Below are 72,089 nucleotides of genomic sequence, written 5' to 3' on the forward strand. Positions count from 1 at the left end.
TATATGCCATATGCCCCATGGCCATCCAGTCAGATTGGAACTGGCTCTCATTAAGTTGACTTTAAGCTGCACTGCGCTTTGGCCGCATTAATCCTCTTGTTCAGTTTTCATTACATTTGCGCTTATCTGCATAATTGAAATGAATGTTAAAACGTTATTTGCCGTTTTAAATAGCGATAAAAGTATGCGTAAAAAACGGATATACACCGGACATGTATTTATATAAAATAAGTGCACAAATGTGCAATGACATATGAAAAACATATCATTAATTTTAAATAACCAAATTAAACAATTAATTGCCAAAGACATGGCCACCCCGCAAAAGTCCGCGAGAGCAAATTTAATTTCACATTTCAATGGACAAACACCCGGCCCAAAGAACCCAATCCAACTCAACCGTGGACGTTACCTCTCCATCTCGACGTCATTAGTAATTAAAAATTAAATAACTATCAGCCAGATGGCCGTGGAACAGTGCATTACAAAAAGAAGGGCATCTGCTGGCCAAAATGAAATCGGGTGAATTAAAAAATACTCTGAAAGGATGTTAGAACTAATAACTCCGCTCAATACACTTTATTTTACTTAGAGTTCATCAAAAAATGATTTTTAATAACAAAACCCAGTTACAAAATAAGTAATTATTGTCATATTTTGGCATTTTCTATTTGAAATAAATTACAAGCACAACAGTTTAGAAAATAGCAAACTAACCAAACCTAAAATGCGAACAAAAGTGCGGAAGGCCGACAAACAAATGAAATTCATTCACATCCTTCTAATTGCACTAGACAATGACAGCCAACAGACATTCGAGGACACACAGAATGGGCCTGGATTTGGCCTCTGTGTGTGCATTTTGCATGCAAATTGCCAAATTAATGAGCCCCCAAACGAAAAACCACAGTAAATGCGGCCCAAATAAATTTATAAATACCACGAGATCGGGAAAGAAGTACTTTTCCTATTCAAATATTCAAATTAATAGCTGTCTGCGGTGGAAAATTGAAGGTTAAGTATATATTGCAGGACCTTTTCCTGACAACAGTAGACCGGAATATAGAATAGATTTTAGATATTATTCTGTGACGGCTTGCTTTCAATTTCTCTTTTCGAAAAAAAACCCAATTTAAACTTCCAATTAACCTTTGTCCTAACTTTTGATTCCATGGTCAAGGCGAATCTTCACTCAGGTTATTTCTGTGTGACTCAGAGGTGGGCGGAAAATGGGTTTGGTCCGGTGTTTAGCCATCACAACCTGGCACACGGAGTACTCCCAAAAAGCCGAAACACAGTCGACCGTCAGAAAAGTCAGTAGTCAGAGTGAGAGTCAGAGTCGGAGTCAGGAGTCGGACTGCGGCTATATAGCCAAATCCTAGTTCACTTAAAATTTCACATTTCCTTCCGCACACTCGAAATGCTTGCGGGAAGCACAAGAATTGCCGAGGGAAATGCGATGGGAAAGTCGGAGAGAAATGCGGAGGAGGATAGCAGGAACTCACACAACCCGACAGTAAAAGCTGCTGTTGGAGCTTAAGTTAACAACTTATGCCAGTTGTGGAGATATCATGGCCGCAGAGCTGGCGCTCAGCTCCTCGGCTGGCGGGTCGAAGGACATGGGACATGGGACAGGGGACTCGGGCCGAAGGACATCTCGCACAGAGAATGCATTTAGGAAGGAAATTAGTAAGTAAATGTCATAATTTGCCGAAGCCACTGGAAAAGGGCTTTGTGCATGAAGAGGGGATTACGAAGTCATTACGGACACATATGCCTGAGCTCTCGCTTTCCCTCTCACTTTCTTCCGGCAAATGAAAATTAATGAGATGAGAGCGGGGAGCAGGACACCTTGGACTGCCATTCAGCGCCAGCTAATCAAAATGCAAATTTCAATTGGCCAACATTAGGGAGGAAGACAACCGAACGGAAGTATGATCATACAAACAATGTGGCAAGGATACACTGGGGAACGCATGCTGCGCTACGCCGATGATGTGTGAAAATTAATACAACGTAAACATATAGTTTAAATATTTCTATATTCATGTTTGTACATCATTCTTTCTATGTCAATGGCTTTATAAAAATCTGAAGCTTATTTAATACTTTCTCCAGGAACATTTGCCTGGGTTTCGAGTGTGGAGTGCGTGGAAGCCAACAATGCTTATAATAACGAAGTCCCAATTGCAGAAAATCTTTGACTTTCTACCTTGGCCCGCCGAGGAAAGGACGACGAAGACAGTGGCAGCCAAAGGACCCAAGGGGCGAGGACAAATGGCCCAATAGCTGGCAATGCCAACTGGTTGTTGTCAACACACTGAGGTAGAGACTCACAGATGCGGAGGCAGAGAAAGTCGTGAAGGAGGTCGGAGAAATGGAGAAACGGAGAAAGGGGGAGTTGGTCACAAAAGACGAGTCTCTGGCACGCCGTAATCCTTTTCAATGTTAACTTCCGCTGTGCCCACATTGCCCTTGGCAAATTACTTGTATCCTTTTCTTCCTTTACTACGTTTTTTATATTTATACAAATATATATATATATTTATATATATATTGTCTGGCTGCTTTTTGTTATTTGTGCCGCAACTTTTGATAACGACAACAGAATTGAACATAGCCGCAAACCAAAAGCAGCAACAATTTCTGTCTCTGCTCTGGCACATTTTCTTTGGCTTTGTCTTTGTCTTTGAATTTTCATTTTGGCTTTTCCCTGACTTCCCTCGAGTCCGCTGTCTTTGCTTTACATATTTTTATACATTTTCCCTGCCTTTTGTGTGGTTATTGGCCGAGGGAGCAAGTAGGAAAATCCCTTTGTGCCATTGACGAGTTTGTCAATTTGTGGCAAATGCAGTAAACATCATCTAATTGACGTGGAAACTACCGCCTGCCAGAGTGCCACAAAAGGTTCGATCTGCCCCCACCACACCGCTTTTCCACCGATTTCCACAGCCCCTGGACTTTTCCTCATCGTTTTTGCGGCTCCAATTGATGCTGCGCTTGACATCTGTCCACATGTCCTTGCTTCAAGTCTCCCCACTTTTTATCACAAAGAGTCCCGACGGATATGGCCGGAAATGCTCTCAAATATTATTATTAAAATTATTATTAAAGTTTGTTATGTTCAGGTAGACCTAGTTGATACTTGACATCTCGCGTGATCCGCTTTTACTTCACCTGATATTCATTGAAAGAACTCTAGGGTATTAGCCGTTGAATACATTTAAAGAACACTTTGTGCCTTCTTTCCGCATACCCACCGTTATAATCTGGGCCCGTCAATCCGACTTCGGTGTGATTGGTCCAGAGGGATAAGCAACCGACTAATTTCAACCAGGTTTGTATCCCGAAAAACCCCGTTCTTACATATCCTTCTGCAGGATCTGTCTGTGCTTGTCAGTTCGTTAATGTTGCTTTGCATAATGTTACTAATTGAGTGATGGATTGCATATATGATATCAATGAAAGCTTGCTTACATAAACCAAGTCAAATTTTGTTGAAAGGGCTAAAACGGAACGTGGGGTATGTGCGATTCCTGTCGTCTTTTTCAACAAATCTATCAGTCAAAAATCAAATGCTACGTGTGTGTGCGTCATAACTTAAAAACTTAAAGGGCTTTGCGAAACTTTTCCAGCTTAAGCGAGTCAAGCAGCGAAAGGAAAAATGCAGAGAATGTGAAAAATCGAACCGCTAAACATGAACTATGCGAAGAGAAACGTGCAAAATAAAGGGAAAAGTTATAGGACGAAGTAATTAAATGGTATTTAATTTTTGTTTAAACGTTTTTAATATATTCATTTACAAAATTGTACATACTTGTAAACAAGTCTAGAGAACTAGTTTACAAATATGTTACATTTTTGCTAAAAACGTATAACTTATAATATCTTAACTTGCATTTACCGATTAGGCCAAGCAACTTACTTTTGCTTTTTTGCCCTTTTTTTGAAAAGCTTAAATTCCTTTTGGCTTGCACAGGTCTTATTATTTTCCCTTTGCCACGGTGTTGTTCCTTGATTTGTTGTTATTGTTCTACTTATTGTTGTTATTGTTCTAGTTATTGTTGTTGCCGTCATTGCGAATTGCTTGCGCTGCTCGCGTTTTCCTCAGTTGCGGTTCAACGCGCGCGCCCACCTCCTACCACCCACCGCCCCTTTCCACTTTTCCGCATTTCCGCTGTTCCCGCCTTCTCCTTACCATTTTCATCATCATCAAAGACAACAGCAACAAGCAATTTCTGAGCGCGGCGAAAACTTTCGCCCAAAAAAAGTTTTTCTGCACATGCCAATGGAGGCGAAAAAGGGTTCCACATGCGTGCAGGTGCACTCATCTGTGTGTGTGTAAGTTTGGTTTAAGTTTTTAGCATACACCTGAAGACATAGCGGCCGAGAGGGCGGAAGGGGCGTGGCAGATCGGCGGGGCAAAGTAGCGCCAACGGTAGCGGCGCGAGCAAAGGCGACTGGCAAAACTTGCACAAAAGACCAGCAGTCAGACAGCAGTCCACTGTGGAAATGCACGAATAAAAAATAGGAGGAATATCTAGATGTTAAAATATTTATAATATTTTAAATTTTTATTAACAAACACAAACATATTTTAGACATAGAAGGTAAGTCTATAAGGCTATTCAGATTTAAGATTTTCAATTATTATTTGTATTACAAACGAATCATTCTATAACACTGGATTTAGTAGGTAATTTAAATGCACCTTTATTTTAGGTAAGAACAGAAATTAAAGTCACACTTGTTTCTGCCCTTTTTTCTCACAGTGTACGTGCGCGTGTGTGTGTTTAGCTGCGTGCCAGGCACACCTTGAGGAAAACTGTGCGCCTCGCCCGCAAGCAGACATTGGTTAACAAACTTTTCAACTACCTAACGCACATACTCGCACACATGCGTGGCTTGAGAAATTATTATAACACGCCACGTTGGCAACCTTTTCATATGCCAACAACTTTGGACAGGACGACGGCCAAGACGCGTGGGGGGATCTCCGGATCTCCGGGCAACGGCTCCCCGGCTCCACGACTCTCCGGATTCCCGCCAAGTCCTGTGTAGATATAAAATTATGCGCGTTTATTCGTAAATTAAGTGTGCTGGGGCTGTTGCTCTTTGAAAGTTGGAAAGCAAATCGCTGGCTAACTTGGCCAAAAAGGGAGCCCATCGGGGCTTTAACCGCGGCGCCTGCATCTTGTGTGGTGAGAGCGGGTGCGGCACGTGCCTGAGCCATTCCTTTGGGACAGGATGTTTATTAAAATTGCACAAGGCCTAAGTGGTCATGTCCATCGATAGCCGCAGCCATATTAAATTTATTTAACAAGCTTCTAAAAATTACACTGCCCGTAGGCCGAGTGCCTTTCAGCCTCCGTTTTCTTTGGACACAAACCAGATGATAAGCAAGTGTCTCTGTTTGTCTCAGTGGCTAAAGAGATGTTTGAATGAGTCTTGGACATTTTTCAAAGAATTTCCGAAAATTAAAGTGCTTAATCATAAGTGATTTGCTAAAGTTATAACTATTTAAAAAACTTGTTAAATAGCGTAAACTAAAACTACCCTAATCTTCATAAGTGGCAAGCTTGTCGCTTTTAAGGATTCTCACCCAAACGATCAGCTTCCTGCATTTAGTTTTCTGTAATCGATATAATCAAAGGTTTATCCAAGACGCTGCACTCCCCAAACGATAAGTGTGGTAATACTACGGGCGGAGGCGGAGACGGAGGAAAGTGGCGCATCAAGTGCAACATTAGAGGAGGCAAGCCCAATGGGGCAGACACCGCAAAGTGGAGATGTGGCGGAGCTCCGATCCCGAAACTCGGAAAATTCAGCTGCAGATGCCAAGCGAAGCGCAGCGCACACAACATTATTGGCAGGTGGAAACAGCAGCCGTGCAGGTAGCTCAGGGGGCGTGGCGGGGGGAACGCTTTGAAGCGCGCTAAAAATTTTCAGATTTTCGGAACATAACATTTTACGGTTTCACGGTTCATTGCCACATGCAGGAAAAGTGAAAGATATATTGCCACACAGGCGCAGCTCGCTTTCAATGTGTGTGTTTGTTTAAGGCAGAGAGAGAAATAAAGTGTCCCAGACTAATACCACTCCATTTTTAATATGAATAAAATCAATGTTTTCAATGCTCTTGTGAAAACAAATGAAACTGAAATGCTTTGTGTGGCTCAAATCATTAATAATTAGGGTCATTTTGTGTAGTAACACAAATATTTTGAAAGGCAAGTTATAAAAATGATTTTTTGTTTGCAACCCTTTACTGTAATTTACCTATATAAATACAATGTATTCTTTGACAATTTCAAGTGCATCGGAGCACATGTGAAACCGATACCTCTCGTTTAAACGCCCAGCAACCGTTTGAAGAGCTCGGGGAGGTCATGGCAAATTGGGAGGGAGAGGGTATCGGCGAGGATAACTTTTGGGTTTTCGTTGATTTTGTTTTTGTTGAGCTTCCACGAAATATTTTAAGCAGTTTAGAAACTGCTCATGTATATCACAAGAGTTCACATATCACGCTCACATTCGCCTGTCAGGGGTGGAGGAGGGTGATGGGGAGGGGGGCACAAATTTTCCCGCATATCGATGGAACTTTCGCTTTTGTTTGGATTTTGTTCGCTCTTTTCGCAGGTTTTCATCCGCTGCGTTTAATTCTTTTTTCATCACCTAGTCTGGTCGTTGTCGCAAAGCCTTTTGATTTCGGCATTTCGGCTCTAAGCGTATCGGATTTTCGCATATTAATTCATTTAAATTGTTAGCACAGTTTTAACGTGTCGTTTTTTGTGGGTTTTCAGCGCGAATTTATGCAGGTGTTTTTATGCGGTTTCTTGGCTGATGGAATTTACCCCAGATCGGTTTCGATTCAATCAATTTGCACTTTTAATGATTCATTAATGAGGAAGCTGAATTTAATTAGGCCAATAGCAGGGGTTTTTTTTATTATTATATACGTTACTGGTTTCTCTTGTGATTACCTATAAGTTATTAAACAAATTTTCTTTAATAGTCTAATGACTAATGGGCGGAAGTACACTTCAGCATTTCTTAAACTGCCCTCCTTGTTTAGTATGCCACTTCTTGAAACGTGAATAGCCACCTTCATTTTGATAATTTATGTTTATTGCTTATGCAAAGCGCAAATTCCAATAAGCGGCAAATCAAACAAATTGCTGGAAAGTTTCCATCCACACGAAAATGACAGGGTCATGCCCATTTTATGGCGAAAGAAGGCACTAAGCTAATGGCATTTGGCTCGTTGATAAGCCGCTCGACCTCGAAAATTAGCAAACAATGTGCGTAGTCTTAAATGCCTCTGCCTCCGCCCTGCTTGGCCGCTTGCATTTATTGTTTTTCATTTTGGGTTTCCGCAGAGGTGAAAATTGTGTGCGAAAAAATCGTACGTGCGTGAAAATGAATGGCTGGGGAGCCCGGTGTAATTGTCCGGCAATGGCTTGGGAAAATGCTTGCAGAGATGGTTGCGGTTCCAAAGAGATTGGCGATGTTCGCGTGGACTGGAGTGGAGTGGAGTTTTCCCGCTGGCGTGTGGTCAGGTGTTTGTCAGAGATATGACCGTGCCCCCTCGTCCATATGATTTAATGTTAATCACATTTAATGGGGGCGTGCGGTAGAAAATGGTAGAGAATGGCGGGGGGTAACGGACGGTCGTATTGAAAATAAAAGCTCGTAAATTAAATTTAACACCAGCGAATCGCAATGAATAGCAAACAAAATTTGTACAAACATAGGGAATTTAGCTGGTAGCAGCACTATCGGTGTGAAACTACAAACATAAATATAAATTCTTTGTGTTATATTTTTTGTCTATAAAATGAATACAAGCCTAATACAATAACTCAACTAATTGATTAAAATTTTTATCTCGTACATTTTTCGGCGTTTCAATCAAAATAAATTAATTACAGAAAATTTAAAATATATTTATAATTACTATTTATAATATTATATAGTTTCCTTATAATCCTTGTAAAACATATTTTTTCCCGTATAATGCTTCATCATACTTACTTTGAATCCAGGATCCGCAGGAAGGGTGTGAAAAATAGCACCGCTCACAATGGCCAAATGATGCCGCTACTGGACTACTGGGTTTTCCCCCAGCTTTCCACTTTTCCATCTGCCAGACTAGGCCCATAAATTTGTACTAAGCACACGCAGTGCGCTCTCCATTGGCCTGGTCTGTTCCATGGAATACGGTTCCCTGGCTGGCCTGGTCATCTATTTCGCTGGCCTGAGAGATGTGTCTACGTCTGCTGTCCGTTGCTTTTTCCTCGCTTTTTTATCGTTTAATTAAAATTCGCAACACGTAAATCCATTTGAGCCGCTGCTGCAATCTTTACTTTAACCTTAAGGCGCTCGAATCCCAATCCCAGTCCCAGTCCAGCTTTCCCGTTTCCATCTGCCATTGCCGAGTGTTGTGTGTGTGGTGTGGTAAATCCTGTTTTTCTATTTTGTTGCCCTATAAAACCACTTTACACAATTTTCGTCTTTTGTTTTTCGATTTTCTTCATGTTGCTCTGCTTGGCAATATCTTCTATCGCTCCTCTAATGCTCTTATTGAAATTAAGCTATTTAGAAGCTGCGGAATGATTGGTTTTAAGAGGTTGGAATAAATACAACCAAATATTCCTGAGACTTCAAAACTAACCTTATTAATTAAAACCATTTGTTTTGTACATATGAAATATGGGAGCTCTTATTAGTAAAGAAAGGCACTTTATTTAAGTTCTACTGTCCGAAAAGAAGAGTATTAAAAGGTCCTTTTGGGGAAACTATATTTCCGTTTTGATTTCGCTGCTTGTTTTGCAGTCGTTGGCTCTGGTGCTGTTGGCCAGCTGAAGCCCTGACTTTTACCAATTATTGCTAGTGCGGGGCAGCCAGCGAATTAGCCTTTGTTGGGCAACCAATCAACCGACGACCAGGCTTCTCATCCCCCTGGTATTTTTCTCTGTGTACTCCCACCTTCGTTAGCCGCTGGCTTTTCATTACTTTTCTATCAACGTACTTAGGCCATTGTTGTGCAGTTATTTAGCACAATCAACACCCGATGCCGCTGATGGTGAGTGCCCCTGCCCCGATTTCATTTCCCCCTTTGTCTTACTTCAGCATCCTGGTGATGCAGGGATATCCTGCTACTTGGGAGAGAGCTTAGTAAATTTTATCAATGGCAAACATTTCTCTGCCAGTAGCCAGTAGCCAGTAGCTGGCATCCTGATGGGTAAGGAAGGTTTCACCTGAAGGCAAGATCCTTTGTTCACTTACGTTTCACTGGAGCTGCACACAAAATTAATGGAAATTGCTCTGCACAATGTACGAGGCAATCCAACCCAGTCCCAGCAAAAAGGAGCAGGACAGAGCTATTAAAAAATTAACAAATAGCCGGACTGAAAGTGGCAAACTGGAACTACAAGCAGGCCTGACTTGAAGGCATTCCGTGTAATTGTTGCATGTCCTGCCTTCGCCTGCGATTGCATTCAATTGGAATTATCTATAAATGGACGAGAGGAATGAAGGCTGAGGTATCCGAACAAGAGGCGATAAAGGACTAGCCAGGAGCTGGAAGTTGTGGACTTCTGGACAAGTTGCTAGGCGCTCTACTTGGTCCAGAAGTTGTGTGGAATTAAGTAAGGAATTAAGGGCAGTGAGAGGTTGGATTAGATTTTAAATTACAGGTGAGCTGAGCCTAAAACGGTTTTCGGGCGTAGCTACAGCATGTTTGCTTGGGACTCAATCAAATTTTTATTGACCGATTTAAAATATGCTCAAGTTATTTAATCACTTCCTTTATTTGGCCATTTGCTTCAGCTGCTTCGATTTTAATTTCATATATTTTCTTGGCTAAGTTATATACATTATCTTTCTATATAAATATACATATATATTGTGGACGTCTGACCTTAAAAGAAAATAAGATTACTTCTGCGATTTGTCTAAAACTAAGTTTTCTCTCCTAGCATTCATTTAGCTGGTCGGATAACTTCGATTCACTTCAACATGTTTCTTTCTTAATTTTCTCGCTACTTGTTGATTAGTTTTAAATGAGTTTTGCTGGCGGCAGTGCCTCACTTAACCCGATGCCATCCTAGCCGTTCACCTCCCTCCTCCCTGCTCCCTTCAGCCCCTGATTGATATTTACGCGCTTCGCCTGATTGAAGTGTAATCAGCAGGCAGTCAGTCAGCGATTCAGTCGCTCCTTCACTCAGTCAATCAATCGGAGAAGCTGCGGGCCATGTATTAGCAGCTGAATGAAATGTAAGTGAGCAAATAGTAATTAAAATTGCGCCCATCAGCGCCAAGAAGGGCAAAAACAAAACAAAGCAAGGCGGTGCGGGACGGGGAGGGGCGGCGGGACAGGAACAATCGAGGCGGCAAAGTACGCTCGAGGACACAAACAATATGCATTAGGGCTGAACGCCGTGGGGGCGTGGCAGAGCGGTAGAGGGAACGGGTCAAAGCACTCGGCTGTCTGATGGCACTGACGTTGACAGAGACGAGACACTAATGAAAATGCATAACCAGTTGCAGTGGCACTCGCGGAAAGCCGAAGCTCTAAACAGGAGTTTTACTGCCAAAAGGAGTTTGTACACTGATATATTAATACTTTAGTGAATAAATAAATAAATCTATAACAATATTATGCCAAATATAAAGAGGTTTTTCTGCATACATAATATATATTTAATCATATTACAAAACATACTTACATATTACAAACATTTTCTTTAAAAAATCATTACACTTCCAAGAATACATCAAACACAAAACTAAAACTCCCAAAGTTTTGTATCTGGGACCATCTACAGTCGTCAGAAGTTGAAGGACTCGGCCGGCAAAAAGGGCTACAACAAAAAGGAGTAACAGGATAATGGGAAATGCAGCGCGGCTGAAAGGAGTTAGCGACTGCAAAACAAATTCTGAAATGGGCAGCACAAAAGATGAAAGCGGCTCACTCATAAGTAGGGTGACACAAGTGGAAAACGAGGGGGGCGGGAAAACCCACTGCACTCATCGTGTGTGTGTCTCTCTCTCTGATTTCTGTCCCTGTCTCTGTCGCTCACTCCGGCACTCCGTCCCCTTCCCATTCCATTTTAAAAAATTCCCCTCGCCACGTCTCACTCGCACCCTCCGATCCGGATTCTGAGTCTCCGTCCGGGCGTAAATCAAAGTGAAAAGCGTGCTAATTGCATTAAAAGCATATAAACAAAATGCAATGCAAGTGGCTGTGATAAATATAAAAAGCAACAGCCCAGGCCCTGAAAGGCCTCGGAATGAATGTCACTGCATGTGGACTATACCCACACATATCTCCCCATCTCTTTCGGCTCCCGCCGTCCCTTTCTGGTGCCTTTTGTGCTGTGAAATTAAGCAAATATGCCCGAGCAAAGAGCAACAAAAAATGGGGAAGCGGAAAAGTACTGGAGATTCAAGTAAATTTGTTAGCTCAACGAAACCCCTTTCAGCTCTTGTTAGTGTCCAACTAATTTTATAGGGCGCCACAAAGTTGACCCATGAAAAGGGTGCCCCAGCGCTCTTCGCAACTCATCAATGATAGCGAATCAGCTCAGTCGTGAAAGCTTTCCGAAATGGAGCGGACTTAATTAATATAAAAAAGTCAAGGGCAGCAAGCGATATTATCAATTCTAAATAAACAAATTAACTGGAAATAAAAGGGAAATATACATCCATCTTTGCTTAGTTTTACTGTTGAATCATTTCATTAGAATTATTTCATTAAGACTAAATCTCAAGTTAAAGGCTAAAATCACTGTTATGTTTTGGAATAAGGGGCGTATGCTTGATATAACAGAATAGTAGATTCTCAATTTCTTTGGGACACAAGGCTATATAGCTAACTTGAGCTAAAAAGAATAAACACAATAATATAAGTATAATTCCTGCAATTTAATTGCCCAAAGTCCCATTTTTCCTTGTTCCCATGAAACTTATCAAAACACACATACCTCACTCCATGTGCTAGCCTGCAGTTTCCCCAAGTCATTAGCCCGCCATTAAGAAAGCAGTCTGGATAAGCAAGAACACAATATGAGCTGCTCACATTTATGGTCGGCGATACGAATGTTCTTAACTGCATTTACTCAGGCATCGACCGAGGCTCGTAGCCCTGAACCCGGGTCTTTATAGCACCCAATCACGACTGGAATCGGAGCAACCGCCGCATGCGTAGCGAATTCAATCGTACAATGTGTTGATATATGACACGTAATCAAATGTTTAAGTGCATGGCACACGCATCGCCAAGTCAAGGAGGTCTCTATCCACCTCCCATTCGGAAAATATGAGGGGCACCTATTGGACTGGGTGGCAGGGTGCACTCAGCGTACACGCAGCAAATCCGACAAGTAAATATAATAACAATAAAATGAAGCAACGACATGAATGCCATCGCAGCGCCAAGGCGAGATATTATGACACTGCCAGCAACAATAAAAAAGTATAGCAGCGAAAAGAATGCCTGGCAAGGACAATTGCCGGCACGAATCTGTTCCCCGTTCGGGGTTTTCTGTTTTAGGTCAAGAGCGCTCACAATGGCTAAGGAGACACGAGGACACGCCAGGAAACAACAAAGGATGATTGCAAATGCCTTATACCCTGCTGAACAAATAAGCTATTTAAAGGTGTATGTATGGTCGTGGGGATTCCATTCAGGAATCGTTAAAGACTTTAAAGATGTCGGTTAAATAAATATAGTGGTATCACCAATCTCACCAGCTTATACTTACTGAAGTTTGTCTTCCATACAAACCAACGCACAACATGTACAGGGTATTCCGCAAGACAGAGCAGCGGCCTCGAAAATATGTTGGCAGTCACTTCCTTGGGGCAGTGCCAAGAACAATCAGGCAATCTAATTTGGTTTTTTCTTTTTTGCATTCTTTATTTCTTTAAAGACTTAATAACATTCATTATCCGCATATATTTTACGCTACACAGGGTTTTTGGCTTAAGTTGTCTATGGTTGGATATGATTTCGCTAGTAATGGTCTTAGTCTAGGTAACACTTAACAATCTGTTCATCGTTCAAGAGAGAAAAGGGTTTCTCAGCAGAGATATGCCGTAAGTTGTGCGCCATACATTTAAGTGCAGCAAAATCATTCAAATAAACATCACACATTCGATTATGGAAAGGTTCTTAAATAGGAAAATGATTCTTACTTTCTCCAACAAAAAGTTTGAACAAATTAAAATAATGTAATGTACTTTTTTGTTGACTTCGATGTGAGAAATGCATCGTAATATGACATATGACAATAATATTAAAATGGATTTACTTGTACCAAATACAGTATATTCTAGGATTTTGTTGGCTAGATTACATTCTAAGATTTAATTAAAACCAGAGCCTGTATCGAACATTTCTTATTTTCTTTCAATGGATTCAATGTGTACAGCTGTTATCCTAAAATTGTAATAGCTTACGAGTCTTAGGTTAGTTTCTTAAATTCTATGGCTTTGGCTACTTACTTGAGTTCATTTATACAGTTATGCGTTCCACTGAAAATATTTGACCGCCTCTTACTTTTAAAGCAATTTCTTAGCCAACAACTTTGAGCATTTTCCCTTAGACGACAAGCAAAAAGGCCAAAGAGGAACAACGACATTTCAATGCTTCACTAATAAATGTGTAATATATAAGTACAGTAGATTTACCGATATGTACATACACTAGTTAAGCGAGCCGCACACGCGGCGTATACTTGATGTGACAAAAATTGAAATATATGTACACAGAACTCAATGGGGTTTTAGGCCGAGTGGCTGGCTCCACTGTTCATTTGCTTCCAGGTTAATTGTTATCTACGCTGAACAGCCTTCTCGCTTAATTGGCTAGACAGGCGGCTCCTGTTGATGTTGCTGCTGTTTCCCGTGTTGCTGCTGTTGCCGCTGTTGATGTTGCTGCTTGTGATGCTGCCACGGCTGCCACGACTGCCAGTGCTCCTCTGACAGCAACATCCCTGCCCAACTGCCGGGCGGCGGAAGCTACACAGAAATGCTATTAAGACTGGCAGCGCGTAGAGGGAAATGCGTGCAATTGATTTGGAAGCTAATATGCGTGACCAGGGCACCGATGAGCCCCACATCGCCCCAAATGGCGCCACAGTTGCTCCACTTGCGCTGGACGAGGCTGCTGCTGCTGCTGCTGCTGCAGCTGCGGCCGCTGAAGTTGCTGCAGCAGGGCGGCGGCTCTTCTTCAGTTGTTTGTCTAGTTTGTGGAATCAGAGCGGGTAGAAGGTTGGATTGGTAGAGGGGATGGCAAATGGAGAGCGGTGCGGAATGTTGGCCACAACAGTGGCCCCAACTGTTGCTGATGCACTCGAACTAAACTGGGAATGGTATTCCAATTTTGATTGAGTTAACTTCAATCTTCTGATCCACCAAAAGCTAAATTCCTAATCTGATTAGCTTCAGTTAGTGAAATGCTTGAAACAAGTGTATTTCCATTCTTGTACTAAACGATGAATTCTACATATTAATTGAATGGTCTTAGATTATTAATTAAAAAAACGTTTAGGATATATTGTTTATGAAAACTTTTCCAAATTCACATATTTGAATTAAATAAAACTTGTTATTTTCAAAAAGAAATGACATGAATATGGAAAAAGATTCCTTTTATAAAATCTAATTTACTCTACTTTACGACAACTGCAATGGCTTTTTCTTGGAGTGCACAGTCCTTGTTGACCAACTAACCGCAGGATGATTGATGATCACTCACCTTCGACCGAGGACTGAGCCTTGTCCATGGACTGACGGGACTTGGACATGACCGTCTCCCGCGACTCCAGCACCGGAATCCTCTGGTGCTTGTCGCTCTCCACGCTTTCCTCGTTGCTCTGCCAGTACACGGAGGAGATTTTGGCGACACACTGCAGTCGGATTATGGCCGGGAAATGCAAGAACGAACGAGCAGGGAAAACTTTCATCAAATCTGTGTACATTGATAAATGTGTGGGGGGCTGTGGGAATTGGGGACCATGGCGGATTGCCCATTCTTTTGACGACGTAGTAAAAATTTTATGCTTTCATTAACTCCCCCCCTCCGCCCGTTTACACCCAAATAACCCGAAAATGACCCGCATACATCTCCGCAGCACACACACAAGTATGCACACCACTACACCAGCACACCCTGCGCCACCACATATGCAAACGTACTGTGACCCACACGGTGACCAACACGGAGGTCGTTGCACAGTGGATCCTCTAAAAACTCAGGTCCTCAAATAATATTTACATATCTTTTAATCCTACGGAAATGGAAACAACATGAATGTATGAAAGCGGAGCTATTGTATCCTTGTATTAATTAAATATTTACAAAAGAACTGATGTATACCGAATAAAAATACTCTATGATCGAAATGAACGAAGGTACAAGTATATGTTTTTTAATTTAGTTATAATTTACCAATTAGTCCTAAGATAGCCATGTGATCCAATATGATCCATTCGATATGTTCAGACATAGATACTACATGCAATAGAATGAAAAGTTTTGGAAAAGTTTCATGCAGATGGCTTTAAAGCTAATGGGCGGATCAAACGGACGAACATACGGATGGACAAACGGACGGACAAACGAACGGACAAACGGACATGCCTATATAGACTCGGCTGTTGATGCTGATCAAGAATTTATATACCGCGCAAATGTTTCCTGCGTTGGAACCTTCAGACGAAAATAAAAGTAAAAGTAACAAAATTGTGTAATTAATTCAGATTGTCTTTAACTGGTGTTAAACACCAGTTAACAAATATTTAATTAATTCAGAACTGTGAGTATTAATTAATGGTCGACTTCTTTTGGAACCACTGTGCATACTGGACATGTCATAAGAGCCCTTCATCTGCCTCCCGCGCTCGCATGAAATTTTGTGGCTTGTTCAACACACATTTGCACTCGTAGTGGTTTGGGTGGTTGGGTGGTTCAGTGGCCCGGCGGAGCGGTGGAGCGGATCAGCGGGATGTGATGGCCGGTGGGTGAGTGGCTGGCCAACTGGGTCCGAATGGATAATAATCAACATGAGCTGCCATGTTATATTGTCGCAAATTGAATCACAGCAACAGTGCGCTGGCAAATATGTATGAAATGGATAGCTGATGAATGTATCAATTTTCATGGGCTGTCCTTGTGCCCAAAAGCAGCTTATCGCACATCCTTGAGAGGAACTTTTATTGTGACCCTTAAATAGGGGACTCTTAACTTTAAACTAAAATTGTGTCATTTTGTATGTATTTATTGTATAAACTTTTTTTTAACTTTTTAATACCCATATAAACGTGATCTAGAAATGATCTAGATGTAGCTTATGCGTTGTACTTTTTCTAGAAAAACCACTGCATCATATAACTTCTCACATCCTATCATCATGCTTAGAAATGAAAGATTTTCCAACTCCATTGAGAAAAGGTCGCCACTAACTCACCTTAAGTTTCATGTCGCCATGCTTGAAATGTCATCCCTTCACCCGGAACTCCAGGCCCAGTCGGGCGACCTCCAGCCCCTCGCGGCCCACAACCAGGGGTTCATAAGGTCGCAGCAGCGAGCGGTTCGCGTGCATCCCGTTGATCAGCCAGCTGAGATGGCAGACCGGCCTGGAGGGCGCCGAAGTGCAATTGACGCGGACCATGTCGCCGAGTTGGTACCGCGGCTGTCCGCCGGTGATTTGTGGTCCGTGCTTCGGGGTCACTGCAAAAGCGGAAGAAAGCAGAGGCTTAGGATAAGGGGGATTACTCTTGGGTCATGGAGGGAATTCAGACAAACTTTGATTGTAGATTTTCTTATCAGATAGATTCTAAATTTCGCTTCATCTCTACAGCAAGTCCCGAACAATCACCGAGCAGCTGGCTAAAATAGCTATTCCAACTGAAAACTGAAAATATGGTGGCCAATGGCCAATACCAATGTTAGACATTGTTTTATGTATTGGTCTGCAAACGTTTGTATTTGACCACATTAAAGTATAAATTTAATATTATTTTGCCTGCTTGGGGGTTTCATTTGCCCATTTAAATTTTATTTGCTCCAGAAGCCAGCGTCTGAAAATTCCAAACAAGAATATCACAATTGCAATAACACAACCAAATTGCTCATTTCGCTGAAATATAAGCCAATTGTTCTTCGCTGAAACCGAAAAGAAAAGCAAACAAAACCGCATATCTAAAATAAAGTTGTTGCCAAACAAGATTGATGCTTAATTGGGTTTTAGTTTTCGGCCAAACTCCATACCCAGCTGTTAAGCGTGAGCTATCAGTTGTGCAATTAAATCAATTCCCATTCGCAACAAAGAGGACATGCAAATGCAAATGCAGTTTAAGCTCAACTAAAAGGGAAATAAAATATACGAGTATACGAAAATGTCCAAATGCATCTCCTCGGTGTGCAATCTTTGCACGTTATAGTTGCAATTGATTTGTATCTCTTTGCTGTTGTGTGCCTTTTGTGGGTCACACTGTTGGTCCTGGCCATGAAGTGCAGCTGCTGGACAGATGGCGATGGTGGCCCAAGAGGACAGCATCCTGCCCAAAAGGGGCAGGAGGGCAGAGCCATGTCTGCTGGCCCAACTGGCAGCCTGCCAATTGGGCCAAAAGCTGTGAAAATCGACCAAAACTAAAGCGAAACTTCAATTAAACATAATCGATAGTTCAGCATTGATGAAAAGTTAGGAAAATGAAAGGAAACTTCAACGTTTATCGCACAAAAGAATATTTCTTTGCCACTTTTTCATCTGTTTCTTAATAATGGCAATAATTGCTCCCGGACTTGGCCAAATACGAACCAAAGAAGATCGAGAAAATTTATAAAGGTTACACTGTGAATCAGTTTTGATATACATTTTGAATAAACATTTTTATTATTAAGATATGTTTTAATATGTTTTTAATCGTGCAGTATTAAGACATATTTTTGTTAATTGAAGTGCAGAAAAACTTAAATGGCAATAATCAGTCCTAGAAACATTAAACTAACTTTCTATCTCTCCAAAATATAGGATTTCAAACAGTTCAATTCAAACAATTCAATTTCACCTATTAAAGTATATAGAAGATTCAATACCAGGTGACTTTGTTTACAGTAGCGTGCTAAATAAGGTCAAACTAAATTGCTTTTCCCTTCCGGGCAAAATCCTCTGTGTTTTCTGCTATTTTTTCCTCCATTGTTCGGCTTAACCGAACTAAACTGCATAAATTATTATTTTCAGCGAATATTTTTACGCTCCCCTGACATTGATTAAGAGGTTGATATTTCGTGGCACTCCTTTTGCGATTTGCCCCCTTTAATATTTGCTTAACTGTTCAACATATTTTCCCTTGTCGTTGGACCGAGCGACTGGGGCTTATACATATCCCCTGTTGTGCTGGGCTCCAGTATCAATTGGTAATAATTGCTGGGCATTTTTATTCTTCAGCCGCCATTGTCCGGCTTTGTTTGCCTCCGAGGTCCTTCAGACAAGGGATCAACGTGGATCCAGTTTGTTTTGCTGGGGCCGTGCCCACGGGTTTTTCTTTGTGCCGAATTTGGACGAACAATGGATTCAATTGAGCAACTGAAACAAATATCTAAGTAAATCGGATGCCTAAATAAACTAACCATTTTTCACCATAATAGCTTTTTGGCCCACGCACCCACACAAAAAGGGTCAAGGGAGCGCAATTGATTGAAAAGCAACGAGTTGCTGGAACTTGTAGCCTTTCTTCTGTGGGTGGAAAATAAAGCTCACCAACGTATTTTTTTAGAAAAGGCTATAAATAAAAACATTTAATATGAAAAATAAATTCCTTGTCAATTAAATTAATATAACATTTTGTTACTAAAAAAAACTATATAACATTTAAATAATTAAAATATTAACGAAAGCGAAATGTAATTAGTTCCGTTATTTTTTTAATTGTTAGACAATGATGGTTTAGAATAACTGAATTTATTACCAATTCGGTCCAGTATTTGCTACATGTGCAACTGCATTTCTGAGAGAGATTACGTTTAACCAATTTGCCCAACCGGATGCGGCCATCATATGCAGCTGAACGGGGACGACAGCCTTTTCCGACCATTTACCGCGCTTTTCCAACTGGGGAAGCCCCGTTTTCCTCACACACACATTTTCAATTTCCGCGCGTACACTGCAATTATCGCATATGTTGACTCCCCAGTTGATGCTGTCTAATCCAAGGAAGTGGGTCAAATGCATTTGGCAGACGGAAAGGCTTTTCCCCCTAATTGCATGCTATTTTATTGGCCACAATGCAGATAATGGAACCAATCTATAATTTTAAGTTCGACAATTCAAATGAGATTTCCAGCGCACAATTTAATTGTACTAAATCCTTTATTTATGTGTTTCTTTTCCACATCCACTGCACCATATTTTTCCCACTTTTCGAATGCCTTCTGATGGCACTAATTTTATTTTCATTTTCCTGGCCCTGAAATTCATTAGGTTTATTGATCCGCAAATCGTCATAGTCATTATGGCTCTGATTTAATCCGCTTACATCTGAACCGAAGAGCGGCTTTCGTAACCAACCCAAGGGGAATTCGTTCTCTTCCGATTTTTCCCCATTAAAGTCTAATCGTAATTGAGTAATTTCCAGCTGAAAACGGAAGCTCTGATTGGTGGACTTTCGCCCCTCTCTCTGTTTCTCAGTCGAGGAAATATTTAGTTAGCCTAATTATGCGATATACCAATTTTGATAGCCTCGCACCGGAACAATCTCGACATTTCACTGGACGGAAATGAAGGTGAAGTTTGCCGTTTTCAAGCAATTTGGCTGACTGCTGACTGCGGTTGTTGTTAAACATCGTCCTCGAAATGGGGCTTACCATTTGGATATCTGGGTCAGATGTGTCGATATCCCACGCACCAAATCCTCTTCGAGGATAGATGGATGATTCTGGTTGGATTAGCCTACCATGTTTGTTTATGATTTGATAATAAGAGTGCACCTTTAACACCTACAAAGTTTGTTATTTATTTATTAGTTTTAACTCTCTTTTTACATGGTTTTCTTTCTGTTCCGATCCAATTTAAGCTTATCTTAAAGACCTCGGTAGAGAATCCTGCTCGTATTCCACTTGTATTCTAAGTTTTCATCCGCAACAGTTTTTCATATTGCGTTCGGCCATATTTTTACGCCATGTTTGGTTGGATTGCGCAAAAATTTCAAATTAAGTTGCAGACCGGCCGAAAGAGAAGGAAGATGGCGAGGGAAAGAGAAAGATGTAGACCGAGTCTGGCGCTGGGCAAAAATCCCGAGCTGTAGTGAGCAACAGAATTGCATCACGTACATGGGCAATTTGCCAGTGGAATACGTACAATACAAAGAACACACACACACACATTAAAGCTCTGTGTCGACCAGGAAAAAGGATGGCCGAAATCCTTTCGCTCCCTTCACCTCGCCATCCCTGTCTCTGTTTCCCTGAGCCCGCTGGCTTTTTTGGCACAGGTTTTCTCCCCGAGAATTTGTAAATCGCAGCGAGAAACAATGCCGGGCATAAACTAAATAAATGTGAAATATTTTATACATTTTCGTAGAGGGTCAGAAAGGGACAGGGTGTTGGACAGTGAGAGAGACAGAGTGGCTTGTGCGAGAAAGAGACAGCTATTGTTGCTCAATAACAGATTACTTTTCGTCGCTTAGTTCCCTTGCTGCAATTAATCTTAGCGCTTTTCTTCCGCCAAGTTCTAGCCGTCCCTCTCTTTCTTCCTGAAATGTATCCATCCTGTTTTCGCCTTGCGCCCTCTCTTTCTCTGGCAAGTTTTTTGGCCACTTTCACTTACCCACAACAATCATGTCCTCGTGACCGGAAACCGTCTGAAACGAAGGCGCCTCGCCGGACACCTCGCAGCGATATCGGCCAGTTGACTGAAGGCTAACTGAGCGCAGGACAACGACCACGTCCGTCGAGTTTTGTAACTGCAAGAAAAACGCAAGGAAAACAGGGTCACTAAGCGCAGAGACAAAAGTGAAAGCGCGTAAACAAATGAGAACTCAATGGGACTTGTTTCTATGAAACAGAACCTGTATATTCCTAAAAAGGTAACACTATAGTAAAATGTAATTTAAATGTTTAATACAAATACATAGTCGACTTCCTTAACTAAAAGATAGCTCTTGAATAAATAATTGAGCACTTAACAATACGGGGTATATCCAGTAACATACTCTAATTAATATTATTCTTCAAATTTTATTAATGTAATGCATCTGAAAACCCGGTATCTAAAATATCCAGCCTAAATTTGAGTTGGTTTTTGGAGCATTTTCGTCGCCATCATCCGCGTCCTTTTCATCGTATTCATTCTCTTCGTCGTCTCCCTCCTCCTCTTCCCCCTCATAATCATCATTATCGCCATCCTCCTCCTCCTCTTCCTCGCCAAGGATCAGCTCGGTCAGGGACTCCAGCATCTCCCCAAGATCCTCGTCCTTCACGGGCATCACTTCATCTATGGATTCAGCAGTGGGCGAGACGTGAAAGCTGCGCATCGAATTTCTGAATTTAATGGCATCCTCGAGGTGCAGGATGCTTAGATCCTCCTTGTTGCTTAAGTTCCTTTCTATTGTGTCGCTCATAGGCTGGCGAATCTGGTCAGCAATCACACGGACGACGTCCTCGTGATCGATGGGCGGCACCGACTCCTCCAGCGATTGCACCAATTTTGACTTTCTATTGTTCATTTTAAGCCCTGCCAAAATCTAATGAAATAATTTTCAAGAACCATACATTCTAAAATTTCAAACCTAACAATTAATTCTAGGGATTCTTTAAAAGCTGTTATTTGTATCTGAAATATTGTTTTCGACTAGCAAGCACAAAATGATTTTCCAAATATATCTAATCTATAATGAATAGCAAAAAGTGTAGTAAATTCTTAAACAGATTTTGTAATACATTTATGATATTGTTTTTAATATTTTGGAATTTATAATTTATGGGGAGTCCCTAAAAGCCACTGTAATTACTACTTACCTCAACATCCACTCCTGGAAGCGGGAAAACCTGGCCCGGGGGCATGTCCCTGGGCACATAGCGGTAGAACTCGAAGCCATCCTTGTACCACTTCACCGAGTACAGTGACTCCCCGTCGAGATCGAACTTGCAGCCGAGCACGGCGTCCTCGTGGCGCATAATGTGCTTGGGGATTTTGATTTCGGTCATTGTCAGGCATTCCACGGATGCTGGAAGACAAAAAGCGGAGGGAGACAAAGAGTTATTTGCTTGAAATTCAGACATAGTATGTGCGACTTTAATAGGTCCTTAGTCGTGGGCTGGCTTAGCGGTTTCAATGCCAGTGGCAGGACATAAATAACTTGCAGCAAGTGCATAAAAGTCAAGGAAATCGAAGGAAAGGCCTCCCCACTCACCGTACTCCAGTGTGGCAGAAAGGCCGCCCCCAGACTAGAACAATGCGCTTTTGTTTTGCCAACACAATGGTTAGTTGGCTGGCAGAGAAAGTGAACGCGACTAACTTGAGCAACGTGTCCTGGTTGGAAAGTTCTTTCCCAGGCAAAGATGCTGCCTGGGTGCTGTGTGCTGGGTGCTGGCGGTGGAAAAGCTCTTGGGCCTCGGCAAAGTATAACTCAGTGCTCGAGACAATGCTGCAGAGAAATGAAAAGTTGCCAACTTATTTAACAGCCCAAGACAATGACGGAAAACTGTGTGTACTACGCCCGCCGCTCACAACTGGGCGGGCAATTTGGGTCACGCAAATCGAGATATGAAATTAATATTGCAGCTCTAAAATGAGCAGTCGGAAAGTAGGGCAATCCGTGGCAGCGAAGTGGATTGTGCTGCCTAAGCCATCCCAGAGGAATATAGAATGTGCCTGGCTCTGTACAAATCTTTATATCTATGCGGGTTGAAATGCTTCTTTAAGAACATTTCAACATGGGCAAAATGGGTACAAACAAAGTAAATATTATTATTAAAGTAAAAAAGCTGGTAAATTAAATTTCTAAAATAAATTAAAGAACTAAAAAATGCCAACTTAAAGTGTGTTTAATTTAGTTTTTCTAAGCCAAACTACCATTAAAATATATTTTCTTATGAGAGGCCATGTTCGGTATTGGCTTGTTGTAATGTCATTACCAAACAAATGTCCTCAATTCAACAATTCTTATTTATTCCTCACTTTCAAAGGCTTTACTCTACTCTCAATTTGAATGTCTTGCGTCACAAAAGACAAAAGGGTAAATTAACTGAGACCTTTACTTATTCACCCCTTACACTAATGTAATTCTGGAATCAATTTATACAATTATATATAACTTTCAGCGCCATGTTTGAGCTCAATCAAAGCCATGGCAAACAAATATTCTCGCTGTCGAATCAGAAATAGAATTCAAAGAAAATCCCACTCTCAACATTAAGTCCGTCAACAGCTTTCGAGGTTTATTTTTGGACGGGCTCACAAATAACAAAGCAATAATGTTTCAAAATACAAGTGTTGCCGGGTCGCAAGACAAAAGTGACGTGTGCCCAAATATAGGGCTCAATTTAATTGCCCAAAAGGATGAGGCATCATGCGTTTTTTCAAGAAGCTTTAGATTGTGTCTTTACAGGGTACTAAATGTTTGAGCTCGGCCAGTTTTCCGATTTCATGCTTTCTGTGGTCGTTAAACCAACGTAGCGACAAACAAACAAGCAGAAAGCACAATGCACAAAGGCAGAAAAAAGAAAAAAGAAAAAAGAAAAAAGAAAAAGAAGAGCCGCCGCCATTGAAGCCGATGACGACGTAGATGATGATGGGGCAAATGCTGGGCTACCGGGAAGTGGGCGTGGTGCTGCTGCCACGCCCTTCCGTGGGCTTTGCCCCTTTGAGTGCATTTCCGCTTTGCGGCGGCGACGGCGGCGTCGGCGTCGTTTGAGTTCTTTTTTTCCGGCCGGTGCGTGGCTGCGCTTTGGCGGACACTTTGTGCAATCCACGAGTGTATTTCGCTGTGTGTGTGCGGCTTAAGTATAATTTAGCATTTTGCACTCTCCAGTAGTTTGTTTACTGCTGCTCCGTTGGCGGTAGACAAACAAAGTGCGTTGCCAAAAGGTTTCCATCACACAAAGGAGCGCCGACACTGGAAGGCTCCTCAGTGCTCCTTTTTCTTCGCGAAGCAAGAGAATTTTTAAGGAACCACTACGAAAACATCCTTGAGGCACAACAAAGTTCTAAGGAGCTTTAGCCGGCCAGTGACTTTAAGGAATTCTCACTTGTTGTGCATTTTTAAGCTCACTTTAGAGCCACTGTGAAATTTAAAACGAAATAATTGCGAACGTTTTGGTTAAATTGCGTGTTTTATGGTTCCATAATATTCCAGTAAATGTACTTTTAAACTTAATGTGTAAAATCAACCATAACGCTTCTGATTCCACACCATAGCCAAATTACCAGATTTCCAATTATTATTCCATTTCGAATGTTTCGATATGAAGGCTTGTTATTCAATTCTTCTGTTTGGTTGGCTTGTAAAAGTTCTTTGGTTTTCAATAATCTGTTTCTTTTGCAGCTTTCAGTGGGACAATTGCTCGCAGTGATATAGCAAATTGCGTTCTTGATTACAATCCAATTTGTGTTGTACATGAGGACTGCGGTTTCACACTGAATAGCAAATGCTTGTTAGACTTGCATAAAAAGTTTATTTATAACAAAAATCAAGCGAGTGGGTTAGAGTAGAAATGTACAAATTAAACAATAAGTATTTATTATATGTACTTGCAGCTTTTGAATCATTTATAAGTGGACCTTGTCCAAAGGATAAAAAACGGTGCCCATACAAAAATTATTTAGCAGGAAAAACGTTTGATAATGTTTCCAAATAAAAAAACTAATTCAAATACTAAAATAATTGTCAGAAATATCTTTTTTTTTTGATAATTGGACTTGTTTTTAAATAAGTCTTTTAGACTTAAAGTCTTTTTTAAATAAATCACTGTGTGCTGTTCACAGTGTTCCACGTAGTAACAATCCGCACCATAACGAGTAATACACAAATCGAAAGGATCGAACTAAAGAGATTGCCTACCTATATAAAGTTATATGGTTCTGGAAAAAAAGCGATGAAAGTGTTAAAGTACACAAAATAAAATAGGGCCTGATTCGGATGGTGACATCATCCACAGAATTTCGAAAAAATTCGTGTTAAAAAGACGTGTCGAATGACACCTTATTTGTCAAAATCCGACGTTCAAAATATTCCCAAAACAATACTTTGAAAAGTTTTCCAAAAAGAACTTGATTTTCGGTTTCTTTTTACCTGTTGGACTGTCTGCATCAAAACATTGTATTGAGAAACATTCGTTCTAAAATTTTTAGAAAAACATCAGACCCTGGACACCATAAATATTTCGTTGAGCCGAGCCAAATACCTAAAATTTTATATATTGTTTATTCTTAGCTAATAAGCAAATAAGTAAAATGTATGTATTGTATATTCCCAGTTGAAAAAAAATTGTTTTTCGCCACAAGAGTTGATACAACAACTATTAAATGCTGCAGGTGCTATCGTCACTAGTTTATAGCTCGTTAAGAGGTGTTTTTGTTGAATTATTTGTTTGCCCAAATCTGTGTGTTGCTTTTGAAAATTTTCAAGTGCGCAATTGTAGGCCTTCAGCAGCTAATTAATAAGACAGAAATGGGAAAGTTTTGTCATTCAACTTAATTGAGAAGAGCCAATGCCAGAAAGCCAAGTTAGGATTGTGCGCCTGACGCAGCCGGAAAGTTTTCCATTTGATGTCGTGTAAACGTCATAGATATGGCCGAAAAGGGATCACTCAGCACTTTCTGCGGCTCACCTTAAAACGAACGAAGCGTCACAGACGAAAGTTTGCTACTTAATTATGGTTGATTTTTAAATGATTTCATTTGCCACCCGAGGGCAACAAATGTCAACCACAGACAAAAGTTATCCGCCTCCATTTACCGAAATGAGTTTCTTTTTGAGGTTTAGTTGTGCTCGAAATCTAATTCAATGTTAGGGGGAGCCCAAAACTGCCGGGGATGGGTGTCAAGTGCAGAACTTTGCTGCCAAAGTTTAGCTTTGCATATCATTATGGTTCTCTGATGGGGTGAGCAATGTCCTTAGTAGCCTAAATATTGTGCCAGGGGGTGCTCTTCATAAGTAACTAATGAACTTTTCAAAGTTTGAGGGCGGTCGCTTTTAAAGAGCGAACTTGTCGGGCATATCAATTAAATTCATCTGTATGCACAAATGATTTTTTTCAAATTGGCAGTTTCCTTTCGAACAAACAAATAACCAATTATTTGAGGGGTGCGATAGAAAATTTGAAATAGCATATTTTGAAATGCTCCTAGTTTAGTCACAAATACGCTATACGCTATATGGAATTTTGCTTTAAAACGACACAAAGCAAAGATACCAGAGAAATAATATTTGGCATAGAACGCATTTTGCAGTCAAATGACGAGGATACTAGCTCACTGAAGCGGATTGGTTACACAATGCAAACATTGTGTATCAATCTCGGCACTTGTTTCCCCTTGATCATTCGGAAAATAAGTCCGGAAAATTCTGTGCAAAGCAATTGCAATTTTCAATTCACATCTGACTGTCACACGAGCTCAACTCAGCTCAGCCTGGATTTCACTCCCCCATTTCGCTCCTCCTCCTCCCATCAATAAAGCTGGCAACTGGCAAATGCAAAATGCAATTAATTTTATTAGAGTCCATTGAAAAATCGGCCCACAGAAGGGAGGCCATTGTGCGGAAGGTTGCAAGCCAAGAATTTACGGCCCGGCCAAGGCTTCACTTACAATGCAAATTTTTCCAGACAGCACAGAGGAGACAAGGAAATTATGATGCGGCTGGGCTCGAGAGCTTACCCATGGGTTTTCAGGGGCTGTGGGCGGCGTTGCGGGTCCGGATACGGAGCCTTGAGCAAATAAAGATGTTTTTCCAATGTTTCGCAGACGCCAGCAGCGTCAATACGCATCAATCCCCGCCTGCATCCTCCGATTCCGCAGCTTCACCATAACCACTCTTCCCAGCCAAGTCAGTCGCCTAGAACGTGCTTAATCTGCAATCAGAGGCGGAAGTTGGTCTCCCCCTCTTAAGCCGTCTCCTCCTCCTCCTATCGCCTCCTCCGTCTGTCTTTCTGTGTAGTTTAGAGTCCGGTCCCCTCTTTATTTCAGCTGCAGTCTCAGTCTCAGCCTCGACGCGATACCCTTAGAAAGGGTATTGTAATTTGAGCCTCGAAAGTTATCCTTTCTTCTTTTTACATTTTATAATAAGGATTCTTTTACTATATATTGTTGCCCACTGCCTGGCACATGTATTATGCAACTGTTAAACCAAAAGCATTCTTTTTATACTTTTGACTTGATTGCAATCCATTTGTATGAATATACATACATTTGGATGCATGTAGATACCGCTTAGAAAGCAGATCATTGTTATCCGATCCTTTCCCTTAAAAACTATCTCAAGAGTATTAAATTCTTCGTTGCGCTTAACGTTTTCCACCTCCCTTTGACGACTAGTGCATCCTCGTTGTCCTGGTCGTTGTCGTTGTCATTGCAGTGGGAAAACGGGAGCACGTCTGCCACTCCCCTTGGGCGGCCCGACGCCCCTTAACCCCTTCTGGCCACCAAAGCCAACAGCTCCCAGTTGTCAGCTCAGCTCAGCTCAACTCAGTTCAGTTCAGTTTTTGCTGCATTGCAGGCGCACTTTCATTTGCATATTTCGCAAAAAGAAGGAAAACGGAGGGAAAACAAAAAATATATGCCATAACGTAAGGGGAAAGATGAGAGATGCTAAAAACTTGGCAACAATCGATCGAATCCCATTGAGTCTGTTTCTTGTTAGATGGTTAATCGCAGGGCGCATAAAGTCACAAAGTTGCGATATCGACTTGACTTAAAAGAATTTTGTTACAAACTTACGACTGACATTTGTCAGCTATGCGAAATGCACAATGTGCGACTGCTGTATGGATTACAAACTTAATCCTTCGACATTTGTGTGTCAACAAATCCATTCATTATGCAGGGGCTATATTATTCCATATAATTACCTCCAATTGAGTTAGTCATCAACCCGAAATAACTACTGCACAAAATTAATCAGGCCAAGATAGGTCGTATATCAAAGGGACATGCATAATGCACTTTATTTTCTTTAATTAGAAAATCAATTAAATTACTCCAGCCAGGCACAGCTGGAATAATATAATTAATGTTCACATGGCCTGACAAGCGAAATAATATCAAAGATGTCAGTGCAAAAGTCGCCAATTATGCCTCACATGCATACACATAAATAAATTGACGAACTTTAATCATTAATCATTAATCATAGTACTGATTGCCAAAAAAATAGGATATTAATTTTATTAACAAAGAATGCCTACATATGCTTTAAATATAATGTCAAATTGCTGTCATACCTTTGTAATATAATTACGAATAGACTTTTATAGGGGAATTCATAAGAGCGAGTTCAACCTTTTTACTATTCATGCTGATGGCCAATAAGCCGACACGTAAGCCGACAATCTGTTCGCACCTCCCCACTTCGGACCCTCGATGGGCCCTCAAGAACACTTTAACTCAGCCTAATCGCTGGGAAAGGCACTTAATAATCCTTATAGGTATTTATGATGCCCTAGAAAGCGGGCGAAATCTTTAATAAACTCCACTCGAAGGCACCTCGAGTGTTTGCCGTCTGCAGGAACTTTCATTAACTGAATCAAAGGGGATATCGGAAGATATTCGAAGTTTGGGGAGTGCTGAGTGTGGGAAAAGCGGGAAAAGAGGGGAGTGCGTGTCGCTCAACATTAGTTTCATGTGCTGCCAATAAATGTGTACTTCCCTCAACATCGGACATCGGTGCTCGGTGCTCGGTCTTTGTTAGTTACAATTTGGCCAGAAGTGTGCGCCACGTTAACTTAATTTCATTATTTGTTGCTCGCTCCCAGTTTGCCCAATTTTTTCCCCTTGTGCGGCATGCGTACGTGACCCCATAATAGGAAAATAAGATTTCTATCTATAATTCAGGCGGCGCTCGCTCAAACCCAAGTCGGCTAAGTGCCCGCAAATAATAATCATTTCAGTGTCCCCGTTTGTCTAGACAGAAATTGTATTTGTCAGTCATTATTATTACTTCGCTCTGCTGTCGCAATTGAGCGTGGAAGGAAAGCTAAGTTAAATAGTAAACACGGATCTGCCGCAGAAACTTTTTTGCTTTGACAACCCTGCCGCAAAGGGAAGCGGAAGCGGAAACGGAAATGGCAAAAAAAAACTTGAGCATGTTTATTTATTTAATTAAATGCGGCAGCAGAAAAGTTTCACTGGTGTTTCCTATACATAGAAATATATATTTTTGTTTTTTGCTCTGCCACTCGGCAATCAAGCTAATTAAGTTGAAGGTTTTCGCACACACACAAAAAATTAATATTAATAAAATGTATTAATTGCGGTGGGCGCCAAAAAAGGATGCGCAAGTAAGTGAATTCAATTTATGGTTCAGTCATCCGCAAGTTTCGTTAGCTGTAATAATGGGGAGTCATTCAAACTGATATCCTTTTTCAGCAAAAACTAAAACCATTTTCCGCTCCATGAAAAAGAATCAGTCGTTTTAAATTGTGGTCAGTAATAAAAGTATTGTTAATATTCTGCTGCAAACTATAGTAAGTAGTAGTATAGTTCTTCCTAACCCCTTTATCATTTGAAGAGGATATTCAGGGCCTTCAGTAAACCCCAATCGACATCTTCATTTTGCCCGCAAATCAAAAGTCTTCTGCTAATTCTCCCTTGTGGTTAACCGCGACTTTCGCTTGTTTGCCAGTTAATTTTGTTTAGTTTTTGCTCAGCAGTTTGTAGAACTTAATTAAAAATAAATAAGAGGCGTGGGTGGCAGTAGCAAACTTGCTGTTTATTAAAGGCTTTGCGAGGTCTTGGGAACTGAAGGGATTTTCAGGAAGGATTTATCCCCACGACCTGACTGCCTTGACTTTGCGCATGACTTTCTGAACTTAACAAAGTCTTGACAGACTCTCGAGTATCGATTATTAAATGAATTTCAAATAAGTTGTCTCGCAGAGGAACACGTGGTTATGAATTGCATTTAGAAGGAACAAGTGTGTAGATTTCTCGGATTAATAGAAGCTTCAAACTTACCGAAACACAGCTGGAGCAGCAAAAAGATGAGGGCGCCATAGGCTAATGAATATCGACAGTTTGTTGCAGGATCCATGCTGTGTTTTCTTTTTACGCTCTGCGTTTTCCTGTTAGTTGCTTCTGCTAAAACTTTAGTTTTTCAATTTGTTGCGGAATTTTCGGTTATTTTTCTTGTCCATGCTCGCGCTTTTCTATGTTTGCCTTTGCTTCGTTTGCGTTTTCTTCTTGTCTCATTTGTGCAATGCAATAAATTTCCCTTGACCGCCAACGAGGGAAAGCGTCAACCAATTGCTTTTCTTGTTGTTTTGCTTGTCGCTGTCGCTGTCGTTGGCTTATTTATATTTATTTTCCATGAGCTCGTTGCTATTTGCTTTTCCTATTAAGCATTCGCCCACACAGAGACATCTATGGCCAGTCACATTTACATGTTATATCCTGCCACTATTTGTATTTGTCTCACAGTCTCGTTTCCTATTTCGGTGTAGTTTCCTGTTTCGTTATTTTTTGTGTCTCCCAACGCACTGAATTTAATTGAAATATCAGCAAAACTCGCCTAAGACCATCTGAAAATAGAATAAATAATAAAATGTAGAATATTTATCTTGGTCGAAGCTCGGTTTTGTCATACAATTAAGTTGTTCTATTATTATTTAATCCTTGGCCAGAGTGGTTTGATTTGCGTATAATAGCCTATATTGGTACCAGGAAAAGTCATTTGTCATTTTCCTGGCTTCTATTTTTGGCTGCCAATTAATGTAACCGGTATCCACTTCTGGGCCTCTGACATAAATATATTTATATATTTGGAAGCCCAAAGCTATTTTAATACCCACATTTTTGGACCTGTGTTGGCATTTGCCTCTGTAAACCTCCGTACAGCACTAAATATTTATGCTTGGTTGAACCAATATTTTATAGAAATGGGATAGTCATTATATTCCAACCAACTCAACTCGTATATACTTATTCCCAATTCAGCGAACATTGCACTACAGAACTAACGCAATCGTTATACATATTTGTATATGGAAAGTAGAAATAGAGTCTCTTTTTATAACTTTTTGGACCATTTTTGTAAAGCAATAAAACTGCTAATAATCCTTTTAAAAATAATCTTTTTAAACTCCTTTTATGAGTATTTAGAACGCACCTTCTGAACTTCAACTTTTTGTCATCATATATAATTTCAAAAGCTATTTTGAATTGCGAGTTGCCTGAATACTGCACGTAATTTTTGCAATTCGCACTGACTAAATCGTCTCCATAGCTCAACATTCCAGTTGCCAATGTCCTGAAGCCAACAAAGACAGTCGCTTACAATTGTCATTGCATAGAAACAAGAAACCAAATGAATTAATCATACAATTTATGGCCAATAACTGTTAATTTGAATTAAATGCCCTCCGAAGCGAAGGCCCAAAGGCAAAGCCCACAGTTCAGACCCAAAAATCATTGAGCAAAGGCATAAATTAACAATACGATTGTATGGCCCGAAAATGTGTAATTGTTCTCGGGTAGGCAGAATTAAATTTGCATAAAATCAATTAAAACCAAAAACTCTCGGCAAGCATCCGAGGCACTTGGGGGAAAAATCTGTGAAAGCCTTCTGGGCAGAAAGTTTTCCGAAATCATGTTTTGTAATTAGAGGCCATGAATAATTTTAGCACCTTGTTGTCATCTATTTTAAGAGACACGCATACACCGAGTCACATGTCGAACGGTGAGTGGCTTATGCAAAATAGTCGAGTCGGACCCTGAGCGCACACACGCTGCGTATACTTGATGTTGGCTCCTGAGCCGAGTCTTTTGCATAATTAATTATGTGGCAGGCCTGGTACTGGCTTGTTAAATATGCAAATATTCGGAGAGCAAGGTCTAAGCGGACTTAGACGCCGCAGGTCACTCACATCTTTAAAATCATAGCTCCTAGATTTCCCAACTTAAATCCATTTTGGTTAGAATTCCCCGTTGGAAGAGCGCTTTAAAAAGATTTGCCTATGAGGCCATGTCCAATAGCTCGTTGTAACACACACAAACACACTTTTCGGGGGCGACGAAGAAGAAGGGGCATATTGGGGCTTAAGCGCCTCCAACGAGAGCTCTCCGAGTGCCGTATGAAGAATTGACTGAATGGCCATACGAGAAATGCCTCACTGACTGACTGACTGACTGAATGCCTGACTGACTGAATGACTGGCATTGCCCTCTGCGTGCCAGTGTGTGTGTTACCCATTGTGGGTATTGCCTCGGTATGTGTGCGAGTTCTGGGGCCTTGAACAGCCCTTGACGTTGGTGCTGTGGACCCCAGAATGGCTTTAAAATTTAAGCCACAACTGTGCTATGCTATTAAAACATCTGCAAGCATAAAAACATAAATTTTGAATTTTAAGATATTCCAATTATTTAATTTGAGCTATAAGAAGTAACAAAAAAAAGTAACTTAGTTTTTTTTCCTTACATTTTAATAGCATTCGAATTTTCACAAACTTTTATCGAGCAGTCAATCACGTTCTAAAAATATGACATCATCTTCTTGTCATCATAATAAATAAGAAAAGTATCTGCCAAGACCTGCACCATTAAATCCAGAGCGTATGAGATAAATTACATGAAACTGGAAAATATGTTCCCCCCAATAACGAGGGTGGTAATCTTTTTATTTATCACAATATTTGAGTTTTAAGTGTCAATTGATAAGGCCATAAGGGTCAGCGAGCCGTGGAGCTGACCTCTGGCAGAGTTTCGCCATTTAAGAATGTGCTGGTAGGAGTTTTCTTCCCGCTTCCTTGGTTTTCCCCCCGACTCGCCCTCAACTAAATGAGACTAATGAAAGGCCATAACTCAAAGACCGGACAGAGAATGTCCCAGCTCGGCGACTCAAATTAATTGGCATTGTACGGGCATTTCATATATATGGCGGAAAATGGAGGTGTCCACACGTCTGTGGTCAAAATTATAGGGTCTATTGTGTCGTATTTTCCTGTTAACAGGTTTTAATGCAACCAGCTTTAATCTGGAATAAGTTAGTGTTGACTGGTCAATTTAATTTACAAGTTTCCTTAAGTAATGTGTTCATCATAGCTATCACCTACCAAAGGACTAAGGATTCATGATATAATCATGTTTAAATAATGTTTATCGTGTTAAAAAATAAATAAAAAAACCAGCTAAGCCTCGTAAGCCAAGTTTACAGTTTAGCAACAACTTCTGGTTAGTCGATATTATTGTGTCCTTGGCTGTCCCTGTCCTGGCCCGTAGTGTATAGCTGTTGGCCCGTATCCGGCTATAGAATTTCATAATTATAATAATTTATGTTGACACCTGAGGCGTGTGCACAAATTGAACTGGCCCCCAGGTCCGCGCCAAGTTAATAAAACTTTAAGTTACAATTTGTGTGTTGCTACGTTTGTGTGTGGGTGTGCTTCGCTCTCTATCTATCTATCTGTCCTGGAAAATCCCCGAAGAAATATGAGCGAAGTTGTATGTCGCATAATACTCACTTATTGCCGGCGATGCCTTTCTTTTGTCTTTGGCTTAGCTCTATTTTTCCAGAGAACTTTAGAGAACTCCAGTGGGATGGCGTTTTTGTGGGCGACACTGTTTTAGCCAAGTTTACCTTTCGCTCTCTCGCCGTTTCTGTTTTGCACTGGCGCTGGCCCACGTGCATAATAATAACAAATGATTGGTTGTCACGCACGTAACGGTACTTTCGTTCATAATTTATGCATTTTAATTTGTCAAACTAAGTAGGAATGGATGGAAAAGTTCCACTCGCTGATGAGAACAAATTCGTGGATTTCAACTGGGGAGGATTAGTTTTCTTTTCTTTCACCCAACTGCAGTGGACTTAGTTTGTTTTTCCTTACTTTCGCTTACATTTTATTCATAATTTGCCATCTCACTGCAGCACAAGCACACACACACCCTCGCAAATGAGACACTCACACAATCGCACGTACGCACGAGTGTCCTCGGTTTTATCGCGATTTCCAGGACTCGGGGACTGGAGCAAGCTGGAGTGGAGAACGGAGACGGGAGAATCGAGAACGGAGAATCGACAATCGAGAACTTTGCCGCCACACGGACTTGTGTCGCCTTCGCCAACCACACAGCACCAATAACCGACCAAGACTAAAAGCTTCGCTCTCCTTATTACCTGGTTTTTACTTGGCGCCCAACACGCACACCCCCGCACACCCCTGCACACCCCCGCACACTCGAAAACACACACGAGCCAATTCCCGAACTGAAAAACGACGACCGGATATCAGGATAAAAAGCGACCAGAACGCACAAACTGGTTCGCATTGTCTGAGGTTGCGAGTTACGACCGTGAGAGAGCTCTCTCTCTCTCTCTCTTTTTGTCCGGAAAGAAAGTAAGAGAAGGCGGGAGAGAGCTCGCGGTTGGTTTGTTTCAATTCCATATTCCACATATGTAATTTAACAGCTATGTTAGCCCAGCTAACATTATGGATGTTATGGCTTGGGCAGCAGAAATAGTGGGAAGTTTTCAGCTCAGCTGAATCTTAACAGCAGCACAACAGAATGCAAATTTGAGGCAAGCTGAAGATTGCGATTTAAAATTCATCATCATCATTAATAAAGGTATTAGTTACTTTTATGCCATGATTATCTGGAGATGCATTTGGAAACCTAGAAGTAATGTAGTGATATTTACGATTATATAATCACTAGTACTTAAGATCCTTCAGCAAATAAAGCAAATTAGTAGAACTTTCTTCGCTCAAATACTCCATCGCTTGCCCCTCCAAATAAACCCAGAGATGATGTTCGTCAAATGCCTAGTTAAGTCCCGCAGAGCCTGCACCAACAGCATTTTCTATGATACGCACATAACATTGGTAAACAACGAAAACAATAGAAACAAGTGGAAGAACAAGGAGCAGAACAAGAGGAAGTCGGAGCAGTAGGAAGTAGGACAAGCAACACAGATCCTTGCCCAGTGAGGCATCAATAGAAAATACCAATAACATCGACATCATCCTCCGCATCATTAGCCCAAACAAAAACTGCTGACTGGGGCACAATGCCAGCAAGCAAATCGGGCGAGGAGCCTGCCTCTCCTGCCACTCCCCCAATTCCGTGCCCCAAAACCCCTATCCCGAAGCGTCTATCCCCTAACCCACTACAGCTCACATCATTTCTAGACCATCGTAACCCTAGCTCAAGGGGCTCCAACTTTTTTTTGTGCTGCACATGCCCCGCTGGCAATTTGAAGTTGAGCCAAGAGCTAGGAGTTCTCCGCTTTCTAGTCCTCCCTTTCTCTAACTTCGGCTTTCACTCGCCTCTCCTAGTTTTTACACCGCGAATAAAATATTTACCCAATAGCAATTAAAAGCATTATTTCTTAGACTATCCAAAAATATGCCTAAAAATTTAAAAATATTCACTTGCAATTGCTTTAATAAATATTTAATTACCTTTTCCACATTTCCACTATAATTTCTCACAGTGCATCTGCCGGCATCGGCTCATTGACAGTCATAACGCTGAAATGCGCCTCAACTTGAACTAATTTGTGCGCAATTTGCGCGAAGAAAGGCGTCGGAAGCACCAAAGGCAATGCCAAAGAGAAAGGGACACACAGATATAGCCATTGAATAGGGAAAGAGATGGGGCGACTCCGTGCGAAAGAGACGGCTGATGGGCGAAGAAAGAATGGCAAGCATTTGCACTTTTACTTAAGCGTAAAACTTTTCTTTTGCAGGTTGCAGCCAACTAATTTCGCTTCCTTTTCCCCGAATGGATGGAAAAAGGCGATGGTGGCATAGAGACATTGGGAGATAAGAAGAGATAGAAATACTCTTACTGATTGCGTCAACTTTTTCTGCAACTTGCTTTGTTTCAAGTTGTTTCTGTTCTCTGGAGTTTTTATGGCAAAGTATATGGGTTCTAGAAATAAGGAATATTCATTTCATCATTTTATAAATAGACTTCATTGCCTAAAACATTTTAATGATTTCTTTTTTTTTTCTACCGAAAAGTGTTATATTTGACGGTTATACTCTAGGCAGATCTAGTGAAGAAATAATGGGTGTCTTTTCGCCGTCACAGCTTCTTTATAAAATCATTTGTTTAATTTCGTCATGTATCTTTTGTTTGGGTTTTGTGTGTGGCTGTGCAAATTGCATAAATTTGATTGCTGGAAATTCAGTGTAGGTGAGAAGACCTGTCCTCTGCGGTCTGCTCCGTGTCTTTTCTCTCCGCCTAGATCCTGTTAAGTTCGTCCCTTTGTCAGGCAAATCCAGTCCCTAATTGTCTTCGTCATGGACTGATTGAATCTCTTACACTCCACAGGCGGCTTTATTATTTAACGTTTCAATTACACGGCGCCGAGACTGAGTCTCAGTCGTAGTCCGATTCCGAATGGGGGAGTGGCATGTGAGTAGGGGAGTCGAGGTCCTTTTGCCAAGGACGAGCGAAAGGCTATTTAGCATGTAAATGCGAGTCGGTGCCAAATAGTTGAGTTGAGTCTCTCGCTGGAGTCTCAGTTTTAGTCGGAGGCAGTATCTTGTTTGCATACAAATGGATTTTCTTTATGTTTATGGTGCCAGTGCGGAGTAGACTGGAAAATAATTTCGCAAATGTTACATTTGATTACGGGATGAATCTTTTCTCGGATCTTTCAATCTCTAATTGTCTTTCATGTCGCATGCAAATGACGCATTTTGCCTTGATGGCGGTTCCCAAAATGCGGGCTTAAAATGTTATTTTTAATTTCAGATACATTGTATACTTTTTTAAACAAAGTAGAGTAACTTTAAATTTTCCCTAGGTTGAAAGGCTCTGTTATTTTATGCATTAATTACCAAGATAGAGTCGATACTTTTATCACAACCTAAAAATGTCCTTTAACTTACACAGTCATATGCAATTAGGAGTATTTCATTTTTAATACCTCACTATAATTAAGAAGAACCTGCCGAGTGAAGGAACTCAAGAAAATATGTTTCTTTCCACGGACTATTTGCCGCAGGAAAAACACAATTTAGGCGAAAGAAAAGTAAACCGTCGCTCGCATATGGCAAAAAGCGACTTCAGGCTCATTGTCGAGGATTTTTAGTGTTGAAAACAATTGAAAGTGTTGGCAGCTGTGCGCAGTGATGATAAGGGAGGGAGTGCTGCAAACACGACATGCAAACTCATAAATGCGGCCGCAAAAACACAGTTGCACACACATGAATACAATGCATTTACAACCGCCAGCAAAGGCAGCAGAATCAGAAGTAGTAACTATAACAAAGAACTCGGTCATTTGGTGCACAAAACGCAGTCGAAAGCACGCCCCATGCTGCTAAATGCTGCACAAAAAGGGAGCAGACGGGGAAAAAAGCAGAAAAAATAGGAATGCGGCAAAAGGACTAGGAAGCACGCACAGGAGGCTCCCACGCCCACAATTTCATGCATGCATGTGTGTTTGATGGGTGTGAAATGTTTGCCAAGCAGGCTTCGAAAAATGCCGGAATCAGTTCGGATCTCTGCATGGGAATGCTGAAAGGCTTGGAATACTTTCATATCCATATTACAGATTTTTCAATATTTATTTTGCTAACAATAATTTCGAATATCTCTGTTGCATACACATGGGATATTTCAAGTAGATGCTTGCAGATCCGAGCCTTGAATATTTTCATAAATATATGTCGAACAATAGGTACTTTACTTGGTACTATCGAGGTATTTGGTATCAAGGAAATCCTTCTCATTGCCTTCCATGTCATCGTGAAACTAACGCCCATTTGATGGTGCGATAGCGATTTGCTGACCCAAGTGCCGAGTTATGGCACTGCGCGAGTTTAGAAGAAATTCCCCAGAGAGAGAGCGCTGTGGAATATTTGTTCGAATCAATTTAGCTGCGACCGTAAACTGATTAATGTTGAGTGAGGTGGCCGCAGAATTGTGAGGTTCCGCTGCTCGCATGCTATTTATAAGCCTGCGGCTTTCGGCATTCCAATGCATTGGCTTCAATGAATAATTAAGCGGTTGGCGCTGCCAGGATTAAGAAGCAGCTCCAGCCGACCGCAACCACTCACTCGCACTTGCGAGCCTTCTTTGCCACGCCCCCTTGCGCTCCCAGCGCCCCTGGTGCGCACACGTACACACACACATGTGGGGCTAAGAAGTGGCAAGGATATGCGTGTGCGGGACATTTTTCACTTGTCAGGACATGGCGCATACGCCTCGTTAGTCAGGCAACCCCAGGACCTGAAAGCGAGAAACGCCATCTAATTTATAGAACGTGGCGGTTATTTCTTTTAAGTGCTCGACAAATAGAAACAACAAACACAAAACACATTTCGTCACGTCCTCCGACATCCAACATCCAGCAGCAGCATCAATATTTTTATTTGAATTCCGTCTCCCTTTTTGTTTATAATTTATTTGCATTTGCTCATTGAAATGCTGCACAAACCAAACGGGCCCAAGTGCCACGAGCCTCAAATAAATGGCAATCGTGGGAAAAGAGGGGGACTGATGGCCGGGAGATGGGGGGGATATCATTTTGCTGCTCAGTAATGATGCGAAAGGATAAGGTTGTTTCAGTCAGGACACCAAGATGCCTTGGCCAATATCAATAATGTTGAGTGTCGTTACAAAACAATACTGTAGCATACATTTTGGGGCCAAGTGTCAATGTCAATCCAACTTCATCTCCAAACAATATAATATTTAAGTGTTTATCACCTTATTTTGCACTTTTTATTAATTTATTTTACTAAATAAATTTTCTTTATTTAACGTAAATTTCCTGTTCTAAAATTGCCCAAATTGTTAAAATACACACATTCAAATGGGCGTCTCTTTCAACACCGAAAAATAATAAAACGGAGTGCCAAACGAACTGAAATCATGCAATTTTTGCTGTTTCTGCTGAAGTTGTACCTACTCGTATTGGCTACCTTGCGATACCCATCGTCCATGGAGCGCTCGTCATAAATTCTCGTTATACAATTTAAAAACATTTGCTAAACACGCATTTCCTGCATGGCAATGTCCAGTCGAAATGACCAAGGGTTTTGGTTCGGTGAGTGAGAATTTGGCTCGGGGGCCGAAAAACATAACATAAATTTACTTTTTGGCTGCCCAACGCTGGCCGACGCTTAGATGGGAAAAACGTAGAAAAATAAAGGACACTCATTCGCTCAGGACGCCCATTGAGATAAAATTGTCAAAATGTTTGATGAATGCGAAACGAAATGAAAATTTATTTATATTTATTTCCGTGTGTTGGTGTGGATTTGCTGGAATTCCCGCTCCATTTGGTGTTATTTGACTTGTGTTTTTTAGGTATTTTCATAGCATAAATAGATCAGGGAAATGTTTGCAATCCGCCACTGCCACACATCGTGTTTATTTGCGTATGCAAAAAACGTTTTAAGTTAATTTGCCATGAAGTTTTTGGCGATAGCAATAAACCAGGAATTCGTTATATTTATTTTTGTAGGTTCTAGCCTTTTTGCCCGGCACAAAAATTGAGCCATTGACATTTGACTTGAATTATTTATGTTATTGATAAAAACATATCCTGTCGTCGCATCAAACGCAGAAGTCCTTCATTACTCCCCTTATCGTTGGCCTCACTTTTTGAAAAATACTCTTGCTCACCGAAGCACAAAATTAGTGTCGAGCTAATTTACAGAGGGCTTCTGAGGAAGTGGAAGTGGCTATAGATGCCTGGGTCCAAAACATGTGTCAGCTCTCACACACGCGTATCCTTCGGGGAAGTTGATAACAAGAGGATGGGCTAAAAGAGGATCATGGACAACGTGACGTGCCACTCATCGCCATGAGCCCTGAAAATTTATTAACACATGCCAATCATAAAAAGCGCAAATCGCATTTTCATTCGTATAAAAGCCGCCCAACCAGAAATCGAAAATAAAAGGAGATCCCCTCATAGAAAAAGGGACATTCCCAAAACGAGTGAAAGCCTTAATATTGCCAGATATGTCTTAAATTCGATATAACTTTTAACAAAGATTGAAATTTTCCAACAATTAATCATTCATTTGGTTATTCTGAAGAACAAACAAATAAATTTCTCACTGGTAGGTGAATATTGAGATTTTCAGAGGAATACGGTTCGGAGAACGCCACTTAAATGGCAGCTTGGCTCGGCAGCTCAAAAATTACAGTCACGTTTTCGATTATGAAAAATTTTATTTCCAATATTTTCCCTCTCTGCCTTTTTTCCTTTGCCAAATTCACCCACCCTGCCTTGTGGTTTTTCTGTTGGTCGTAGGTGCATTCAAACATTTATTTATTATTTATAACCCGCAGACAATGCACAATGCCCTGAATGAAAACGGCGAGAGAGTCCAGTGCAACAAGCAAATTGCGAGGGGTGATTGGCAAATGCGGAGCGAGGGTGGGAAAAACTTTAAAGAACGCCTGCGGTCAGCCGAAAACTGTTAATTGATTTTGTCTCTCTCTCCGACGTAGTTTCCAAGTCGTCCAAGTCCAGCGATCCTTTAGCCTTTGTAGCATATAGATACCTTCATCCCAGTCCATCGGATTATTGTGGCTTTTGTGCAGTGGGGCGCAGGATTAGCTCTTGGCCACCGAACTGCACTGCTTAACTTTCGTGCAATTTGCAGGCAGGCAGAAACATAGAGTAGAGTGGGAGAAGTCGGATACTTTTTGGTCCGCATAAATCTAAGCTCCTGCTACAGAGAGCGAGATAGCCAGATAGCCAGATAGCCAGAGAGGTCCTTTTGAACGACAAACAATTTTATTGTCCTGGCCGCAGGCAACACACTCGCACATATCCCTGGACTTTGCTATATGAGTGCGGTTAGTGGCCAACAGCGACGAAAATTGCAAAAGGATATGAGTTACAAACACTCGAATAGAGTGGGGATTTTGCACAGACCCAAAACGAGTTCAGATGCAGAAAAATGCTTCAAAATTATATAATATTATTAGGTTTTGCAATGGAATATCATTACTGTTCATAGAACAGATCTTTGGAAGCACTGAAAGTTTAAGTTTTTTTCTTTAAATATCTATAATCAAAGTAGTTAGCTACTATAACACCGCTCGTGATATTCAGATACCTAGAGCAGAGTTCGAATTTTAGCCTAATTCGAAAAATAAGGAGTGTCATGCCAGAACACTCTCAGATAGAACATCCCCACACATCGGAGTATACGTATGTACATATATACATAAGATGGCCTCACATGCGGTTGCAGCTTTGTGCGTCGGCATGACTGCCGGCCACGCCCACTGTCACAGGGGGCGGATGGGCAGATGGGCGGTGCAGCCCGACATAAGAGCATTTCCTGGCACAGCTTGATCCTTTTTTATCTTCTATTTGATTTTCATTTTTAATACGAAAATAAGTTTAGCTTAAAATTGAATTATTTGATTTATTTTTGGAGCGAAGCGGAGAATGCAGCCTGCAGAAGGGGCCAATGGAGATAGAGTGTGCCGAAAAGTTTTCTTATTTCAGGCAACCAGACCCCATCCCAACTTGGCCAAAAGTGGTTTGTTGGCCAGTTCTGTTCTGTCTGCGCTTCTGACTTTGAGCATAATTTAATCGGATGTTTGTTGCTGTTCCAGCTTCCGTTTGCCAGTTTCATATTATTTAAGTTTTTCTCTCGCATCCAAGTGTTTTTGTATAGATTATTACAGATTCCATTTGACAGGAAGAACTAAATGGGAAATTTTTGAAAATCAAATTTACGTTGCTTTTTGTGGGCAGCACATATGCCCACATCCTCCATTTTTTTCCTCATCCAGTTTTGGCGTGCAGAGCAAAACAAAAGATTTTAATCATCTTAATTAGTTTACGGTTCTGATTTCACCGAAACGAAACAAGGTGAAACCGGAAAACTCAACAAAAAACATGGATGAATTGCCCAGCAAATCGTAGATCGACATTGCTTATACCTCTTCTAGTTCATACTGAAAAAAATGTATAAATAAAAATGTATAATAGGAGTAAGTTTAAAAAATGTATCGAAGATTATACCATAAAACCTGTAAAATAATAGTGAAAGCAGGATACATTTCTATTTTCGAGAAGGTGGAAGATTTGTAGGTGATCAATAGTCGTTTTAAGCCTTTGCAGGGTATCAAGATGGAGAAATGTAAGACTAACATCTCCAGCAGCCATTTGCTGGAATGAAAAATGGCTCTGGCAAACAACTTCGCACATGTTGCAGCCAACTTGCCACTGTCTTTGTGTGAGTGCAACGTGTTTGTTAGCCAAATTGAATTTATGACCTGTGGCGCTACACTTACACCGAGATACACCTGCAGAGCGGCCATTCCGGGGATCCCCCAGGTGCGGGGCTGGAGGGGACTCCGGTGAGGTTGCCCAGGCGACATTGTTAAATTTTGCGTTCTAATAGCCAAAGTGTTGCACCTGACAGGTGAGACAGCCGGCAACGAGCCAGAATCAGAATGTGCCATGTCACACTTGACCCCAAGCCGAGCTCGTTGACTCTGTTTTCCATTTCATTTTTTCCTGCTAGAATTTCCCCCTGCTGCCATTGCAATTTGAGTGTTTTAATATGCCGAGTTATTTGACAGAGCTTCTCTACAACACTCTGAACACTGGAAGGACAACAAATTGCTTGGCCAGAGAGGATTTATTATTTGTTTGGGAAACAAACTGGAGAGATTTAACAAACAAAACAGCAATTACATAATAAAAATTGTAAATAAATATTAATCATAAATATATACATTTTTATTAACATTAAGACATTTCAAATTCCGTCCTTGAAATAATTAAAATGTAGCACCCTAACCCAATCAAATGTGACAAGTTTTCATTGCCCGTTAGCCCACCTAAGAACACACAGGAAGAGGCAATCTTGTACAGCTTCAATTAATTGAAGGCAACTCAGTGCCGAAATGCAATCGACAATTTGCTGAAATCCCACGAGGGCCACCTTTAAGTGACTTCTGCACTTGGAGTCCTCTTCCTGGATGCGGGAGGTGTGGGCTGGGATCCTGTGTCAACTACCAACTTGGTTCGAGGCCATCATCAATATGTTGTCCACACCCAAAAGTATCTATTGCCAGGGTTACACACAGGACACACTACTCCCACCTTATTTTCCATGTGCATAATTTCCACAGGTCGTTGGGAAACTGTGGGTGGAAATGGAGGAAAGCTTATGCGCGAACCGAAGGCATACGGAGATGCCATTTGTATGCATTTGCCTAACTGAGCCCGGTTCTAAGCCCATTCGCAGATCTACAATGCATTGTGAAACTTGGAAAAATATCGTTCAAAACTATTATGCTGCAGTCTACGTATAATTGGAAAATGATAAATCTTTTAGGTAAACAATTATACAACAAATAAGTTTAAGCTTTTAATCCATATATAAAATCATATTGCAAATGTTACATTTTGGAAATGTTACATCAATGACGAGCTTTCCAATTTGTTCTCAGTGTGCATGGATGGGTATCTTTGTCTTGGCTACCGAGAGCATCCTGGGAGACTTCCGAGTCCTTGTCCTAACCCAACCCAACCCAACCCAACCCATTCAGGACCTTTCCTCGTGTAGTGGCAGTGTTTCGGGCTCATTGTTGATATCAACACAATTTAGTGTCTTATACATGCGACCTGAGTTGTTGCTGCTGCACAGTTCGCCTGCAACTAGGCAGAGCTTTAGCTAAATACCTGCCACTGGAGCCACCTCCACCTCCTCATGCTGCTCATACTCCTCGCCCACTCGGCATTGGATGCCTAAGCAAACAAGCCACATGGAACGACCCGCCCACTCACATGGTCGCAAAGTCCATGCACCTGCATGGAAAACAAAATGAGTTGCATGTTGATTAAGTCACCTGTACACACTTTTGCACAAGCAAACAGCACAGCCTGCTACTCCCACGCGCAGAATGGGCATCCGCATGGCATCGAGGATGGGGCAGAGTGGCAGAATGCCAGAGGGTAGCACATGTTGAGAGCTTTCTGGCTTTAGCTGGAAAATGTTGCTTTTTATGCAGCATCTGCAGCAGTGGATTCTGCTCTTGCTTCAGCTACTGCAGCCTGCTAAAATTGCTTCATTAAGTGTTTCTTGTTGGTCTCCTGGTATCCGTATATTAGTAACGCTTTTATGCTAATGTCCTTCGAACCGGGGAAGGCCGCAAAAGAAAACAAACCGAAAGGCTCACAACGCACTAATGCAGGCGGAAAAACGCGCAGATGGATTCAATTTGCAACTTTATTTCCCCAGTAAAGTGGAGATAAGATCTTTGAACATTTGAGCTTGCTAGAAAGATATTAATTATTATTTTTAAAATGTCTGTAATGTCAGATTAAATAAAACATCAAAGGAATTAACAAACATTTAAAACGTTGTATATGTACGAAGTAAAAGAGCATTCCTAAGCCATTATATTTTTTCTTGTGCACTCAAAAGTTTACCATAAAATTTGATATTCTAGAAAGCTTCTCCTGCATGCACGTGTGACTTAGAAAATCCTTTGTTTAGTTGACCCAAAAATTCTTGCAGCCCGACATTCGAATTGGTTTGCTTTTACATACAACATATGTGTATACTGAGTATGAGCTACTGAGTAAACATATCTAGTGGCTGATTGAACTGTCAGAGTGTTAAGATTTCGGAGTGGAGTGTTTTTTCTTTGTACGTTGCCATTTGCATCTGATTGCAGCTTCGTTCATAATTAACTGCTGAAGTACACTTGAGTGAAAGAGTTAATTTACCTCTGTTATTTGTGTCGCCACATCTTCGGGCCTTTTGGCAGTTATCCAGAGATTTACAGCGCTCTAAATCTCGGTTTCCCTTCCTTTTGCCTGAAGTCATCCACGAGGCTTCTTTGTCTCCGCTTCAGCATGACGTGTAATTTATTTTTGCACTATTTTTCAATTATTTAATTTCCTCTGCCAACACACACATGGCAGTGCTGGTAGGCAGTAAATGAAATGTAAATGGAAAACTCTGCATCTGCTTGGCAATCTAGATAGGGATGAAAAAGCACCGAGCACTTTATACTTCTCCTAACTTCTTCCATGTGGGCGTTGTACCATTGCAATTCAAAATCTGAACTATATGCCAGTCCTATAACCCTATTCTTAGTAGGGGCATAAACATATTTGCATTATTATAGACCATTAAAAAAGGTTCTCATTAAGCTGCTGATTGCATTGTAGTGTAACACTACTGCCAAATGCTTCTAATTGTCTCAGCTTTGGCAGCCACAAATTTCCAATTAGGCGCAGTGCGCTTCGCCTTAAGATTAGGAGCACCCTTCCGTAAAATGTGCCACTTTTGCCGCCTCTGCGCCGAAATTAATTCCGCACCCAATCACACACTCGCACATATTTGCGTATGCAAATTTTTCGAGCTATTTGCTGCGAAATTATGCCACTGGCTGTCGACGCGCATACGCGGCCAATAAAATACGCAGCAAACTACGCGATGCCTGAGTGATGAGGCAGCCAACCAAGCGACTGCCATAATTTATGTTGCGGTTAACCCCCATTTGCCTCCGGATCCTGACCCGTTTTACCTTTTCAGCGCCGGCGGACTGCGGACTACGGACTGCGGACTGCGGATCCGGATACGGATACGGATACGGATTCGGGCTGTTTATATTGCTTATTTAATATGTGCACGGTTGCCTGGATCAGCAGCACGAGCAGCACGAGCAGCAGGAGCAACGGCAACAATGGCCTTTCATTGAGTTATGCCGCTGATTTGAAGCGGCGCATTCGCCGCCATAACAATGAGCTCATTGCTGCTTCAGTACCAGCTTTTCCGCCCAATTTTCCGACCGCCCCCCACTCTCAGGATTCCCACCCATCACCCATGAGCGAAAACCTTAAATAGTGGCGCGTGTCAATTTAGAGCTCGGATATGACATACCGTCATTCATCAGCAGCTGCTGGCAATTCGGTTTTCAGCGCAAATAAGTTTTTGCGGCTTAGTCGGTATTTTCCTTTATTTCCCTGGCAAAATAATCTTACTACAAAAAAATATAACAACGGAAAAATGTTGTAAAATTGCTGCAGGTTCCACCTTGAAAATGGCCTATAATTTTTATATTAGACATGGCGACAAATAGCATTAATCTTTAAATAAAATCCGTTGATTAAATACCCCAATAAAAAACTGAATTATTTCAGCAACATTTCTATTGAAATAAAAGTTTGTGTGCACCATATTGATTTCATAAATAAATATGCACATGCTCCCATAAATATCCGTATCACTTCATATTTCTCCCCATATCGTTTGCAAGCCAGTAAATCTGAATGGATGCCAGTTCATTGAAATTATGGACAAAATGCAGCGTCAACCATTGAATACTTGAACGAACACCTTGCATAGGGAAGTTTCCCCGTTTCCCCCTTGCTTTTCCTGCCAGTCTGTGTACTTCTTCGCCGGAGTATCGCAACAACTTTTGTCCGGTTCATCAATGGATGCTTCTTATCAAACATTCGCAGCCAGTTGGTAAGTTTCTATGGCAGCGAAAGATGTTGTAAAGGAATTTTCACAACGCGCTAGTTCTTCCTTACACCTTAAAAAATGTCTTAACTGTCAAATTGTTGTGATTTCATTAAATAAGTAGAAGCATCAATAACGCATTCAGAAGAAGCTTATCCTTTAAATGTGGCCGTCTAATTGGTACCATAGTAACGCATATACTTATAGTTTCTTACACTTTTCTTACTGCATTTTCACAATGCATTACTCGTTTTCCACAGTTTTTCCTCAACCCTTTGACTATGACGTGGCGAAACAGAGCCTAACTGGCTGGGAAGCGACACTTTCCTTCAGTTGGTTTCACCAAGTTCGGTCGGAGTTCAGTTTCACTTCATTTTTCATTCATACAAAGCAACAGACGCAGTCTGCGCAATGCAGCTGCTGCAGCTGATTGTATCCTTATTACTTTAAATACCCTTTGGATAGAATGGTATGCAGGAATAAAAACTATATTATGCAAGTTCTAAATATCCCAAAGGCTTGCAGAACGTTATGTTACCTCCCTACATATAGATCATTCATCCCACCCTCAATCTTGATTAGTTTATTAATATTAAACAAATTCACTTTTATACCTAGCATAAACCAAAATATAAAACTGCAGTCTATGGCACACTTAAGGGTATCTGAATGTCCTGCCATTCAAGGGAGCATCTTGCCATCTTACTCCTGCACTCTTCCCTTCGTGCAGTCGAGCTCCTTTGTGCCGGGGCTGCTTTTCATATAACAACAATATTTTATGCTCAGCTGTCTGGCTTTTTATGCATTTGCCCGGCTGCCTATGTGAAAAATTACAAAAAGCCAGCAAGTAGTGGCCGCAGTGTAGGGCCAAAGGGGGTCAGAGTGCATCGGGAACGGCGGGAAAGTGGCCAAGCCGCAGAGACGGCGTCTAGGGCCAAGTGTTTGCCATGCACTTGACTGTGTTATTTTTGCCTCCTGTCCGGGCCCGACGCATAAATCAACCTGCTGCAAACACACACAGGCTCACGCCCAAGGAGCAGATCTGTACCCATACAGACGAATATATATCTATCTATATATATAGTATATATGGGAGAGGCAGCCTCGTGACAGGCAATCGGGATAACTATTAAAGCGAGTGGTGGACCCTTAAAGATGAGCCCGCAATCGGATGCGACAAATTTTATTGAGCTCCTGTTCAATGATGCAGCATAAATTGGCAAAAAGGAGAAAAAACCAGAGTGAGGGGTGCGATATGACCAAGTGGAAGGAAATCGTTGAAGAATATAGAGGGAAAAACTCGCTATCTAAAATAAATCCTCATAGAGATAATGCGCTTAGATCAATCTGTATTTCATTAAATGCCTTAATCAACGATTAAATCCCAGATATGACGCTACTTTCTTAGCATTTCTTTCTTCAGTTTCCACCTTTGCAGCAACAAGGAACTTTTGACCATTTAAAAGTTTTCCGTTTCTTCAAAATGATATCATCGTTTGTCTTGGCAAAATGAATACCAGAAATGGGTTGGGAACAAAAATGGACGGAGTAAAACTAACAACAATTTGTATCTCCTCCATTACATTAGAGATATGTGTTACTTCTGCGCGCGCGTGTGTTTGTTAACATTTTAATTGAGGACAAAGCCAAAACTTATGCGCTGATAAAGCTATAATTAAGCACAGGTTTCCGCTTCCAGGCAAAATTCAATGGCAGCCACCCAAGGCCAGGACACAGGATCTCAGAACCCCCTTTTCGCTGCTGCCAACTCGCTGTTCGCTTAATGCGGTCATTATATAAAGTCTTCTATTCCAGGGATCCGCTCCAAAAGTCTATCTCACATGACTGTTGTCCCCAACAACCGACAGTGCGTCTCATGTGCATGAGGTTGAAATCGACACTTCTAAAAATAATTATAAGATAAAGAAAAAGAAAAAGTTACTCCAATGTTTAAACTTAGAAACTTTTAAAGAGACTTTTACACTGATGAACACATGTATGAGTTAAATATGCATCAACTTGAAAAGTTGTTCTAAATGTTTGACTTGAACTGTTTTCTGTGAACTATGTTTGGTTAATTATTAACATTTTTCTTCGACTGTAGCGACAAAAAATCTTTATGTCTAATGATTATCTGTGTATCAGCATGAACATGAACACCGCCACCGCTTCTTTCGTAAACTTTGCATTATTTTTTCCGGCAGTTTTCGCTCTTTTATGGCACATTTAATGACAGCTGAAATTTGATGTGCATGGATTTTAGGAAAGTTTAGAGCTGTCCTCGAGCTTAATGAGGTTTTGCGGGTAAAAAATGCTTACAAAAAGTGAAAAGATAAAGCAAAAAATACATATGTATTTAGATGTTATGGCAGGTGTAATGTCTTGGTTTTTGTTGGGGGATATATCAAAAACTTATATATTTTACGATATTGCTGTCGAAGTATATTCCAAATAGGATATAAATAAATATGAATGTAAATGGCAAGTTCATGTTGTTTATCACTTAAAGAAGACAGTGCATTCTGAATGTATCTAAACCCCTCATCTTTCTTTTTCATTTCCAGTTGTTTTCCCACTTTGTGGCGACTGCCGATTCCGCTGAAACGCTTTCGGCCACTTGTTTAATTTTGTGCTGAACATTAAGCTTAATGCGTTTACACAATAACCATGCGTTCTCGCTGGCAACCCCCTCCCAGCTTGAGCCCCCTCGCAAACCCCCTTCCGACGCCCTGCTAATGGCCTTATAATTACTGTCCACGTCCGACGAAAGCCAGCAGTGGCGAAATGCGAAATGCGGAAAAGAATTGGCCCAGAACAAAGCTAACAAGAAACAGAGGGAAATAAAATGAGATTTCGCTACATAGAAGTGCAGCGGGTTTCATTAAATGCTCAAATTATGTACTTGCTAGTACTAGTATGTCCTTTCTCCAGCTTTCCTTCCTTTCATTTTTCTTCACTTTCCCCCCTCCCCCCTCCGTTCCTTTACCATTTTCTTTTCTTTTTTTGATTTTTCCAAGGGGAGGCCAAAGTGTTGGCAAGCTTCAGAAAGTTGCCTGCCACGGACAGCCTTGACTTGAACTCGAGTGCGGAAGTGCGTTTCCAGAAGAACTGCGATGTACATAGATGGTTAAGCTCTCATAGATGGTATATGCTCTATCCTAAATTGGCTGGCCTACTATTAAATGTAAACCAATATATACATAATCTTAAAAAATGGCGCTAAACTTCTATCACAAGTGGTAAATATTTAACCAAAGTCCCGAAACTACAAAAAGAAGTTCCAAAGCGAAACAGTTCAGCCATGAAGGGGATAAGCTGTGGGGAAAGCGTAAAGGGAAGCCTTCGCAGGAGCATCACCATCGGGAGGACCCACTGGCGTCCTTGGAGTGGCTCATAAACTATGCAGGAGCGTAAGACTTCCCGTTGGCAAGGCAGCTGGAGAAAGGGGCGTGACACCCGCCCCCGAGCTGGCCGCAACTTTCAAATAAGAAAAATGACTTTTGCATGCATGTGGCTCAAGTGGATAGATAGATGCAGATGCGAGTACGGATATGCCGACACAGGCGGATGCAAAAGGGGATGGATGAAAAATGCATCGTTGAAAATTTTACGCATGCGAAATGTAAAAAAATGCCAACAAGTGCCAAAATATGTGGTAAAATACAGTGATTGTCAAAACATTATATCATACCTTAAACAAAAAGGAAGGGGTTATCTAAAGGTAAACTGAAGAATGTAGAATGAGTGTAATAAATAAGCTTCAAATATTATATATTCATAAATATATACGTTTTCAATAGTGATTAAGAGACATTCCTCCATTTATACAATTTTGCAATGAACTTTTGGATGGAACCCGCAATTATGTAAACGAAACGCACTGTCTTGCTGTTGGTCCTTCGGCTTGCCAGTTGCGGCTTAAAGCGATTGGTACTCTTAAAGGGCCACGTGGAGCCGAGCTAATGCAGATGACTCCACGATGTTCATTCTTCTAGCAGGGTTATCGTATTTTTTGATGGCGTCCAGGGGGAGGTTGTGGGTGGTGGTGGGTCCGGATGGTTAGTGGCGCCTCGAGTTGCGACCAAGTTGACTGCACGGTTAGTTGGATCCGTGTGGAACGGAGCGTCTCCATTGTCATTTTGAATTTGTAACAACATGCGCACACGACAATTTGCATTTCCGCTTGCCAATGGGATAGTTTTTCAAGCATCCGGTCTCCCCCGTTTCCAAAAACCCCAATCCCTATCCCAATCCCAATCCCTTCTGGGCCCAAACATTTGCTCGGTTTCTTTGGGGAGAATTTCATTTCACTTTGTGTGCATATTCCTGCCCGGCACGGACCTTTAAAGATGCAACGGAGTTTCCCAAAATGGCAGTAGCACCAGGAGCAGAAAAAAGCAAAACAAAGAAACCGAGCAAATTGACAAACAAAGATGCACTGAAGCCGAAAAGGAAAAACAACATGCAGACCAACAGTGAAACAAAGCCAGAAGCCCAAGCTCAGATCAACTTAGATTTCGCTGAGCGAAAGTTACATATTTTTGGTCTCTAAAATCCTGAAAAGAAAAAGCCAAAGAAAACAGCAAAAATAATGGTTTCTAGGTAAATATGCAAGATTATCTTATTCAGAGATCGCACAAAACTATCTGCAAATGTTATTGGCAAGGCATTTTTCTGAGTGTCCTGCGGACAGTTTATAATTGAACTGTGGTCCAGTCGAGCGCATCGAATGGCCAAACGGCTGCCTGGATGTACGAAAATAATGAAAATGCAACTTAATTTCTGGCCCAAAATGCAGAACACATGCCCACAAAAAGACACATACGAACGCACATTACCAACAGCAAGAACCATGTGGATCCATGTGGATCAGGGGCAAAGCCCAGCCAGTTGTGACAATTTTTGGTGTAGTTGTATGTATGTATTTTCGTCTGGCCTTATTCGCCCTCCCCACCACCCCCTCCCCCCTTTGTGGTTCGGCGTGCATCAATAAAATGTTGGCATAAAAGCTTTGAGCCGCCCATAAACTGGGCGCACATTGCGTATGCTTAATGCGTATGCAAAGGAGATGGGCGACAATTGTGATTCGTGATCACAGGGTGTCACAACATTGCGATTTAATTATGTAGGCCTTTAATAACGGAGTGTGAATGCGTTTTACTAGAAAAGGAGCCGTGTAATTGCATTATTTAAAGCTAATATATTAATTTATTTTCCATGCTGAATTAAGAAAACTAGTATTAAGTAATATTGGATATGAAACTATTCATGACTTCTCATACGTTTGTTCTTCTATGAAGACTATTCATTCAATGTTCTTTCTCACTGGCATCCTTTCTTCAGCAGAAATAAGAGATCACATAATCTATCTAACTCAACTTCATCGAACAATTGCTGTTATCATCGGCCCTAATTTATGCTCATCAAACACAACACTGCTCCGCTACTGTGAACTCCAAATCAGGGGCTTTGAAATGGAGAGGGTATAAAGTGTAGCCTTTTTACCCTGGCATTGCACACAATGGGCACTAACTAACTGGTACGTCTGATTTGAATGTAATAGCTCTGTGCCGCCTTTTTTCCTACTTCCACCCCCTTTACCTTTGAGCACGGCCCTTGAGTCTGGTCCCTAAAATCAAATGCAACCTCAACGTTAGCCCGAAAAAAGCCTGCAACAATTTGCGGCTTTTTGGGCAGGGCGGGGAACAGCGCATAGTTTTTCATTTCCAATTTGAAGACCTCAATCAGTTTTTGTGCCTTTTGAGTTTGAATTTGATTTGGCCCGTCTGTTTCTGTGTGTGTGTGTGCGAGTGTGTGCGTGTTCGGGTGTATCCTGTGTGTCCTTTATGGCTGCTTATTGGTTTCATGTGCCAGGTGGGCCAAAACCGAACAAACAAAAAACATTTTATGAGCTTGTTATTGTCGTCGTCGGCCACGCCTTTTGTGTAGTCCATAAAGTTGGCTTTTATTGCTTTGTCGTTGCCGTCGTTTTGGTCAACTCCTAATTGGAAGTTCTAAATTTCATTGTTTGGCTTTTAAGCTTCAATTGTTTGCGGTTCGAATGGTCATAAATATTAAGTGTTGTCGGCTGCCGGACTTCTCTTCTACTCATTGCGAACTGGCGTGACCTTTGCGACGTGCTCAATCAAGCGAACTAAGCGGTGGATCAATAAAGGGTTCCCCAAGTAGGGCAGTCGCAAAAAAGTGAAGCTACTTAGTGTGGTTTGCAATGGCAATTGGGAATATTTTCAGGAAGAATTGGAAAGTTATCTCTCAGTTCTAAAGCTAAATATCTACAATCTAAACGAAACGTACAATCTATGATATAGTGCCATACGAATAATCGAGTAATAAATGGATACAAAAATTGACCTTCCTTCATTTTCATCATAAAGTATTCTTGTATAATTTCGAAATTGAAACAGTCGGAAAGCTAATTGAAAGTAATAGAAACGAAATCATAGTTTCTTTTACGTATTCATTAGTTGTTTAGTATACATAAATCGTCCTATGTGGTTAATAATATTGAATTGCAAAAAATCCAAAAATTCCAATACCTCTTAAACAATTTAAGTGAGGGATTTCTTTGGCATCATTTTCAATAACGTATAATCCGAAGGCAACAATCGCTTTCCTCTTTCTGGTTTCCCACTTTCAGCAGGAACATTTACCAATTTGGCTGGCTAATGTAAATCAATGACCTCTTATTAAAAACTTTGAGACCCACAAATTGTCTGGCACGCCAAACTTTTGAACTTCCCGCTGGCCGACCTCCTCGAGGGGCTGTGGAGGGAGGGGGATATTGGGGGCAAAACCTCTTTGCCGCACAATGGAACGCTTTTTGCTATTAGCGCACAAAAGTCAACAAACGTACAGGGGGCCACAGACGTCCAAAGCAGCGCCCTCTTGAAAATAAGTAGGAAATACTGAAGATGGAAATTCGCCGAGGAATCGTATTCGACCTGTGCAATATCCTTCCAACAACCGATGGCACATATATGTAATAACTTCATTTAAAAAAATGGTAGTTTTAATAAAGATTATCAGCTTTACGTTTATGGAAATATTTTTGGAGTTATTTGAAATATAATTGAGTTATTATGGTCTTAATTTCCTTTAGAGTGCCATATGGTTAGGGTAACATGTTTGGCTATCAACCAAATGGATGGAAAGTTGGCCTACGTTTACTTGACCGTAATATACCCATCCTCGACAAAAGAATCTGGGATTCAAGAAGGCAAATCCTGGCGAGTAATGCCAAGAAAACTTTTCAATTTGTAGGCAGCTGCTCCGGCAAGGGAAATAGGGGAAATAGAAAGTGGGGAAAAGCGTCGCTGGCGTTTGATCTGTGGGCGGTAAAAAAAATACGCAGCCACTTGTAGTCGGACTTCCGAGTCAGGATTTGTGGGCACGCAAATTCTGTTTGCCCGAGTGTAATTTCTTAAGTAAAAGGTAAACACTTGGAAAGCTGTAACTGTAAGTGTGGTTACAGCAAAGCTCGATGCAAATGACAGGCGGTGTAGGGAGTGGTTGGAAAATGGGCGGAAAATGAGTGGAAAATGACACTCCACCACCCACCACCAGCAAAGAGGTGACGTCAAAAGCACTCGCATTGAATTTTCCTTGGCAAAGACATACTATTTACTTGCAGTTCAATTGGTAAGAAAAGATTTCGAAATCGGTTTCTAAGTCTCGATGCAATCTTCTAAGAGGGAATACTGTACTCACATATGAATTAGTAACTGACCTAGAATTAAAAGGGCTTAGTTTCTTCGTTACTAGAGAATAAATAAATAAACCGCTTAACTTATCGCAATTCAGTGGACTTCCAAATTTGTATATCATTTATTTTGTTTATGTCCCTGTTAGTGAGCAATTAAAGTTTAGGCGGCGATATACGCATTATTTAAGCCCAATAATACCACGTATTAAATGACCGTTGTGTCATATTTATATTCGCCAAAATGCTCCTTGCAATTTGTGTAGCTATTTCTGGTATTTATGCATTGATCAGAAATTTGTTTACCTTGTAAGCTCAACTGCAAACACTTTCTACCACAATAGCAACGCAGAACATGATTACAGCATCGAATCCAGATGAGATAAGCACACAAACACAAACACTCTCACACTCACAGACACAGACGGCCAAACACCAATACACACGCAGTCAGACACACTCATTTTACATAGATTTATGTTGTATGCCTCACTTAAATATACAAGATTCAATGAATTTTCAATTAACTTTGATTGGCACTTTTCCTTATACATAAAGCACACTTCCCCGCAGGAAGCATGATGTTGGATATTTGTGGTTGTCCTGGCAGACCGATGAAGATATGTATACGCTGGCAGCAGGCGAGCTGCAAAGGAGCAGGACCAAGCCAAGCCAAGGCGATTCGATGCGATGGGCTAGACGATGCTGCAGTCGAGATGAGGCGAGGGAATTAAACTGTGTGCTTGTCCAAATGATGGACTGACTGACTGACTACACTTGGGCATTTATGCAAAAATCCTGCACGAAAACTGTCAAATATGAAGGCAAAAGCACCGAAAGAAAATGCGAAAAACCAATATAATACTTGCACTGTCAACATTAATTATATATTATAAATTAATAAATGCGATAAATATGTAAATAGCTTTACATCTCAAACAACACTAAGGATTGACGCAAACTGCAAGTAAAATAATAGTTTGCAAACTAAAATATTTATTTCGATAATTACGGGTTTTGCTTCTTTATACTAATTTATTAAAATAGACAAACCTTAAATCATTACAATATCCGATCCCTAAGTTTCAAATATTCCGCCTCTCCATTAAATAAACTTAACTTTAAGTGCATCCCCGAACAGCAAGCGACTGTAACAATCATGGCATTTGGTTTGGTTATTTGCTTCGGTAAGACGGCATCAGCAAGTCATGTCAAATTGGAAAACAAAAATGGACAAGCAAACAACAACGGCCGGCAAACAAACAAGTAAGGGATAACGAAAACATGGGCATTACAAAAACGCACTAATGCTTATGCACAAAATAAAATAATGCAATGCTGAGAAGGAGAAGGAGAAAGCGTAACAATAACACAAAATCGGAACTCAAATAATGACTTTGGAGCAAATACTTTTTGTGTAGTAAATTGATGAAATTTCACATATCTCGATATTCATAAACAACACTTCTTTAAACCGACATCAAATTTCACAATTTCAATGTATATTTCAACAGTCTGCGGTTTGTCGAAAAGTTTTATACAAAGAAATTAGCAAAATCCTAAGGCTGTCAAACACATTTTCACATACTCTGGTCGTAAAATTGATTGCACACCTTAGGTGAGAATTTTTAACACGTTACTTGTGGATGTCCCACAGTTAAATAGAGATAATTAAATTTATAAATGAACGCCTAAGCAAAACTTCTTAAAGTATTCAAGTAGATCATATGTTAGGTCAATTAAAATAATGTTGGGTCGCATTTTTCATTAGGCTTAATATTTCTCGTATGTGGATCTCTTAATTGGTTAAAATTCAAGCAAATCTCTCTGCCATTATGCCCCAATTTGTGCACCTATTTTTATACCGTTACTCATATAGTAAAAGGGTATACTAGACTCGTCAAAAAGTATGTAACAGGTAGAAGGAAGCGTTTCCGATCAATAGCCAAGTCGATCTGGCCATGTCCGTATGTCCGTCCGCTGTCCGTTCGTATAACGTCGAGATCTCAAGAACTATAAAAGCTAGAAATTATTAATATTATAGTATTAGACATGCAGATTCCAAACACAGTCGCAGCACAAGTTTCAACTTTTTTTTCATTTATTCATTTATTTATTTATTTGTACGTTTATAAACAGAAGTTATAAACTTGTGCTACAGAAAGATATCGGTCAAATCTGCTGGGGCTTTGTTGAACATTTTGAAATGTTGAGTAACGGGTAGCTGAGTAACGGGTAGCTGATAGTCGAGGAGCTGAACGCGAGCGTTCTCTCTTGTTCTACACTCCCTTCAATTATCGGATAGGCAGAATTAAGCCAGAATGTTCTAATTAATTCCCACACACATTGTCATCAAGGACTAACAACAAAAGAGCCAGGACAACTAAAAAAATTTGAAAAGGCCTGCTCCACTACTCAACGTTTTTCGCTTCAAGTTCAACTAAAAACAAAAACGAGAAAAATTGGCTGCTGCAGCAAATATTAGGCCCACAAATGCCAGCAATCAAAATGCAAAGCTCTAAATAGAAAAAAAATCAAGGGACTGAGGGAGAGGGTCACTAACAAACAAACTACGACACGCTTGGCAAAAGGCTTATTAAAAACGCATAAAAGAAAACGGCACGTTTACAAAGCTGGCTCACACGCACGCACACATGCAGCGCTTGCAACAAACACATACACACACACACACACAAACACACACATATGCACGAGGCACTCGGGCGCATAAATCCGCGCTAAATGAGTTTAACACTTGGCTTAATAGTTTGGTTTTATGAAAAGCGAAAAAAACAAGAAAACCCAGCGGGGAGAAGGAAGAGGGGCAACAAGAACACGACCATGGGAGAAAAAAAGGATGGAAAAATAGGCAAGCAGGCAGAGGAAAAAATAGGTTCCATAGCATACTTTTATGCGCAATAGAAAACTTGCAAATCGCTTTTTGTTTTCATTGCAGGCTAAAACAGGGCGCTTGAGTGTGGGTGGGCGGCTCTGAGCCAGCCGCCTTTGAGCTTTTAGCCGAGCTTAGTTGTGAGCAGTTTTCGTTTTTATTTCTATTAGCAGACTGGCTTGGTCCACTGACTAAATGAAAAGTGGGCGGGGCCGCACTGCCACGTCGTTGCAAAAATATACGGCCTTTTTCAATGAACGAATGCACGCGGAGCGAAATCGCAGAGTGTTCGCTGGGTAAGCGTCTTAAACTTTAACAAAGCGGGTACGCAAAGTCAGACAAAAATACGCTTTAGGTGAGCAGCGTCTGTGATATTTCCTTCTTACTCGTAGACTTAAAGGGTATTTCTTCAAAAAATATGCAACAGGTAAAAGGTTCCGTTTAACAGATATTTTTTTATAATCAGGATCAAGAGCCAAGTCGATTTGTCGTCCGAGTGTATGTCCGTCCGCCTGTCCGTTCTTATGTCTGTCCGTATAAACATTGAGACCTCAAGAACTATAAGAGCTAGCTAGCAGATTATTTTTAAAACATTTTTCATTTTCTATTTTGTAATTTTATTAGTTTTCTTACCAATTTCCATCGATATGCCAATTTTGAAATTTTCTTTTTCGCTGTCAAACTAGATGATTAACAGGTATGCTGAAACTCGACTACATGCGTTGCAGCGTTCTCTTGTTATACCCGTTACTCGTAGAGTAAAAGGGTATACTAGATTCGTTGAAAAGTATGTAACAGGCAGAAGGAAGCGTTTCCGACCATATAAAGTATATATATTCTTGATCAGGATCAATAGCCGAGTCGATCTGGCCATGTCCGTCTGTCCGTCCGTCTGTCCGTCTGTCCGTCCGTCCGTCCGTCTGTCTGTCCGTATGAACGTCGAGATCTCAGGAACTACAAAAGATAGAATGTTGAGATTAAGCATACTGACTCCAGAGACATAGACGCAGCGCAAGTTTGTCGATTCATGTTGCCACGCCCACTCTAACGACCACAAACCGCCCAAAACTGCTACGCCCACACTTTTAAAAAATGTTTTGATATTTTTTCATTTTTGTATTAGTCTTGTGAATTTCTATCGATTGGCCAAATAACTTTTTGCCACGCCCACTTTAGCGCCCACAAACCGCCCAAAACTGCCACGCCCACACTTTTGAAAAATGTTTTGATATTTTTTCATTTTTCTATTAGACTTGTAAATTTCTATCGATTTGCCAAAAAACATTTTGCCACGCCCACTCTAACGCCCAAAAGCCGCCAAAAACTGTCAGTGTTAAAGACTCTCCTTCGCACTTCCACTAGCTGAGTAACGGGTATCAGATAGTCGGGGAACTCGACTATAGCGTTCTCTCTTGTTTTATTTTAAGGCCAACCAAGGTCAGTAGCTTAGTATAACTATTTGAATATATACAAAATAGTGGACATATCTTCGTCACATATTCAAGGATTAATCTGTGTACCCTGAAAGAGTCGACAGGAGTAGACAATTGCAGTATAAGGTATTCAAAACTGAAGTTACAGAAGTGCAGCATGTAGAAAGAGAAGTCAGCAGTTAATATTTCACAACCTTTTTACTTTCAACATAATTACAGCTGCGGTGTCTGGCGGCACGCGATTCAAGCACTCTGAAAACTATTTGCCCACAGGTCGCGGCGGAGGTCCTGGTGCTATTCAGCTCCTCCAGGAGACCAGGAAGAGGAGACAGACACACATGCTGGGCACATACATAATTTAGCACGGCACTTGGACAACATTAACGTGTGTAGCCTAGCGCTGAGTGCTGCTTCTTCGCCTGCTCCTCTCGGAAAACCTAAACGGATACGCCGCACAGACACACTGACACGCCGACAAGGACACACCCACACAGACACAAAAGTGCACCTGGTGTGCCTACGTATATACACATTAGCTGACGTGCACGGGAAATATTCTCACAGCCTTCTAAGTACATCAGGTTTGATAAACTAATTATATATATCTTTATTTCGAAAATTGTACTTTAGGGCTTTATAAGTATTATTATTATTTGGTTTTTGGTTTGCCAACATAAGTCAATTTTGAATGGCAACAAAAATGTTTGCGGTGCATAATATATTTATTCCTTTAATACATATATAATTTTGCGCAGCTTTTTGCAGTCTCTCTTGTATTTTATTGGTACCACATCCTCTGCCAACGCTGGCTGCACTTTAATGTCCTCTTTTTTCGACCGCCTTTCTTTTCGTGGGCCCTGTTTTTTTAATATTGTGTTTACCTTTGCTACTTTATGTTTAAGTGCAGCTGCACAAAATATACCAAAAAGGACATCGCAGGGCGGCGAAAGAAGAAGAGCCCAACCCTAACAAGCAAACAAGCGGTGACAAGCTTTTCCTTGCCATCTGCGGTGGTACTGTGTTTTGGTTAATACTTTCTATTTTTTGCGGTTGCTGCACAAATATTATTCATTCAGAAAAGCTTAAAAAGTGTGCATGGCTTGTTCTCCAGCTGATGATCGTCCTATTTATAACGATTCCTTGCTGCTCTTATTTCAGTGGCTCACATTTTTCGGGGCTGCATTTCTTAATACAAACGCATTTAATAATATGCATTTCCTAATACATTGCATTGCAAAATATTGTAGTTTTATTCAAATCAAAACTGTTTTAGTTGTGGAATTACATTAAAAAAATGTTTGTGTTAGTACTCTGTTAGTAACTTGGAACTATTTTCCTAGCATCTTGGAATCCAAATTTCCCCTAGTGGAAACCAGGAAAACTTCCTCACCAAAGTTGCACATTAAAAATTTAGCATAAACAAACAATGCAAGACTGCGACAGTGTGCGTGTGTTCTCAAGGAGATCCCCTGTGTTCCTCCTACGAATGTATCCTTCTCAAGCCAACAAAAAAATAACTTTGGTGATGGTAAATCTTTACAGCTAACAATTAAGTCGCATAACGAACGTTTCTGGGTAGTTATGGATGGCTGGGAGAAGAGACAAAAACGAAACGAAAACTTTTTATTACCACACACTTGCGGGCTTTTGGGTAACTTTTCTGCTGCTTCCGATAAGCAGTTCCAGCAAACTTTGTGCCATATAAAACCCCTCACAGCTTACAGCGGGAAAACAGTGACTGCAAGTACAACTCTTCCAGCTGTAAGCAAAACTAACTAGCCGGAGTGAAAGACAAGTCGAGGCCGAAACCGAAACCGAAGCCGAAAACCCACTACCCACAACCGAAGCCAAACTACAGCGGCAATTAATTTTGCACCCCGTCAGCCAGTCCCCCAAAAATGGGGAAACCGGAAGCCAATGAAACGTGCCGGTTCTGGAGTGTTATCATTATGGAGTATCTTGTACCATTTAAATAATTACGAACTAACTAACCGAAAACCCAAAAAAAGAAAACAGTAAACGCATTGCGTGCCAAACGAGCGACATTTCAAGGGGGTTTGGATTTACCATTCCATCTACCAATGTAGAAGGTGGCAATAAAAATTACCCAAAATAAAATTGTTGTTATTACCCCTCAGTATTTGTTTATAAATAGTTTGCTCAATTAATTTTGTGGTTGTACAGGTTTTCCCACTGATAAGGAAGCCAGCTAATTGGCGCAGATAGCAAATGTGGTTAAATGAGCCTTAGGCTGGCTAATTAGCTGGGCCACGTAACGGAAATTTGTATTACATTTATCTATAAAAAGTATATGCCATATAAACATATGGAATCGGTATTCATTTAAGAAGATAACTTGAGATTATTATTTAATACTAAATACTATAAAATATGCCTTTGATAAATCTGTAAACTTGTTTTATATTTTTATAAAATGTTTTGTAGCAGAGTTACCAAATATTAGAAATAAAGAAAAATAGACTACATGCATTTTTAAATTATTTAAAGAGCATAGAGAATCTCTCTGAAAAGCAAACCACCTGAACATTCCGACTTTCCTTGCTGCCTTTGAGCCCTTGGATCAACTGTCTGGTTTAATAAAGCTCTGTGCGATATTTTAATGCCAAATTGACAGTGTCAGACTAAAGTGTTGTCACTGCTGGCCTCGAAACCTCGATTCTTCGCCGTTGGAGCTGCTGCTGCATTTTGCACTGTATATTTTTAATTTTTTTACTATTTGCGTATTATGTGCTTTTACCCCACTCGTTTTACGTTGTCAAACGAAACGAGCGATGTTGAGCGAGTTGGCTGAGACCAATTTATCACACAGCGTGCCCCAATAGATTTAAATTGTCACATCGTTTGTCATGAGAACGGCAGCAACAACAACAACAAGGCGGATAAAAGGGGGGCGTGGCAGTGCAGCTGATACTGACAATAGTTAACCAAGTTTTATGGCACTTATTATTACAATACATAAATTTATTCATTATATTTGTTATCAAAAAAAAGATACGGAAGTGGAGGTCACAAAAAGTGAGCAGTAAAAATTATAATTAGGCAGATGCATTGATGTCAAACTAATTAAGAGCATCATATTGTTAATTGCCACGAAAACAATTGGCTAATAATCCTTTTGATAGTGTGAAAACTATCGATTCTAAGCACCGAAGTGGGCAATTCTCTACCTATCCCAATATGCTTCCCTCTACTTCCATTTCAATGCCAAATATAAGGCATTTAACATAATCAATTAGAATATGTAGCCTTTAAAAATGCAAGGCAATGAGTTGGTTATGCTCTATGAAAAAGTACAAACCAGTGAGGAGTGGCAGAGCACAGTCAACAGTCAAAGTGCCACTCATTATTCACTTCTTTTCTCTTCCCGTCACCGAAGCCGTCTCTAATCAGACAAATTCAATTGGCATTAATGCGACAGCTAAATATAAAATAATTTATGCGGCTCACCGAAGTGCAAACTCAGTCGATGGAAAGTGATTATGGGAAGTGGGAGAAGTGGGATGGGAGGGTGGAAAATCCGTTGATGGGAGGAAAAGTGGAGCAGAGTGAGGGCATTTGGAAAATCCCCCGACAAACAATTGAAAACTAAAACGTAGCAAGTGTCTCTAAGCCATCCAGCTGGGATTTCTGTGTATAATATCTATCTATTCCGTTCTGTGTATGTGTGTGTGTTTGGGTGTGTTGAAAATGTGCTAGAAATTAAAAGATAAAATACCAATTAGTGGCTCTCCTAGGCAGCTTTCGGCTGGAGTGGATTGTGGAATGTGGAATGGAAGTGTTTGCTAATTGAAAAACAAACTACATTTGCAACAAATTAAGCCACAGACACGTACACCAACAGCAACAGAAGCAGATCATGAGTAGGTAGGATTCAGAGCTCTGGAGAGGGAAGAATTCATATCTATATTCAAGGCGAGGCGAGCACAGAAATATTTGCAAATTATGAAATATTCAAATACAGTTCCGGGCTGGGCAAACAGCTAAATATGAGTGTGTTTGCAAACAAGGCAAAGCAATTGCAATCAGTCGAGCTGAGTGTTGAGCAAGCATTGTGTTTGACACCATTCGGGATGCACCATGCCCACACACACTACCTATTCCACATCTCACATCCCACATCCCATATGCACCAACCCCCCCAACCATCTTCCATTTCTCGTCTTGTGAGCAAACGGAAACGGAAGTTCCATTTCTGCCTTTGATGATGCGTATGTGACACATCCCGTTGAATGCACTTCGCCTCTTCTTGTTTGCCGTTTGTTGATTTCCAGTCGCCTCGAAACACATTTAACCCGCATCCCAGTGCTAAGCAATCTCCATTCGTTTCCTTCGATTCGATTCTCCGAATTTCTTTTCTCAATTTATACGGAAACGCTGTGCCGACATATGTATTTTCAATATTTGCTCGATTGGGGAGATTCTTCCAAACGGAATAATAATTACATTTTACAAGCAGATTATATTTTCTTGCGCCGATTTAGTACTTTAATTCGTTAAGAGGTAAATTCCATGGCAATGGATGACCACTAAAATTACCATGTTACTTATTTAGCAAAATATTGATTTAAACCCATTTTAAAAATATGTTACATGATTTCAACTTGATTAAGAGCTTTAATCGGCTTACACAAGACTACGAGTATTTTAAAGTTCTAATCCAAGTTAAGACCTAACAAGATGAGCCGAGAAGCAGCATAAAGATGAAAATGAATGCAGTACGAGGATGCTACGTATATCGATGCATGTGCACAGTACTTACTGTGGGAAACTCACTGCAACTGCACTTGAGCAAGCTGCTGGCTCAAGTCAAATGAGTGTGTCATACATGACGTATGCGCAATTAATTAACGGCCATAAATTCATAGCGACCATACAACAAAATGTCACGCAGCGCGGCGCAGATAAATGCGTCAATATGCATACGTAAGGTCCATCATTTTAAGAGCCCATATTGCAGCATGATTACGACTTAAGCGCAAGGAGGAGGCGAGAGTTATTGAAATGAAATGCTCGCAATATGGCCAATAAAAAAATATGCGGGAAATAAACGAAACGCTTAACTCGAGCCAAGCAGCGAGCACTTGGCGAAATGTTTGCCAACCAATATCAATGTGTATATGGCCTGGCCATGTATGCATATGTACCAGTTAAATGCAGGCCGCACACACTGGCGAAGTTCATCTGCGCTGCAGGCTCTCAAAGTATGATAAATGAGCGTAAGAGTTAAATGCCGGCAGAAGGAGCGGACCGGGCTTGGCCCAAACGACCGCCATTAAAGCTGTTTTATGGTCAGCTTGTGAGCCGAGCTGGGCGGAAACGAACGGCGAATATCCTGCACCCACACCAGCGCTTAATCGGATAACTTGGAACATTTTAAAAGGGTTCATATATATTCTATGGAATATGAATGCAACAATTACAAGTAATTCATTTTTCGATGCTACATCCAAAAATTCTTTGTATTAACTTGAAAACTTGGCAACGTAATTTAGGAGAAATTTCTGAACACCGCACACATAATGTTTTTCAGAAAGGCTATTATGGAGACAATGATGTTGATCTCAAAAATGTTGTTACCCCTCAGAATGATATAATTGGTAGGTAAAGATAAGGAACTTATGAGCCACGTTTACTTATGCTGCATATGGGTGCCTCACTGCCCGCGTTCCGTGGTAATTGCCATTTTAAATACTGAAGCTCTTCATTCGTGCCCCACCATTTTTCCTTGTCCGGTGATTGATCGAAATGGGGAAAGAAGAAGGGAGCCGGACAGTCACCGCCATATGCCATACGGCACATGCCATGTTCCTTGTGCCTTATGCCATATGCCATATGCTAAGCAGCTTACTGGAATGCCCAGACACGCATAAGGAGCTCAAATTAAATTTTTCTGCTTCGCTCCGCTTTTATTTTGCTCCGAAAGGAAAGGAAAAACTTTTCTGGCTTATGAGAAATTGCTTGAGCTGCAGCCGAACATGAAAATGAATTTTTCAACATGTTCTCCTTAAGCTGTCTTAAACAGCCAGGCTAACACAGACACTCGGATACAGTGGCGCCCATGTGTGTATGGCTCAAGCTATGTTGGTAGCTAATAAATAATTGTCTGGTTAGTGGGAGACAAAGGGCGGCGCCTTCAAGTGGATGGGTTGGAAGAGTCCCAACTCCATCGCAGCACAAATAAGTACAAATAAATCACGAGGCAGCTCCTCCCCTTTCCCTCAGCAAATAACAACAGTCTGCGGCAGGAATTAACGTCTTGAGGAGCGAAATGAAGTTGCGAAAAAGAGTCCTGCGACGGAAATGAAGTCCTTGTTATCAACAGCCTTTTCAAAGCAGAAATAGCGAAAATATTGTAACACTACTTGAATTAACTTCTAGTCAAACACAACCGCAATTAATCGTTTTGAAGAAAATTCGAGTCAGGTGTGCAAGTTTCGATTTGACAAACACGTCCAACGTTTCATATGCAAACAATCGCGTTAATTTATAATCCTCTTAGCTGGCCAAATTTAATTTGGCATTGAGAGCAGGTCAGTTCGTCGGAGTAAATTTGATTACGGGCACCAAATTAAATTATCTACGAAATCATCAGCATTCTTGCAATGAACCTAATCCGATTTTGCATTTCGTTTTACATTTAGAATAATTGTTTCGGCTTCTGTCTAGATATTCTGCCATTTATTTACAGATATACAAAACGATAGTCCAGGTAATCCTGAGTATCTACTATCTTGTGGCTAATTTTCTTATTAATATGCCAAGTTCAGTAAATTCCATCAACTTTCATTGGATAAATCAGGGGCTTCTGCCCAAATGTGCAACTACACACATTACAGGAGCAGTGCTTAGTCCACAAGCGATTTATATCCGACCTGCTGGTGGCAACAATACCTTATGAGATGTTTTATCTGGGCATTAGCCATAACAGCTATGAGAGCACCTTCGGAGCCACTACTCCGATGGGGAAGCCAACAAGTTATCGCACCGGGACACTTGAAGAAAACAAAGTGTAATGTAGAAACCATTTAAGTAACTCAATGATAGTTACCAAGTATATAAGCCACATGGAGTATAGGTTAAGGCCAAAACCTATTTTAATCGCTCGTAAATCTAAAGAGATTCTTAATATTACGAAATAGGCATATCTTTCTTTAAGTGCACCTGGAGACTTTGGACTTCTGGCAGCATCCACTCGAGCAGCAAACAGTGCCTATGGTCGTATGTGCGGGTGTTTTTAGCAAATTAGGTTAACAAACTAATAGATACATGGGCATGCAGATGTGTGTGTATTGTGGGCCTATTTGAGCGGGGCAGCTGGCAGTCGGCAACAACAACTTCATTAGCTAATTCAATGAGGGCGGATGGGGGGAGGGGCTAGGGGGTACGGACGTTCCGTCGAAGGTGGGTAGCGAAGGGGAGGGGGGCACTGCGGTCCCAGTCGTATGCCAATAAACACAATTTTACGCTAATTGGGTAACAAATATAATTGCCAAGAGCAGCGTAATAAACCACAGGCAAACACAAGCACACAAACTCGCTCTTCAAGCCGCACACATGTATGCCCAAATATCGCAATTGGAGGGGCATTCGGTACAACAACGGTTGATACACAGGATACACAGGATACGCAGGATATTTATAGGGGGTGCGAGTGCCAGTCATCCGTTCCATTGGCATCCATTGTTTTTGGGCTGCCGAGCGCCTGCGATCTCGACCTCAACAGGTTCATTAACTAAGTGGCTGTGTTGTCCCGGCAACTCGACAACCCGCTCCTCGTCCCCGGAATCCTGCCGATGGTCCTGCATGCCAGCTCCAACTGGCAGCGGAACTGAAGAGCCGTGGAGTCAAGTGGGGCCGGGAATTCAACCCATTGTAATTAGCGTGAAGCGGGACAAAATGCTCACTCAGCTATGTGAGACATCAGCGGAGGTAGAGCGATTGATTATGCCTAATCAGATACCAAATGTGGCAAATATTGAGCAACTTGTCTAAGAAAACGCCATATATTCAGCATATAACTTCTTAACATCTTTGCTTAAAGCTTCTACTACTAATGCACATCTAGCCACACCAATTAAGATCCATTTATAGCACTTTTATTTAGTCATGCATTTTTTTCGGTTCCTAATGTATTATAATTAACAAAAATATTCCATGGTATTACCTATTACATATTATCAACTGGTTGTACGCCAAACTCTTAGTTGCTTTTACCTAAGAGAATACAATTAATGAGGCGACTCTCGCACCCACCTTGTTCCGTTTGTTTGCCGCCACGTAATGAGTTTCTCAATTCATTATTAATTAAAGCCTAAATAAACTCCGGCTAAATTATTATCAATCCAACCCAGAGCCATTTGCAAAGTGAAAAATTCGCCTCACTTTCCACGGCAATTTCCCAACCTCTCCGAAGAATAAACCACACCCTGAACGAAAAACCGAGGGCAAAAAGCAAAGGCAGCGAGCGTAAATGTTTGTTTGCCTAACGCGGTTCGATTTATTTGCATTTGGTTAATTGAAATAATTGTCCTTAATTTGTTTGTGCCTCAGAGCAATGACAAGCTCCTTCCACTCCTGCCACCATTCCTTCTGCGGGGCAATCCGCAATTGATTGTCTGCGATTCGCGCCGCTAATGGAGGGGAAATCAATTACTTCTAAGCACTCTGCGGGGGAAGGGGTGGGGGAATCTGGCACAAAAATTGATTAAAATTGATTTACGACGAACAACAACGGGCAAAAGTCAAATAACAATCCAGACACCGAGGCCATCCTTCTGTCACCTCGTAATTCTGCATCTCTGGCCGAGAATTCGGATTGAAAACTCAACGCAAAGAGCTCGAATATCAGATATCCTCAGCTGCTGGCACTGTGAGGTAAGTGAAGATGTGCCAGAAAGGAACAAGAAAATACTCTTTCGAGATTGCTCACTTGCACACTGGAATTGTAATTGCTAATTGATTAACTCTAGGAGTAGAGTGTGTAGAAACCCTAGAAGTACTAATGCACTATGAAATAGGTGTTTACAGTAAGTGCTTATCATTTAACTGAAATATAGGAAATGCAATTTCTCAGCAAGTAAGTATCTATTACATTTAATTAAGTAAATATCATCGCACTATAATTGGATTAGTATCTGCCTAAATGGTCTGCATTATTTAAGCACAAATTTTATGTATGATAGGATGCGTTTGTAGTAGACCTACGAATACCTCTTATGCATTGCTATTTTTAGTATAACTTAGCTTGAACTAAGAAGACGAGTTGCTGATGGCTAATTGCAATTTAAAGTCAAGCGACAAAAATGAACATGAACCAGAAAAATGAACTGAGCTTTAATTTAGAGTCAACACCACCCCACTTCCGCAAATTAAAGGATGCTTGTGGAGCGCTCATCCCATCCAATTACCCCGCAAACATTTCATTTAATTTTGCGCTGACTTTGCGTCGCCCAGCGATGTGTGCAAAATACTTTTCGTTGGCTGGTAATTTTGCGAAATTTTCATAAGCGCGCATTATGAAAATATTTGCGGTTATTAACGAACGCACTGGCCATCGAATTGAATCGAATTGAATTGAATGCAGTGCATGTGGTCAGAGGAATAGGGACAACATCGAAAATTGTGCTATCTAATGCATTCGCGACAACGACTCGAAATCAATATCAATATCGATAATAATATTCTCCCGGCAGTAACAGCGTGGGTTTTGTGGTTTTTTCCTGCATTTGTATGTGTGTCGTTTTGGCCAGGCAATTAAAATGCGACACAAAGTGTCGAGTTCCCCCCTCGTGCCACCCAGTGCAATGCATTACGAGGAGGATAATTGATGCATTAGCCATGGGGTCCTGCGGGAGGTCCTGGCTGCAAGCCATACTCCCGTGCTTAACTGTCAACTGTCGCGCTTTCTACTCATAAATCAAATGAACGAAAATGCGTTTTCAATGTTTTTTGCTGAATGTTGATTATGACTATTTGATATTTGCTTCAATTGAGTGCAACCGTGGGGCAAATCCAGGGCGAGCGGAGAGTTGGATCTGCACTTACAACCGCTCGCCATGGCTAACAAAATATTCATAATGCGGCTTGCATGTCGTGTGCGTGATGTGTTATTCTTTTTGCGGCATTCAGCCAAAATCCGCAGCCGGATTTCGATGAGGAACTGCGTGCTTAGCGGTTTTTCGGTTAGCTGAATGCTTTCACTGGCTCTCATATCCGTCGCCCTATTAGCGCCATCTGACACCTCTCCACATCCCCGTGGGCTTCATCCGTGTCTCGTTTCCCGGTCGAGGATTCTGTAAATTGATATAAATTGAAATGCGTTTCCAGTGTTTGGGTCATATTCGCGTGGGTAACTCAAAGGTGGATGGCCAGGGAATTATTGGAGGATGAGCTTAGTTCATTCGTAGAATACTTCTTCAGAACTATCCAGCATAACTATCTTTACCTTTTCCGAACCTTTTTTACTCATAGACTACGAATTTGTAGAGGTTTATCGATTAACCTTACGTTTATTCCCTTTAAGCTACTGACTGTGGGCACTCTTACTTAAATTTTACTCCGATTCCAGCAGCTGGGTTTTATCGACTTTAATGCAAATTTGTGCATGCCGTGCCAAGTGAGCTACGTAATGGTCTTGCCACAGCCATATCAATGCTCGGCCATCGTGCCAGCGGTGGAGTGCAAAGTGAATGAGGGGGTGGCCACAGAAGCAGTTGTCCAACTGCCCAACTGGCCAACTCCCCAACTTCCTGTGGGAAAAACCAAAACAATAATCATAGCAGACGCGTGGCGAAGCCCAAAGCTTTTACACATATTGAACAGAAAAATGTGGAAAAAATTAAGCTGTACAGTAATAAATATGTTTGCTTTAGTAGCAACTTGCTCTTGGAGAGTGATTGCTGATGGTTTTTGCACAAATATTAATAGCCCTTTAACTACTGAAACTTTCTCTTTTTAAATTTTCTACACAAAATGTTCCTTTGATTATTTTGAGCAGTGCATCTCGTGCATATTTATTTGTTGTCTTTTACTTTATATTCCGCTTCGCATTTTGTTCTGCCCATATGTAGCTTACTAGTTCAGTGCTCGTTGGTATTTCAAATGCTTTTTTTAACTATTTTTTCATCCGCCAACATAGCACTCACAATGGGGGAGGGGAGGGGAGCGGTAACTGCGGGAATCATGAACATCCAGGTGCACCGCAGTGGTAGCAACAAAAACAATAAAAAGTAATAATAACAAGTTCACCAGCGAAACGAAGGAAACAATGCTTAAAAACAAAGCAAAAATCGGATGTGAACCGAATATTTATATATGGAGAAAAGTGCAAATGGAAAACCGGAGCCGGAATTGTTTATTGTCTCGCTTGTTTCGGTTTTTTTTCAACATTCAAGTGCATAAAAAAGTTGCATAAATCGATTCATTTTGCAGATCGGGGCAGTCAGAAAGAAAATTGTAACTGAAGCTGAAGGGTATCGGAAAAAAATTCGAAAATAATTACTTCATCTGAATTCAATACAACTTTACTCGTGGAACTTAAAACGCCTAACGATTTTCTTTTAAAATGAAAATGTCTTACAGTATTTATTTAATGCTGCTAGTACAATTTTCTTTTAAATTGAATAGTACATTTTCGATGCTTTAATCCAAAATAAAGCTGAAATGTTTAATAGAACAATTTTTCTTTTAAAATGGAAATGTCTTTCAATATTTATTCAATGCTGTTACTAACATTTTCTTCTAAATTAAATAGTACATTTTCGATCCTTTAATCCAAAATAAAGTTGAAGTGTTTAATTGAACCCTATTTCCACATCGAACCGCCAAATTTCAATTGCATACGATTGTGGAAAAATAAACCGAATTAACAGGGTTTTCATTTATAACAGTCAATTCATTTCAATTGTTCCGCAGCAAAAGTGCACACATGGCGTATACTTAATGTTGAGGGCCAGCTTGCTAGGAGTAAACAGAACTACTGCTTGAAAATTAATTAACAGCTCAGGAACACGGCCACCCTAGCCGATGAAAAAATAGTTTTTAAACCAGAAGCAAAGAGGCTCACAAAAAAAAAGCACAAATACAAACCGAAAGCAAAATCAAGTTGTACCTTCTAGTGAGAGCCCAGGCAAAGACCCAAAAATTTCATTCAAATGCAGCAGATTGGATTGGATAAACGAAAGCTAAGGTAGGAGCAAAGCACTCGTACTCAAACACATACACATCTGTAGCTGGGGTAGTAAATCAGTTTTAATTGATATTTACCAAAGTGCTCGTGTAAGCAAACACTTTCCGATTTGCGTCTCTCGAGCAAAACTTCCACGCTTTTCCCATCCAACCCCCTTTTTTTCTACCAAAGTCTGCTGCAGAATAGGTGCTCGAAAAATGCTAAAATAAAGAAAAATAATTCTGCCTTTTGTGTTTGGTTCAGCTTTGGAATTGGGCTAGGTAACGATTTGTTTTATTAGTTCTGTTTTCACGCGCTGTAATTTCAGATATTACTGGGTATGCTCGTTTTCGACATAGTTTGTGCGGCATCAACTAAATTAAAATGGTGCGCGTACAATATCTTTTATTTTAATATCATTTAAGTGCGGTTTATAATGGTATTTTGAATACTATTCGTTGGATAGCATCAATTTTTGATTTCAATCAATCAGGAGCCATTTCGAGATCCTTGAACACGCCAGCCATCTCGCAGAGGTATCCTTTGCTCCCATTCCTTCGAAAACTGCGATTTTCCAATCGTTGTCATTGTTGGCAATTGGTAAACCAAAGCTCGACGCACTTGGCCAGCTTCTGTTGACAAACTGTTGAAAAGTGGTCGGTGGGAAATTAACGTTTCACCGCAAAAATGTTCGCCAGCCGGAGGTGGAGGAAGGGGAAGGCGGGTGGGATAGAGTCCAGGACTCGGGAACCCCTTATGAACGGGCAGCTCGGACCCGAATCCGGATACGGGCAGCAGAATTCAGTTTTTGGATTCCAGTTGCAATTTCAGTTGCAATTGCACTGCACTTCATGCAGACACACAAAATTGTTAACCGAAAAAGTGCAGGCAGTTTGAGTGGTTGTCAGTGGTTGTCGTCACCACGTGAGCATGTGTGTGTGTGCTTGTGCATGTGTGTGTGTGCTTGTGCATGTGTGTGTGTGTGTGTGTGTGCGGGCATGTGTGAGTGTGGCTTTTGCGGTATTGCCTTTGCACACACATTCAACGTTAATTGATCCAGCAGCAAGCGGCAATAAAGGATTTGATTTTGAGCCTCACAAAAGACAGTTGCTCGAAACTCGGACTCTGCCAGTTCCTAGCTCACTCTGCCAAATGCCGCACCCACCGCCCACTGAACACTAAGAAAAATAATTGGAGTTTCAAATTCTGCCTATTTT

The 72,089-nt window shown here is 40.9% G+C and overlaps 3 protein-coding genes across 3 annotated transcripts; 1 reads left to right on the top strand and 2 right to left on the bottom strand.

Moving 5' to 3' along the window:
• Positions 1–12,957: 12,957 nt before the first annotated feature.
• LOC122612733 lies at positions 12,958–33,841 on the bottom strand. Its single transcript, XM_043786544.1, is given in 7 exon segments — positions 12,958–14,248; positions 14,765–14,915; positions 16,476–16,738; positions 20,835–20,970; positions 22,025–22,233; positions 30,180–30,742; positions 33,680–33,841. Coding segments are annotated over 6 exon segments (1,245 nt in total). The 5' UTR covers positions 30,256–30,742; positions 33,680–33,841; the 3' UTR covers positions 12,958–13,838.
• On the bottom strand, positions 21,229–21,827 carry LOC122612734 (acidic leucine-rich nuclear phosphoprotein 32 family member E). Its single transcript, XM_043786545.1, has one exon. It carries the CDS (start codon positions 21,730–21,732, stop codon positions 21,277–21,279), a length of 456 nt encoding a protein of 151 aa, XP_043642480.1. The 5' UTR covers positions 21,733–21,827; the 3' UTR covers positions 21,229–21,276.
• LOC122612417 lies at positions 24,461–24,865 on the top strand. The gene is made up of 3 exons (XM_043786020.1): positions 24,461–24,503; positions 24,553–24,705; positions 24,765–24,865. The coding sequence occupies exons 1-3, from the start codon at positions 24,473–24,475 to the stop codon at positions 24,863–24,865; spliced, it is 285 nt and encodes a 94-aa protein (XP_043641955.1). The 5' UTR covers positions 24,461–24,472.
• Positions 33,842–72,089: the final 38,248 nt, after the last annotated feature.

This window comes from Drosophila teissieri, chromosome 2R (assembly GCF_016746235.2).
Source record: "Drosophila teissieri strain GT53w chromosome 2R, Prin_Dtei_1.1, whole genome shotgun sequence".
Lineage (NCBI taxonomy): Eukaryota > Metazoa > Arthropoda > Insecta > Diptera > Drosophilidae > Drosophila > Drosophila teissieri.

What these genes read in the sequence shown, in the direction of transcription:
- LOC122612734 (XM_043786545.1), bottom strand. Translation starts at nt 21,732, where the DNA reads ATGAACAATAGAAAGTCAAAATTGGTGCAATCGCTGGAGGAGTCGGTG.
- LOC122612417 (XM_043786020.1), top strand. Translation starts at nt 24,473, where the DNA reads ATGAAGGCTTGTTATTCAATTCTTCTGTTTG. An exon ending in TTATTCAATTCTTCTGTTTG is followed by an intron (nt 24,504 to 24,552) that starts GTTGGCTTGTAA and finishes TTTCTTTTGCAG; the next exon opens with CTTTCAGTGGGACAATTGCT. An exon ending in TTATAACAAAAATCAAGCGA is followed by an intron (nt 24,706 to 24,764) that starts GTGGGTTAGAGT and finishes ATGTACTTGCAG; the next exon opens with CTTTTGAATCATTTATAAGT.